Genomic DNA, 72089 nt, shown 5'->3' with positions numbered 1-72089 from the left:
TTTCAACATAGCATGTTGGCTCTTTTTCTTGAAATAATCGTCTGAATGTGTCACCAATGTCAAATATAAACTTTCGGGTCAAGGGAACACGTCGAATTTCGGATATAATAAATCAATCAATCTTTAGACATGTCTTTATTTTCGTGCATATCGGCCACATATCGCTACACATAGGTTGACTGCTCCGTAACCGGCGTGTACGTACTACCCTGACTGTCATTGAGATAACAGCGTAACATTGAATGAGAAATATTATAATACTCAGAATTATATTATTGCCCATTGTGCCATTCAGAGCTCTGAAAGGTAAAATTATTTTCACGGGTAAGGTCTGTATACTGAGTCCCTTCCCCAGACAGGCTTGGACATTATACGGATATAAACTCAGATCAACCTTAACTTGCTTCCTAAGCCCAACTCAGTCTGCATTATAATAGGGTTATTGTCAGTCTTTACACACTTTTTGTTGTTGTGAAATACCATGATTAACATGACAGTTTTTGCATATTTCTGAACATTCTATTTTACTTTTACTAAGAGTTTATTCAATCGCTTACAATTTCCGTTGTTTATAAGTGATATTTACGGAGGATGCAGGGCCCGGATAGTCGTCATTCATCTGTGTTCCAATATAGCGTGACAGTCAATCAGCTCTACAGGTGTGCGAACAATGAAATATTACCTGTGTACGTTCGCGTACCTGACAGTATAATATATAGTATATATACATGTAGCTGCACAGTGTCAATACAATTATTGAAGTAATACATACACATTTCCATGTATAATGTACCACTCTTTTCGGGTTGTTGGACGTCTTCAAACCATGAAAATTTAGTATTATATACAGCAGTTGCCGAGCAATCCTACTGGAAACTATCGATTCTTTTTCTCAAATAGTTGAAGAGAGTGTAATTTTACTGTGCATGTATATAATTCGAATGAATAGCAGACTTTAGACTAATAAAATCGCCCAGCAGGAAAAGAAATTCAAACATTGCCAATGACGGCTCATAATAACGAAAATGTTTATACTAAGGCACACCAGTGGCAGATATTAGTGAAAGACCAAAGTTTAAAACAACCGAATATGCGGAGATATATCAGTGATGTTAACAGAAATATAACTGTTTAGCAATGAAATTATATGGATGTTTTTGATGTTCTGATTTTGTCTACAAAACTAATCAAAACTAAGTATGTAAAATAATAAATTAAACTAAATTTTCTTTTTTGAAGTTTTCATACACCTCATATTAAATGTATGAATAAATAATATGAATCTTCATTGCATTTTATTATAGGTGATTTTTTATGAAAATATGTTTATAACTACAGGTGACACTCGATCAACACCAATCAATGACATACTAAGTTATTACTCCTCATCTTAGTCGATTAACAAATCAATCTCACTACGGAATTATCGTCGTCTCTTTCAAATTTAATTTATGCTAGCAATATAAACTTACTTAAAAGCGTAGCAATCGAAAAATCTTTGAACAGGTTATCAATACATATCATTACCTAATCTATACATTTACAAGTATTCCTACACGTATAAATGATTGTAATGTTAGACGCCATTTTGGTTTTATTATCAAGGCGATTTCGAGTTCCCTAAGCCAAAACCCGATACAATAGACTAGTACGCAAATAGGTCTGTAATATATGCATTTATTTCATGCATTTTGTACGAAAGTTATGATGTTTTAATTTTTGCAGATAAAAAGATTTCTTTTACTTATTAAAGATGACGCTGTTAGGTGACAAAAACAGTTTGTGAGGAAAACGTTTGTTTCATTGTATGTAAATACACAAAAGTATGTTTGAATTTATTACAATTTTATGTCATATCGTTTTGATGAGGCTTATAACTATAACCACCACTTAACAAATGCTTAATATATGGTTATATCATCACAAACAATGAGGACACTTGTCTTCCAATGTCCGATGTAAAGATTGAGGTCTTCTTCTTTTGACAACCTCTCCCTCCCTCCCCTTTACCCCACCAAACCAGTTTAAGGACAATTGTGTGGGAACGTAAAGCATTACACTTCAAAAGGCAATAACCCCTCGACTAAAGAATAACATTTTGTAAAAGAGCGTTACAAATGTATTCTTTAAGTGACACACAACAAAAAAAATAAAACTTAAAATGATAAAAAATAATCAATTTTAAAAGGTAAGGAGATATCAGCAATAAAAATCTGAAAATAATCAACCCACACAAAAAATATGGGGAAATCAGTATCATCAGGAAAGTCCCCAACAAATGAAGTAACATTGAATACTAGTTTAATCTTGTCAGACACTGACGTCAAATAATCGAAAAATAAAATGGAGTAATTTGATATTTCAGCGACAAAACACAAGGTCTAAATCAATAAAGTATTGAACAACGGGAGATGATGAAAAATTCAAATTTCAAAACAACAAAAAGCTACCTGAAACAATCTGTAACTTGATACAATACATCGTGGTTTTGTTTCGGGTTCAAATGTGTTACACTTAGATCTAAACGTGCTGTCATGTAAACAAGCCAAGGGGCCCGAGGCTTTTGTAAATATGTTACTTGCCTGACCAGTGTTTATATTCATAAACGTGTATCATCTGTATATAATTGATGATGAACTGAAATGACTGCCTATAAATAGTGCTACTCTGGGGTGACCAGTAAACGTTCTCAAGTGATCTGAAGACTACCAGTACAGGTTTGTAAAACAGAATAGCATTTATACATTGTGACATTGTACCAAGTATTTTATCAACTTAATAATGTTTTATCATTGAGATGCTAAATGTGTTAAATGTTGTGCTGTTAGTCAGTTACTCTGGGGTGACCAGTAAACATGTACAATGTGTGATCCGCAAAACTAAACACAATGTATATAGTTATTCATCTATTTACTTATTTAATTACCTTTTCAGAAATGTGAAAATAGTTTACTAATCTAGGGTCATTTCCATTGACAATTTGTCTATCAACTCTTTAAATCGACTGTATGGTAGACTATGTTGATATATTATTCATATTTTTCAGGTATTATCCCGATAGACTCATCCTCATAATGAAGCTGACATTGGTAATCTTTGCCGTCTGTGTTTCTGTCGCCCTCACAGCGACCGTCGACGAAGAACCGGATAGAGAATGTGCATGTTCAATGGACTTCAAACCTGTATGTGGTACAGACCGCATAACTTATGGAAACGATTGCATGAGAAATTGTAAGAAGTAAGTATGCTACGTTATTCGGTTGAACAGTTCAAGACCTTTTCTTTACAAATGATTATTCTTCAATTACTCACTTTGATCAAATTGCACTTAAAACGCGCTAATGCATAAATCTGTCAAATGCTGATTATCAAAATACATAAATTAAAGGTATCTATTGAGGCCATTTTTCCAAAACTAAAATATCTTTTATTATTTTGGAAGTCTTGAAATTACCTTCATTTAATGGTCGATAAACTATACGTTAATTTTGATCAAAAGCCAAAAAAGGTGTTTCACCGTCGCATTTGAATTAACATTATCAACTTTTCAACAAACACGTGTTTAAGTTCCGATTGACGATAAGCAAGGTTTTTTAAGTTATTTTCACTAACCCTTTTTATTATAGTTTAAACAAAGGAGAATATTCATCGTAATTTACAATTCGATGTAACGACAACTTTCATTGGTTAATAACCATGGATTATTGGACGATATACCATGCTCGCTCGTGTACTGTTTTCAAACAGACTAACGCTATTCGGGATGTCGAATGAGGGCACCCCATTTAATTTTATGTATTTAAAGATTTGCTAGCTGACAAACATCTATATCTACTTAATGATCGGCTGAATTTACCGCGGAGATGACTTGAAATATTGTTTGTAAATCTATCAAATGCTGATTTAATGTGTTGACGAGCAGTGTCGATAGGCTAAAGGGTTTGATTGATTGAAATAAACATTTTGCATAAAGCATAACGTCAGTCAGTGTTTATCATCTGTCGACCGAATAGAAAAAGAAATGGACAAAATACGACAACTGCTCTTAATGAACAGAGGGTCAGAAATGATAAAACACGCAGCCTGTTGTGTGGAATGAAGACATAAAGACCATGTGATAAATGTGACAAATGTTAGCGCGCGCAAAAGAACAGCTTAATTTACTTGCTTATCAAAGACATATGATCTCGTTACATTTTACTTGGTAGAATAGATAAATCAACAAATGGTTAAATATAATAGTTGAAACAATAACTCGTTAATTATTTTTCCAACATTTTTTCACGCTCGTTATATTTTATATATTCCACCATAATGCACCCACATACAGTGTTATTTCTTAAATCTACTAATGAAATATCGCGTACTCAGTTTGTAAAAAAGTTTAAATGAATCTACATTATCATTACTTATACATATATTCTATATATGTTTTAACTACAACTAGAAGCATCTGAAATTACACCTTTCAGCAATATCCATCTGCTTCACGAAGGAGAGTGTGAAGAAGAAGACGAATGTGTTTGTAACCAAGACTACCGGCCTGTTTGTGGCGATGACGATGTTACCTACTCCAACGACTGCAGTAGAGAATGCGCGTATGTATACATACATGGCAACAATGTTATAATCCTTCAGTGATATATGTATCTGACAAATTTCCCCCAGAGCAAATAATTTACTTTTGTCGAAAACTATTTTCTCGAATGTGGTGAAAGCGACTTATTTCAAATGAATTAGATTAAACAATATGAGTGCATTCTCTTGTTTTATAAACAGTATGAGTGCATTCTCTTGTTTTAATGAATCTGAATAAACACAGATTGCGTTATTATAAAATATGCAATCAATGTGAACATATGAAAAACAAACACGCAAAAGTATACATATCGGATATGACAAGTGATTTGTAGTACAAAATGGTTGTTATCTCGTGCCATATCGACCACACACAACTTTCTACATCATGGTATTACAGATACACGAGTAATATATATACGTGTGATATAACTGTTCGTGTGAAAAAGTTGATTTTTACGCAAAATAAGGATAAGTTAAGTGTTTAGTTATCCATACAAAGATGCATAAGAGTTAAAGTTTAGCGCCGCTTCTTCTTCTAGCGCTTTTTTATGATTTATACACATATGATGTGTCGTAATTCACATTTTTTGATACAGGAAAAAATATCTCAATAATAATGATATACAGCATCTATATAACGCCCTATATAATCTGTAAAATTACTCTGAGGAGCTTTACAGCACATGAATGATAGTATTCTTAAAATGACAGTTATAGATATTGTAGATAAAAAGGGAATGTATGTTGTCTGAGGATTGCAGTAGACTGCTACAGTGTATATGAAGTTAAGAATTATAAGTAATATAAATATATAGTAATTATTAGAACAGCGGCTTTTTTATATACATTTTATAATGTAAAGCTAAATTAATAATTTCTAGAAAGTACTTTATTTTTTATTAAAAAATGAATAACTGTTATTTCTCCTATTGTAATTCTTTTCAAGGGGAGTTAACAATGTTCACGAAGGATCCTGCGATTCCAAATAAGAGGACCTCTCTCACGAAGAAAGCCCGACTCCCGCATGGTCAACACAACGAAATATCAAGCGTATTGGTACATTGCTTTACTCTGCCTGATTATTGGCGGCTGTATACGCATACGAATTAAATCAATTATGAAATCATGTGTATAATATAATTTGCAAGGATTTATTTATTAAAGTTAAGAATGATTGAAACAAATGCAATCTCCGATTTGTTTATTTATGTAAGTATGGCAAGTATGGCCTACTATTCACATAACAGCCTTCATCTTTAACTTCAAGGTCTGTTTTTCAGCTGTGGATTCTCAACGAGTCCCTATTAATTCCACGTGGAAACACATCTTATTAAGAGATATTTGTCGGCCACTGAATTTATTTTACAACAATATTGAAACAAGTTTTTACAACTTATATCAATCACTCGTATTAGCCCGGATGTACGCGCGCGAGGGTCGTAATGTGGAAGGAAAACGGAGTACCCGGAGAAAACCCACATATGTTACTGAAATATGTTACTTCTTACGAAATGTTCTGATTCAGGTAAGCAGGCAAACAGCCATTGTACCAGCTACATCTATGAAATACATGATAACGCCTAAATGTAAGGTAGCTTTTAAAATATTACATGTAAAAATAAGACTGACGTGAAATACTCTTATTTTGTACAAAAACCAAACAACAAAACAAAAGCATCAATAAATGGATCAGAAATGATCCCAACGTAAAAATGATACCGCACTGGAATACCATTCTGAAGGTACCAAGCACAACACTCCTACCTGTCAGAAGTTACTTACAACTGATTAACCAGGGGATAAAGCCCATTACTGTCAGCACAGGAGTTGGTGCCAACGAAGCATGGAAATCAAGAACAGAAATGAAATTAAGGAGAGGATAGAAATAAAGTAATAGAAAAACTGCCGAGGTTTGGTTTGCTATACACATTAGTGTCGCTGTCATGTGCCACAATTGAACAAAGGAAAACTTTTGGTATAAAATGGATCGGTGGTTCGCTCTTCGTCAGCCTTCGACCAGTTTGGCGTGAGTGTACCTACATCGCTAGTCCATAGAAAAACGGAGGAAAGCGATAGAGACAAGAATCTGATATGTGTATGGTTTATACGCGTACGATTTGTCTGACAATGCATATCAAGAATGACCATTTATCTTAATTTTACATTTTCAGTACAAATCATGTTGCAAAGAAAATAATCTGGAAATTTACTGCATTAACAATAATTGCAAGTGGATCTTAATGTATTTGGTGAAAAGTCGTTTTAATAATATCTACATTTATCTTTTCTCAAACAATAGCATTTGAATTAATGTTCACATGTACGTTTGTACAAGAAGGAAACAAACAAATAACCTTAACATGCTTCTGAAAGTTGTCAAAACGGTCGGAAATAAATGTTTACTTATTAAAGTAAGAACAAATCTAACACAAAGAAAATGTCATCTTAAATTCCATTAACGTATACAGGTGTATTTGTTTGCAATTAAGACCAAACGTTATGCCTGCAATGATCCATTAAAATATAACCGCATGGCAAGCAAACATTTCAAGGGTAATGTCAATCCTGATTTTCATTAAATTATGTGATATATCTTATAATATTATATTATGTCTGATTCCCAGTAAATATGACCATAGCAAGTTTGTAAGAGATGCAAAGTGCATAAAAACACTTCAAATGAATTGAAAATGGTCTTTTTCATTCAAAACGACATGTTTATATAAAAACTTAATCTTTTAAAGTTTTTGTCATATGACCTTAAAAGTCTTAGATGGGGTAAGAAAACGCCACAGAGATTACAAACCCTTGGGACTGTAATCACTCCCCCATCCGCAGCCATGGAGATAACGTATATATAATATATAGTAATAGGTCGAATATTGTGATGTCCTTCGAAAGAACGAAATTTCAATTCTAAGCGACACAAGAACCCGGAGGAAACTGTGATGAATTGCAGATCTTCAAACTGTAAAATATTGGGTACAGCCTTATTGAGGGTTATTTCCCCAACCCTTATAAAGGCATGGAAAGTCAACAAGAACATGACTTCAGCATAACCAGAGATGTTGTTAATGTAACAAATAGCTGCAAAAAGCCAAGTCTGGGTCACGATCCGAAACCAAGCAAAACTCTGGCTCGGTCAACACCCAACCATCCCAACAACCTAACCAGTCCAATAACAGACAACAACGTAAAGCCCCTCAAAGGTAAGCCTTTGCCTTCCCCTATTGTTATTGACAAGTTTTTAACTTACCTACGGGGTTACGATAAGTCAAAACTAAAGTTTCTCCAAGATGTTTTTAAGCAAGGTTTTAGGTTGCAATATGATTGGCCGCGCGTATTTGGCTTAAGATCACATGCAAATGCTAAAAGATAAAATTCAAAAGGAGATTTATCAAGGGCGTTGTTTTGGAACTTACCCTACACCACCTTTTACTAATTTGCATATCTCTCCACTTGGTTTAGTTCCCAAAAGAGAAACTAATGAATACATCGTTATACATCGCCTGTCATTTCCAGAAGGTTCCTCGATCAATGATGGAATCGCTCCGGAAAATTCCACGGTTTGTATCAAGCTATCGATCAAGCAATTCAATTAATTAAACATTATGGTCCAAATTCATTTCTGGCAAAAACTGATATTGAATCAGCATTTCGTTTAATTCCGATTCATCTGAACGGTTACGAACTCTTGGGCTTTAAAATGTATGACAAATTTTATTTTGACCGTGTCCTGCCAATGAGTTTTTCTATTTCATGCCGTTTGTTTGAAGCTTTTAGCTCAGCCATTCATCGGATTTTAAGCACATACATTTCAAGTTTCTGGAGTTGTACATGTTTTGGATGATTTTTTATTTGTAGGCCCCTGACTCTCACAAATGTTGGATGATTTAAACAATTTCCTGACATCTTGTTCCGACACGTCTATTCCAATAAAGCAAAGTAAAACTGAACTGCCCCCAACAGTTCTGACTTTTCTTGTCATAACTTTTGGTTTAACGAAACCTTATCACCATAAACGACTTAATAAGGAGGCTAGATGTGACTTAGTTTCATGGACAATCTTTCTAGACTCGTTTAATGGGACATCTACGTTTCTTTATGACCGTTGGGAAACTTCAGCACAATTACAGTTTTATACTGATGCAAGTTTTTTTAGGTTATGGCGGTTTCTTTCAAACTTCATGGATGTAAGGCGAGTGGCCATCAGACTGGCAATATTTTCATATTACAGTTAAATAATTCTTTGCAATATTAGTTGCATTGGAGCTTTGGGGTCCATCACTTACTAACAGATGTATCATCTTTTTTTGCGACAATCATGTTGTTGTGGACATTATCAACAAAAAAACCAGTAAAGATAAAACTCTAATGAAGTTAGTAAAGCGTCACATTCCAGGCAAAAGTAACATTTTAAGTGACCGTCTGTCTCGTTTTCAGGTGAACTCATTTCACCAATTGGCCCCTAACATGGACACAGATCCAACGCCAATACCAGTCCATCACATGCAACTCTAACCGATACTATTCATTCGCTTTTGTTACATGCTACATCGCTGGCGACATCACGTTCTTACGCTAGAGCGTACAATCTGCAATGTCATTTTGTCCAAAATACTTGTATTGGTACACCTGTTTTGCCTACCATCTACAATATCTTGGCCTTTTTTTTTTATCGCCCATTTGTAAAGACAAAATTTGGCATCATCTACCATTTCTGCATATGTTGCAGCTATTAGTTAAATTAACAAAATCTCTGGTTATACTGACCCATCCCAATCTTTCTTGATAAAGAAATTGTTCAGTTCGGTTCAGCGAGGTAGTTACTGGGTAGACAATCGTTTACCTATTACACCAGAGATACTTACAAAGCATTTTTATCCAACATATTTGGTACATAACGGTTATCTCATAAATTGTGAGAGTACCTCCACTATATACATGAGTGTTAGAATTATCTAATAAATATTAAAGGTATGGCCTTTGGACATTGGGTCGATTTGTCATTCAATTACATGCCGCTTGACAACTGAGTGATACCAATGTCTTCTTCATAACAGGATAAAGTACTTTCATCAGTACTTCCTTTTATTTACTGCATCAATACCCTGAGGAATCTCACCAACTCATTTCATTGTAGTAAACTTAAAAACTTTTCTAGCAAGGAACTGACATTTTGTTTTCAAACTATAATAATCGCATTAATTTCAACTTTCTTAAGACTGTGCAACTCTTCATGTGATTTTCTTACACTTACCAACATTCTATGGAGGATTACTCTTGTACAGCGCTAGGATGGCATTTGATTTCATGTAAATGCATATATCAGTAAAATGTAGTGTTTTTCACTTCATTTCTGTGAGGCTTCTGGGCATGTTATCCAGTTAGCTCTTTCTTCTTGGACTGTAGAAAGATAACAGAATTCCACAGAGGACTTATCGTGCGCAATGGTAATATGGACATTGACAATACAGTGAACTATATTGTTTGATATACAATGCATAAATTTGTGTTTTATTATATTAGTACATGTACATTCTTAATACTTCCATGAACATTTTGTGCTATTATAAGCTTCTGGACATTGGACCGGGTCGCTATATTCAGTAGCTACTTGTGGTTCTAATACAAAATTTTAATAGCCAGATTGGCGAACGTTCTAGATAAATGATGTTAATCTGTTTTGTTTATTTAATATGAAATGCATATAACTTTCGTTTTCATATGCGTCAACTTATATTTATTTATGACAGATACGAGTATATCGTATCATTGTTTTAAATTTGGCAAGTTCAGATTTTACTGTATAGTGTGTGGATATATATACGTTATCTCCATGGCTGCGAATGGGGGAGTGATAACAGCCCCAAGGGTTTGTAATCTCTGTGGCGTTTTCTTACCCCATCTAGGACTTTTAAGGCCATTGGACAAAACTTCAAAAGTTTTAAACTATATAAACATGTCTTTTTGAATAAAAAAGACCATTTTCAATTCATATGAAGTGTTCTGGTTTTTTATGCATTTTGCATCTCTTACAAACTTGCCATAGTGATATTTACTGGGAATCAGTCATAATATAATATTATAAGATATATCACATAATTTAATGAAGATCAGGATTGACATTACCCTTGTAATGTTGGCTTGCCATGCGGTTATATTTTAATGGATCATTACAGGCATAACGTTTGGTCTTAATTGCAAATAAATACACATGTATACGTTAATGGAATTTAAGATGACATTTTCTTTGTGTTAGATTTGTTCTTACTTTAATAAGTAAACATTTATTTCCGACCGTTTTGATAACTTTCAGAAGCATGTTAAGGTCATTTGTTTGTTTCCTTCTTGTACAAACGTACATTTGAACATTAATTTAAATGCTATTGTTTGGGAAAAGATAAATATAGATATTATTAAAACGACTTTTCACCAAATCCTTTAAGATCCACTTGTAATTATTGTTAATGTAGTAAATTTCCAGATCATTTTCCCTTGCAACATGATTTGTACTAAATAATGTAAAATTAAGATACACGGTCATTCTTGATACGGATTGTCAGTCATATCGTACGCGTATAAACCATACATATATCAGTTTCTTGTCTCTATCGGTTTCCTCAATTTTTCTATGGACTAGCGACGTAGGTACACTCACGCCAAACTGGTCGAAGGCTGACGAAGAGCGAACCGCCGATCCATTTTATACCAAGAGTTTTCCTTTGTTCAATTATGGCACATGACAGCGACACTTATGTGTATAGCACACCCAACCTCGGCAGTTGTTTTTTTATTTCTATCCTCTCCTTAATTTCATTTCTGTTCTTAATTTTCATACTTCGTTGGCACCAACTCCTGTGCTGACATTAATGGGCTTTATCCCTGGTTAATCAGTTGTAAGTAACTTCTAACAGGTATGAGCGTTGTGCTTGATACCTTTAGAATGGTATTCCAGTGAGGTAGCATTTTTACGTTGGGATCATTTCTGATTCATTTATTGTTGTTTTTGTTTTGTTGTTTGGTTTTTGTACAAAATAAGAGTATTTCACTTAAAGCTTAATTTTACATGTAATATCTTAAATGCTACCTTACATTAAGCCGTTATCATGTATTTCATAGATGTAGCTGGTACAATGGCTGTTTGTCTGCTTACCTGAATCAGAACATTTCGTAAGAAGTAACATATTTCAGTAACATATGTGGGTTTTCTCCGGGTACTCCGTTTTCCTTCCACATTACGACCCTCGCGCGCGTACATCCGGGCTAATACGAGTGAATAATATAAGTTGTAAAAACTTGTTTCAATATTGTTGTAAAATAAATTCAGTGGCCGACATATGTCTCTTAATCAGATGTGTGTCCACGTGGAATTAAAAGGGACTCGTTAAGAAACCACAGCTGAAAAACAGACCTTGAAATTAAAGATGAAGGCTGTTATGTGAATAGTAGGCCATACTTGCCATACTTTCACAAATAAACAAATCGGAGATTGCATTTGTTTCAATCATTCTTAACTTTAATAAATAAATCTTGATTTACCTTGTAAATTATATTATACACATGATTTCATAATTGATTAAATTCGTATGCGTATACAGCCGCCAATAATTGGGCAATGTACCAATACGCTTGATATTTCGTTGTGTTGACCATGCGGGAGTCGGGCTTTCTTCGTGAGAGAGGTCCTCTTATTTGGAATCGCAGGATCCTTCGTGAACTTTGTTCACTCCCCTTGAAAAGAATTCAAATATGAGAAATAAAATGTAATAACTATGATATGAATCCAGATATAAATCAGAAATGTTATACATTTTGTAATATAAAATAAAGCACTTAAATTAAATTATTGATTTAGCCAGAAATTATAAAATGTATATAAAAAAAGCCGTTGGACAGTTGTGTGACCGCCCCGTTGTGCGCTTCTCTCCGCACAACTGTGCGATTTGGTACAATTTGATGATCAATATTACGGAATAAAAAAAATACGGAAGGCTCGTACTGGTATACTATAATTTACACTGTATTTATTATTGTAATTTCTCATCACAATAATTAACATTATGTACAATTTTACAATGCATGTACCACAGTAGTACAGTGACCGTTGAACTGTCAGAATATATTTGGCTCCTGGCTAGGTAACAGAACAGATACATAACAAGTTGATGAGTGACCGGAGTTTTACCTGGCTCCCCGTCACCTGGTTTTCACACCTTGGCGCATTACGTAAGTGCCCCGGGCGGGGGAAAACTACGGTCCAGGTACAAAGTGGCTATGTTTACCTGTGTTGCCGAGGCTGTTTTGTAACGTCGTTTAAAAAACACTGAAAATGCTATTTCTAAAGTATAGACGGAAAGAAAAGCTTGTAAATGAGGCTAGAATAGGGTAGGCAACATACTAAAAAAATCAAGTTTATATGTCTATTTAAACAGCAAACCGTATATATTGTTAAGCCATTCCTCAATTTATACCAACCACGATTGTAATCGCACAACGTTCGTCGATCGTCCGCACAAATGTGGGCAAACAATGATCGTCCAATCTTTTATCGTACGCACTTCGTGCACACATCGTTTACACACCGTGCACACATCGTGCGAACACCGCACATCGTGTAACGTTGTGCGATCCCACAACTGTACTAATAATTTCTATATATTTATATTACTTATAATTCTTAACTTCATATACTCTGTAGCAGTCTACTGCAATCCTTAGACAACATACATTCCCTTTTTATCTACAATATCTATAACTGTCATTTTAAGAACACTATCATTCATGTGCTGTAAAGCTCCTCAGAGTAATTATACAGATTATATAGGGCGCTATATAGATGCTGTATATCATTATTATTGAGATATTTTTTCCTGTATCAAAAACTGTGAATTACGACACATCATATGTGTATAAATCATAAAAAAGCGCTAGAAGAAGAAGCGACGCTAAACGTTAACTCTTATGCATCTTTGTATGGATAACTGAACACTTAACTTAACCTTAATTTGCGTAAAAATCAACTTTTTCACGCGAACAGTTATATCACACGTATATATATTACTCGTGTGTTTGTAATACCATGATGTAGAAAGTTGTGTGTGGTCGATATGGCACGAGAATACGACCATTTTATACTACAAATCACTTGTCATATCCGATATGCATACTTTTGCGAGTTCGTTTTTGTATATGTTCACATTGATTGCATATTTTATAATAACGCAGTTTGTGTTTATTCAGATTCATTAAAACAAGAGAATGCACTCATACTGTTTATAAAACAAGAGAATGCACTCATACTGTTTAATCTAATTAATTTGAAATAAGTCGCTTTCACCACATTCGAAGTTTTCGACAAAATGAAATTATTTGCTCTGAGGGAAATTTGTCAGATACATATATCACTGAAGGATTATAACATTGTTGCCATGTATGTATACATACGCGCATTCTCTGCTGCAGTCGTTGGAGTAGGTAACATCGTCATCGCCACAAACAGGCCGGTAGTCTGCGTTACAAACACATTCGTCTTCTTCTTCACACTCTCCTTCGTGAAGCAGATGGATATTGCTGAAAAGTGTAATTACCGATGCTTTTAGTTATAGTGAAAACATATGTAGGATATATGTATAAGTGATAATGTAGATTCATTTAAACTTTTTTACAAACTGAGTACGCGATATTTCATTAGTTGATTTAAGAAATAATCACCGTATGTTGGTGCATTATGGTGGAATATATAAAATATAACGAGCGTTAAAAAATGTTGGAAATTAATTAACGAGTTATTCATTCAACTATTATATTTAACCATTTGTTGTTTCATCTATTCTACCCAGTAAAATGTAACGAGATCATATGCTTTTGATAAGCAAGTAAATTGAGCTGTTCTTTTGCGCGCGCTAACATTTGTCACATTTATCACATGGTCTTTATGTCTTCATTCCACACAACAGGCTGCGTGCTTTATCATTTCTGACCCTCTGCTCATTTAGAGCAGTTGTCGTATTTTGTCCATTTCTATTTCTATTCGGTCAACAGATGATAAACACTGACTGACATCATGCTTTATGCCAAATGTTTATTTCAATCAATCAAACCCTTTAGCCTATCGACACTGCTCGTCAACGCATTAAATCAGCATTTGATAGATTTACAAACAATATTTCAAGTCAACTCCGCGGTAAATTCAGCCGATCATTAATTATATATAGAGGTTTGTCAGCTAGCAAATCTTTAAATACATAAAATTAAATGGGGGTACCCTCATTCGACATTCCGAATAGCGTTAGCCTGTTTGAAAATAATACACGAGCGCGCATGGTCTATTGTCCAATAATCCATTGTTATTAACCAATGAGAGTTGTCGTTACATCGAATTGTAAATAACGGTTAATATTTGTTTGTGTTTAAACTATAATAAAAAGGATTAATGAAAATAACTTAATAGCCCTTGCTTATCGTCAATCGGTTCTTAAATACGTGTTTGTTGAAAAATTTATAATGTTAATGTCATTCCATTCAAATGCGACGGTAAAAACACGTATATCATTACCTTTTTTGGCTTTTTATCAAAATTAACGTATAGTTTATCGACTATTAAATGAAGGTTATTTTAAGACTTCCTAAATAATTAACAGTTAAAGTATGGGTATTTCGGGATATAGCAAGTTTATGATCCCCTTGTCCATGACTATTTCCCGAGGCGAACCCATACTTCAACTATTTTATTATACCGATACAAACACTCTCTTTCAATAATCTAAATATTATTAGACAACAAATTTACAATTCTCCACTGTGACCGTTTCCATGTCCGCGATATCCAAACCCTTTTCAGTGAGGTTGCTAGAGAGCAATGTAACGGATGCCTGTACTGTTCTTTTTGTGTTCCAACATATATGTCCGACAACTTGCTCTCGTCCAACACAGAAAACCTGGGGGTCGCCATTTCTGTTGTCGTCTGTCAACAACAATGCGAGGTGAAGGTCGGTCCAGAAAGTACCGGCTCCGCTGGCCGGAAATTGCCGACGTAATTCGATTGCGCTGATTGGTCAATATTCTTTCAGGCTTTCGCCCCCGACGTCATTCAATTTCCCGCATTTTCCGAAGGAACGAGTTTCAAAACTAACGCACCCCTCCAGACGAACTATTTCCCTGGCATGCAGTTAGAGGGGAAATAGCTTGTTTATGTGGTTATTTTTGTATAGTGTAAAATAAGTAGAGGTATAATAATAAAAGTTGTTTTATTTTTGGAAAAATGGCCTCAATAGATACCTTTAATTTATGTATTTTGATAATCAGCATTTTAAGTGCATTTTAAGTGCATTTTGATCAAAGTGAGTAATTGAAGAATAATCATTTGTAAAGAAAAGGTATTGAACTGTTCAACGAGATCCGGATAACTTGGCATACTTACTTCTTACAATTTCTCATGCAATCGTTTCCATAAGTTATGCGGTCTGTACCACATACAGGTTTGAAGTCCATTGAACATGCACATGCTCTATCCGGTTCTTCGTCGACAGTCGCTGTGAGGGCGACAGAAACACAGACCGCAAAGATTACCAATGTCAGCTTCATTATCAGGATGAGTCTGTCGGGATAATACCTGGGAAATATGAATAATATATCAACATAGTCTACCATACAGTCGATTTAAAGAGTTGATAGACAAATTGTCAATGGAAATGACCCTAGATTAGTTATCCATTTTCATGTTTCTGAAAAGGTAATTAAATTAGTAAATAGATGAATAACTATATACATTGTGCATTGTCCTGTCCTTCACCATTAGAACTGACTAACAGAATGTTATTTAACACATTTAGCATCTCAATGATAAAACTATATTAAGTGGATTAAATACTTGGTACAGTGTAACAATGTATTAATGCTATACTGTTTAACAAACCTGTACTGGTAGTCTTCAGATCACTTGAGAACGTTTACTGGTCACCCCAGAGTAGCACTATTTATAGGCAGTCATTTTAGTTCATCATCAATTATATACAGATGATACACGCTTATGAATATAAACAATGGTCAGGCAAGTAACATATTTACAAAAGCCTCGGGCCCCTTGGCTTGTTTACATGACAGCACGTTTAGATGTAAGTGTAACACATTTGAACCCCAAACAAAACCACGATGTATTGTATCAAGTTACAAATTGTTTCAGGTAGCTTTTTGTTGTTTTGAAATTTGCTTTTTCAGCATCTCCTGTTGTTAATTACTTTATTGATTTAGACCTTGTGGTATGTCGCTGAAATATTAAATTACTCCATTTTATTTAGTGAAGCATTTTAATGCAATTTCACAGGTGTTATTGTGACCCGATCTTCGATTATTTGACCTCAGTGTCTGACAAAATTAAACTAGTATTCAATGTTACTTCATTTGTTAGAGACTCCTGATTCGAAGGAAACAACACAATAGTCTACTTTGCAAAATGTACTGATTTCCCCATATTTTTTGTGTGGGTTGATTATTTTCAGATTTTTATTGCTAATATCTCCTTACCTTTTAAAATTGATTTTTTTTTTTATCATTTTAAGTGTTTTTTTGTTGTTGTGTGTCACCTAAAGAATGCATTTGTAACCCATTTTACAAAATGTTAGTCTTTAGTCAAGGGGTTATCGCCTTTTGAAGTGTAATGCTTTACGTTCCTACACAATTGTCCTCAAACTGGTTTGGTGGGGTTGAGGGGAGGGAGGGAGAGGTTGTCAAAAGAAGAAGACCTCACTCTTTACATCGGACATTGGAAAACACGTGTCCTCATTGTTTGTGATGATATAACCATATATTTAAGCATTTGTTTAGTGGTGGTTATAGTTATGAGCCTCATCAAAACGATATGACATAAACATGTAATAAATTCAAACATACTATTGTGTGTTTACATACAATGAAACAAACGTTTTCCTCACCAACTGTTTTTGTCACCTAACAGCATCATCTTTAATAAGTAAAAATTATAAAACTATTCGATGGCTGACCATTTAGAAATCTTAGTTACATAGGGCAAGTCACGGTGACCAGTACACTGACACTCCCAATATATACACATTTTTTTACAGTACTTCCAGACCGTTCTGAAAGGATCATTAACAACCTCCAAAAACTATTTTTTTAATTTCCTATGGTCAGGGAAAACTGACAAGATTAAAAGTAATGTAATAATAAACACATATGAAATTGGAGGCCTTGGACCCACTCATGTGAAATCGTACTGCCAAGCGCTAAAAGGACGGATAATAAAATTTCTAGACCCCAACAACAATTCTCCTTGGAAAAATGTAATTTCTGATAAACGACAAAAAAATTGGGGTGGAGTCAATTTAGTACATGAATAGCGAGGGGCTAAACAACATGGCAGATCATTTCAATCCTTTCTGGTGTAATGACATTAAAATATGGGCTTCTACAGAGGGTGCTCGACCCACAAATCCTTCAGAAAAAAATGTCACAACCAATATGGCTTAACAATAAAATTAAGATAGTAAAATAGTATGTGCTGTATCAAAGGTGGGTAGAAGATAATATTTTCTTCATTAATGACTTAGTTAATGACAGGGGTGAATTTATTGATGTGAATCAATTTAAACTTAAATATGATGTCCAAATTAACTTCGTTGAGTACTATGGCTTACTAGCATCTATCCCAAATTCATGGGAAAATGTGATTTAAACATACGAGAAAAATATTGATGTACCAGAAAACAAATATATACAAATACTAAAAGGGACAAAAAAGATAATCAGAGACTTTAACACAGTATCGGTTAATCGATATCAAGATCTTCCTATTTCATCTATGCACAAATGGCAAGAACAAATGGGATTACATACAACAAATGACAGTTGGAAGATGTACTTCAAACTACTTGTCAATATAACAGATGAAACAACACTACAAACTTTTCAATTTAAATTGCTACATAGAATACTCGATACAAACTCTAGACTAATGAAAATGAACATTACAGAAACAGAAAATTGTAATGTTTTTACGGTATATAGAGAAAAACAGACTCATTTATTTTGGGATTGTCCTCATACACGTGCGTTATGGTCATTTTTAAGACAACAAATTGTAACTAATTGTAATATTGATTTTCCATGATCATTTTGTTTCTTTCTATTCGAAATAAATGACACTTCTGAAAAGTGTGATTATGTGTATCATCATCTTAAAGAAGTATATTTAATTCATGTAGAAACAAACATACTACGCCAACTATTGACCGGGTCCGTTCTGCAATATCATACTGTAAGCTAATTGAAAAGCCATGTATCTTGTCATATCCCCAAGCAAAAGTCGACCAAGTAATAGCGAATTGGACCGTTATCAGCACAGCATTGAACATTGATTAATTGAATTTAAACTCATATTTTGCTCTTTCTTGCTATCGATGTTTATCATATCTAGAATATATTACTACCTTATAATAAGAACACAAGCAGTTGTTATTGTACATGAAAAAGAAACAAATGAAAAATAATCTAGAATTCATTAGTATGCGAGATAATGTGTAATACAATGTAATAATTGTCATGTTCTCCACTGTGTACTACTAACATGTGAAAAATCAAAAATAAAATATCATAAACAAAAAAAATAGGACAAATTATCTTTTTTCCTGCAATAATTATAACATCATAACTTTCGTACAAAATGCATGAAATAAATGCATATATCATATATTACAGACCTATTTGCTTACCAGTCTGTTGTATCAGGTTTTGGTTTAGGGAACTCGTAATCGCCTTGATAATAAAACCAAAATTTTCTTCTAACATTGGGTAAAAAATTATATGAAACGATAACCTGTACAAAGAATTTCCGATTACTACGCTCTTAAGTAAGATTATGTTGCTGGCAAAAATTAAATCAGAAAGAGACGACGATGATTCTGTAATAAGGTTGATTTGTTAATCGACTTAGATGAGGAGTAATAACTTAGTATGTCATTGATCGAGTGTCACCTATAGTATTAAACATATTTTCATAAAAAATCACCTATAATAAAAATGCAATGAAGATTCATATAATTTTTTTATATTAAATATGAGATGTATGAAAAATTCAAAAAAGAAAGTTTAATTTTTATTTATTATTTGACATACTTAGTTTTGATTAGTTTTGTAGACAAAATCAGAACATAAAAAACATCCATATAATTTCATTACTAAACAGTAATATTTCTGTTAACATCACTGATATATCTCCGCCTATTCGGTTGTTTTAAACTTTGGTCTTTTACTAATATCAGCCACTGGTGTGGCTTACTATAAACATTTTAACAAATGCGAAAGAGCGAGAGACTGCTGTATAGAATACTAAATTTTCAAGGTTTGAAGACGTCTAACAATCCGAAAAGAATGGTACATTATACATGGACATGTGTATGTATTACCTCAATAATTGTATTGACACTGTACAGCTACATGTATATATACTATATATTATACTGTCAGGTAAGCGAACGTACACAGGTAATATTTCACTGTTCGCACACCTGTAGAGCTGATTGACTGTCACGCTATATTGGAACACAGATGAATGACGACTATCCGGGCCCTGCATCCTCCGTAAATATCACTTATATACAACGGAAATTATAAGCGATTGAATAAACTTTATGTAAAAGTAAAATAGAATGTTCAGAAATATGCAAAAACTGTCATGTTAATCATGGTATTTCACAATACTGAGTTAAGCTTAGGAAGCAAGTTAAGGTTGATCTGAGGTTATATCCGTATAATGTCCAAGCCTGTCTGCGGAAGGGACTCAGTATTTAGACCTTACCCGTGTAAATATTTTTACCTTTCAGAGCTCTGCATGGCACAATGGTCAATAATATAATTCTGAGTATTATAATATTTCTCATTCAATGTTACACTGTTATCTCAATGACAGTCAGGGTAGTACGTATACGCCGGTGCCGGATCAGTCAAACTATGTGTTGCGTATGTGGCCGATATGCGCGAAAATAAAGACATGTCTTAAGATTTATTGATTTATCATATCCGAAATTCGAAGTATTATAGTGTTCCCGTTCTCGAGCAACTAAGATATATACTTAAAAAAAGCTGCCAGCTCATGAGATTATTTCCAGCCTACGGAAGAGAGAGGAAGCTCGAAAACCGGTTGACATGGCCGCAAAACAGAAATTAGCAAAAGGAAATTTCATTTTATTCCGTGTGAATGAGCCCTCATTCACACGGAATAAAATGAAATTTTACACTGTTATCTAGTTCGTATTTTTCTATGAAAATTTAATGGAAGTAGTATCGGCAAAGCATATTTAATGCATACTGGTATACGTTCCGTCTATTTTCTTTCCGGTATTCTGCAAATTGTATCAACAGCGTGCGGATTATATAATAGGAGTGAGGTCACAATCAAATGAAGTCCCTTAGAAATATAGGTATTTTGATAAAAACAAATATACTTTGCCTCTTAGAACTTGGTATTTGTGTACATGTTTGGTGTTGAAATACTCTAAAGATAATAATCTAACAATTTGTGTGTCATTCTTTTATATTGTGCATGTATTTTGTTTGGTGCAGGGTGCTGTGTTAGGAGTCCTGTGTTTATATCAACCCCTGACCCGGAAGTTTATATTTGACATTGGCGATACATGCAGACGATTATCTCAAGAAAAAAGGCAACATGCTATGTTGAAATTTTGATATTTTACTCCCAAGATTTGCTCTTGACCAGGTTAGATGGAAAGTTGGCTATCAAATGTTGATAATTGAAATGAAATGTTATAATGAAACATATAGTATATATAAACGAGTAGTTTACGGGCAAAGTTACTCTCTACAAAATACCAGAAAAGCGTGGTTGTCTCTGTATGTCAATATGCTGATTATTTGCTTGTCTGCCACCCATCCTTCCATAGTTTGTTTATCTAGTTCGTATTTGAACACATCTTTTCATTTTCAGTAATTCTTTTTTGTATTTATTAATTCGTTAGGTAACGTTTACTCTTACATAATAGTCATTGAAATTTACGTAACTATCATCGTTTCCTTTAGGAATAATGAAAACTAGATTCACCATATCACTCATGTCGATTTCGTACTGATCACATTCCAAATATACAGGGGGTACTTGTGATATCTTTGATTGAAATGGTATGTAAAATATCGATTAATCAAGAAGAATTTAATCAAGATGTACATTGTCAGATATCAAGACCCGAGTGATTGGTGATTTATTACCATTTCTTATACAATAGACAGATTATTTAGTAACTATTTAACAAGACATTTGAAGCCAATGTGCCTATTTTTCTGATGCAATCGATGTTTGCCTTAATTCAGCTCAATGTTCCTACTAATATTTTCGTAATCAGCAGAGTGGCGCAGTGGAAGCGTGCTGGGCCCATAACCCAGAGGTCCGAGGATCGAAACCTCGCTCTGCTAAGATACATTGGGTTTTTTTCAATTATTTTATTCCTTTTCAACAATATATACACATATCACGGACTTATTTTCATACATTCTGAATAATTAAGTATGTCGAATATTGAAAGGATTTTTTCAAAATAAGATCCTTCATAATTATCATACATTTTCATTTTACTCTTCAGTGTAGAAAAAGAACATTCTTACGGGGCCATGAACATCAACATTTACATAAGTTTTCATAATCAATGCACAATTCCGTTCCTTTACTTTTCACATTGATATCACTTTGATGAATTTACAATGACAATTGAATGCAAAGTTACAGATAGTGTATACTGAAAAACAATGTTACTTTTAAAAACATTCAAATTCAATAATTACATGTACAACATCATTCATACAAAATCGCATGTGGTTGACGAATAAGGATTAGACAGCAAACTCAAACTGTAGGTACGTCATCTCCCTTAGTTTTGTCTGCATGCATGGATATAATGAGTAATGTTGTTTAACATTGTAAAAAAATAAAACTGATTGCAAATGACAATAAGATACGTAGTACATGTAGCCATTGAAATTTACATATCTAAAATCGTTTTCCTTTAGGAATTATCAAAACTAGATTAATCATATCTCTCATGTTGATTTCGTATTGATCACATTCCAAATATCTACCTATTTCCTTTACTTACATATGTAGCGAGTACTTGTGATATCTTTGATCGGAATGTTATGTTAAAAATAATTAAAGAAAGAATTGATTAGTCAGGAAGTACATGGTCAGATTTAAGTCCCAAGTGATTGGTGATTTATTAACATTTCTTATACAATATACAGATTATTGAATAACTATTTAACAAGTCATTTGAAGCCAATGTGCCTTAAGTGATTATCAATTTGGCTGACGCAATCGATTTATGCCCCACTTCAGCTAAATGTTCCTACTAATATATTCGTAATCAGCAGATTGGCGCAGTGGAAGAGTGCTGGGCCCATAACCCAGAGGTCCAAGGATGGACACCTCGCTCTGCTAATATACACATTTTTTTTCGAATTTATTTCAATCCTTTCCATTTATCAAATGTCAAATATAGGACATGATTTCATAATTTCCTTGAAATGCACCGCGTCCAGTAATTAAATCTCGTTTCAAAATGATATCTCTCAACAATCCAATATTTTCCAATTGATATTTTGACTAATCAAATCCACACTTTCTTTTATTTTCCAGAAAAGCGAGTTTTGTCATTCATAGAAAATACACTGTAAGAAGAGTGTCGCAAAGGTCTGAGGATCGAAACTTCGCTCAGCTTTGCTAAGATACACAATTTTGAGCTAGAAGTTTATCTTGTAGGACGTTTAGTGATGGTTTCTAAGAACTGTCGGCTCATAGCTCACTTATAGAACGTAAAAAAATGTCAGGGTTAACTTTGGAGCATGTTGGTAGCGAGGCCGCCAGATAATATCTCATTAATACACATTTTGAAAACCATAGTACAAAAAAGTTTTAATAGGATCTGTATCAATTGCTTAATGTAAAGTAGTTTAAACAAAGTTTAGCCATTATGTCTCTGCGCATGTTGTAAACTGGGTTTTTTTTCTGTCATAATCAACTGTTGAATTATATTTCCGTCTGAGCTGCCATTATCACTAGTCGTCTATATCTATGTCTATATCTATATTATATATCAATATTGGAATCTGCTAGCGAAGCGGTAGTCTATTCTTTGTGAGATTGAATTATGGGGTGCGGGTCGGCTGAGCAACACCGGTCACCCGTAGTTCGTTACACAGAAGCGCCCTGATGGTGCATAATCCAAACCAGACCCAGCAGTGCCAGGCATTGAGGTGTTAAAGGAAACAGTAGTGGTACCAAAACGAGACCTTCATCAATTCAAATTCAAATTCAAATTCTTTATTTCATTTTGAGTATATAAATCTCATCGATTCCAAGGAAATTTCATAATATACATTCAAAATCAACACAGGCTGTAAGATACAATCAGCATATGGAATTTATAATTTAGATACAGATGTCTTTTTATGAACTAAGAGCATGCAAATCAAACTAGTTAGAAGCCAACAGAGAAGAACATAGTAAACATGCATGATATATAAACCTACCCAGGTTAGTTAGTTCTTTGATATTAACGGTTGATAATATTTTGTCTATGCCTTCCAGTCTCTATTAAAAGAATGTGTGAAGACAGTCGTATTTTGACAATTGCTTTTTTGTACTTCCAACTTCTCACAGTCTTGTTTTGAAATATCTAACAATCTCTGTTTTACTAAAACCAAAACATGATGTGTATTGAAGCTACCCCGTGCTTTCCAGTATTCCGACATACCAGTAGAACATAGTTCTTGTTTAACAGAAGCCACCCAATTTTTACAATATGGGTTCGATTCACACTCATTGTACATATCTTGATAACATGCATTTAAAATACAGTTGCTAGAAATCAATAGTTTACACCAGTACTTCAAAATTCTAATTTTCCTCGAAATGAAAAGAGGATATCTAACCAGTTCGAAATAGATGATTGAGTTTGGTGTAGATTTTCAAACTTCTAAAATATTCTTACAAAATTCTAGATGTAGTCGGCTACACTGCCGACATATGTGTCAAAAAGTGGCAACGGTATGCAGAAATTTAACAAGATAGATTTGCATGATCTTTTAGACGAAAAATGAGATTTCCTACCTTGTGACGCTAATTGTTTCTGCGTTCATTTTAAAACTACCATTATAATTGAGTTTTACCCCCAAATAAGAAAAAGAATTTACAGACTCAAGTGTGACACCATCAGACTGCCATGTTTCATTTGCATGTAATACAGCCGATTTTCTGAAAACTACAAAAAAACAAATCAACGTTAACTGTTAGAGACCACCTCATAGTATATAATAACAATTCATCTAACATGTGTTGTAGGCCGTCAACACTTTCCGGAGGTGTACAGGGAAACTGACAAAGAAATACAAAGAGCTAACCATAAAAATAAACAATTTGAAAGAGGAGTGTAACGCACTTACAAAAACTACAAGTTGAGTGAACAGAAAGGTTACAAACATAAACGTCGTAAGAAGAGCACAGCTTCGGCACAGTTAAACATCCTATCAGAGCATGCTGACTTTCTTTTGGCCCGACGGCATAAGTACGAGACCATGGGTTCCAGGTGCAGTATTTCCTTGTGAACACAGATCTGATTAAACTGAAAGTTTTGTGTTGGAACATTGAGGGGCTTATTAGGTAGGTCTAATTTCATGTCTGCAAATGTTCAACACAAATGCAGCAACCCCTCTTGTACATTTTCTCTCAAACACGGATATTGTACAGAAATTGGCCATGCAATTATTGAATCGAGTATGGTTGACCTGGTAAATAACATTAAACCTGTCGAAACACCTAAATGTAATTTGATCTTTAAATGTTACAACGTGTCTATTCCCATCTAACTCTAGATTTATTTGGCAGAAAGCTGTGTGAGAGGGAATTTTACAGAAAGGTAAATTATCACAGTATGATAGGTTGTTCAAAATACGTGTAAAAGATCATGGAATAATAGTACAGGTTGGAATTTACATAATGTATACAATAACGAAATTGTATCAGCATTACTTAGTTCGTCAAAAGATAACTGAAGTAAAAAGCAAAAGCAGGCGCCTGTAGCGCTCTTATATGCCACCAAAATCACCAAAAATTGCCTTTTGAATCCTTTGCTAGGTATGTATCTTTGAATCGAGACAGTTGTCACTAGTGTTAAACTTCAAATATTAACGCTATTAGCTCAAAAGCTTAGTAATAACACATATTGAATGATTTAGTTGTGAGAGCCCTGAAGATAAGATAAGGAGCGCAGACACGCAGAGACGCAGAGGGGAGTTAACTCCAGATTCCAAACTTTGCAATACGATTATAGATGGAATTTCATTGATACATACAAATGTATAATGCTGGTATTTTGTCAATTTTCAATGAATGTCTTTTTACAGAGTATATTGTTCCCATTGTATTTACATTTGCATGGCATTGTCACTATATAGCCTCTTTGAAAGCTGAGTCGTTGATGGGACTTTGAATACCATGCATCTCGAGACACAATTCTTAGCGTATTAATACAACACTGACCGGAACTACAATATCCAATATAAATAAACATGACGGCTGCTGAAATATCGCTGGGCATTGTGAGATTTGACAATGTCATTGTAAATTTATGTGCAAAATAAAAAAAATAAAAAAACACCTTTATTACAACGAAAACAAGACCAACGTCTGCAATATCGTACAAAATGCACATAGGTTTAAATCACCAATGCCGGCAATGGAAACAATTTTAACGCTCATGCAATTTATCAGAAATATCGGCTGTTACACTGCACTAATCAACAGGGGTTCGTTACAAATGTCTGAAAAACACATATTCTAAAGACCTACTGACACATATGTTACAGACCTACTGATATGAGTCACAGCACACATAAACATTTCAGAAATGTGTAACGAACCTTTGCTCCGTCGCAAGATCACTCACTTCAAACGCTATCAGTTTCACGCGTCTGGAATCCACGGTTCCTCAGTTTCTGACGACATGTCAAATAACGAGGCTGTTATAGAATCTACTGACTGTTGTCAGGTTCCAATACAATCTACAAATAAATTCACGCCTGGATTCTTCACAAAATTAGCAAAGAGAAAAGTTCGAATTACCTTCCAAAAATAACTCCCTTGATGAGGGCAAGGTCGGATTTACGGTGTTCACTGTATTTGTCCTTGTGTGAAATTTGTTCCGGGGGAAAATCGAAACAATTTAGAATCTAACTTTCAGCTCAGAGTTCTATTGATAAACTTAAATCACCCTTTAAACATATCATACGCATTTGTATTGATACTGAATTGTGGAATAAAATTGAAGTGTTTGTTGAAATTTCAAAGTACTACTTTGTTTACCAATCAGCACACGACAGTTCGCTGTTCAACCTATTGAACGAAGTTGTGTGGACTGTCGATAAGGCGGGCGTTTTTAATTTTAAATATAAATTATAAGTGAAAAAAGGACATAAGACGTAGAGAAAACGCAAATATAAGTATTGATCTGTTTTTATATGGTATTTATGATATATTAGCGCGCATTAGGATTTGTTTGCTTGCAAAGCTGTGTCATTCAAATAGATCATAAATACCATACAAAAACAGTTCAGTGCTTAAGTAAATCCTCGATCGGGCGAGAATAAAGAGAATACTTATAATGATAAAAGCTGAAAAACAGGTATTAAATAAACAAATCAGAGACAGGATTTGTTCCAATCATTTTAACTTTAATTAATAAATCCTGATTTACTGTGTGAATTATAACATTAAATTGAATGTATGATTGATAATAATCGTATGTGAATACATCTGCCAAAAGTCAGGCTGGATAAAGCAATGGACACGTATGCTTGTGATTTCGTTGTGTTAATCATGCGGGAGTCAGGCTTTCTTCGTCACAGAGGTCCGCTATTTGGAATCATCGCAGATACCATCGTGAGCATTATTGGACCCCCTAGAAAATGAATACGGATGTATGTTAGAAATGCAATACATTTAGTTACATGAAATAAAATACATTTGTTTTATATTAATTCATTAATCGATCAATATTTCGTAAACTTTATATAAAAAGCAAGTCAGTGTTCTAATAATTACTATATTATTTTTTTACTTATGATACTGAACTGTGCATAGAAATCTACTGCAATTATCATACAAGCCTCAGATCACATACTTATTGTTATGCAATGTAGCTTATGTTATCTTTTAGAGGAGATGTAAACAAATAATTCACAATCAATTCAAATTAAAAAGATATTATCATAGCCGAGGAAGGAATATTTCTCATTCCGAAGCTTCTCCACACAGGTTTATTCAAATATTAAAGGAAATTTAAAGAGGATTAATTGTCTTTCATCAGTGATATGTGAAATTTTGACTTTTCGTTACACATAATTGGATTGTTGTCGCATTTTGCGATTGCAAAACACCGTGTAAAAAATGTATTTATCGACACGCATGCCTTCCATGTCTCTATCATACACACTTAGGAAGTTATTTTAGAAAACTATTCTCTATCGTACATATCAATATATATTGTAGACCAAGCCAACTATAAGTTCGTAATACAAGTTTAAAATGTCATAACTATGCATTTTATATATTTATCAAGTTTATCTGATATGTATTAGTACTCGCAGAAAAAACAAAGGAAATGCGACATCTTATGCATATCCGTGTTTGGAAAATTAAACACTTAACTTATCCGTACTTTGTGTAAAATCAACATATTCTCAACTAAAGATATGTCAAACATACATATATTAGCCAAGTATCTGTATTACCATAATGAAGTGTAAATGGTCGACCATTTTGTACTACAAATCGGTTATCATATCCGATATGTTTACTTTAGCGTGTTTTGCATGTAATCGCATAAGTAGAAAATTTTAAAATACCGCATTTTGTGTTTATTCAGATTCCGTAAAACAAGCTAATTATGCACTTATAATGTTTTAATAAATTTATTTGAAAAAAAGTCGCTTTAGGCATATTCGAGAAAATAGTTTTCGACAAAATCAAATGATGTAATGTGAACTTGTCAGATACATATACCACTGAAGACTTATATCAGTGTTGTTATGTATGTATACATACGCGCATTCTCTGCTGCAGTCGTTAGTGTAGGTTACTCCATCATCACCACAGACAGGCTCGTAGTCCATGGTACAGACACACAGGTCGTTTTCACACTTTCCACTGTGGAGCAGGCGGACATCGCTGAAAAGTGTATATTACTTAAGATTATAGTTATAGTTTTTAACATGTATAGTATACGGAGTAATAATGTAGATTCATTCGAACCAATTTTCACCAAAATTGATTACATTGTATTGTATCTGTATATTTGTAAATAACGCGGATCTGCCTCCTTTACTTAAATTATATTATGAAGAAGCAATCAAAACAGGTAATTTACATTGTTTTTCTAATCCTTGCTTATAGTCATTTTGTTCTTAAAGGAGTGTTTATTGAAAGATTGATAAAGTTAATGTTATTCCAATCAAATGTACCGATTAAACATTTATATCATTATTATCTTTTGCTTTTGGTCAAAATGCACGTGTAGTTTTATCGACCAATTAAAAACAATCAGTTATATTTTAGTTTTTAAAAATGGCTTAAGCATGAACCTTTGCTTAATGCATATGTAGATATATGAACTAGTGCTGTGGAATCAAAATACGTTATTGAAACAGATTCATCTGTAAAAAGAAGAGCCTGAACGTTTCAACCCGATCCAAAAAAACCTATATACTTACTTGCACTTTCTCATGCAATCGTTTCCATAAGTTTTACCGTCAGCACCACATACAGGAGTGTGGTCCATTGTGCATGCACATGCAGGCTTCTCTTCTTCTTCGATAATCGCTGTCAGGGCGACAGAAACGCAGACGGCAAAGAAAACCAATGTCAGCTTCATGATGAGGATTAGTGTGTCGGGATAATACCTGGGAAATGTGAATTATATGTTATTATTGGATATAAAATAATACATCTAATACATTTTGATAGCCAATATGTCAATGATTATGACCTAGATGAGCTATCCATTTTCACTATTCTGAATAAGTCGATATATATATATGTGGATAGATAAAGTAATTACGCTTGTTTGTTTTGCGGATCATTCATTGTAAACGGTTTTGTCATACAATATTAGAACTGACAAACTGTATATAATTTAACACATTCAGTGTCTCAATGATGAAATCAATATTCAGTGGGTAAAGTACTTGTTACAGTGTAACAATGTAGAAGATACTATACTGTTTTACAAACCTGTACTGGTGGTCTTCAGATCACTTGGGAACGTTTAGTTATTAGTCACTCCGGAGTTACACTATTTATAGGCAGTCATTTCAGTTCATCATCAATTATATACAGATGATACACGTTTATGAATATAAACAATGGTCAGGCAAGTAACATATTTGCAAAGGCCTCCGGCCTGTTGATCTGTTTACATGATAGCATGTTTAGATATCAATGTAAAACATTTGAACCTCCACCAAATCGACGATGTATTGTATTGTATTTATCGTGTGGTCTAGCATTGAGTTCTTATAAAAACGAAACCTATCAGAAGACGTAAGTCAGTTGTATCATACAACCATGAAACGTTTCAAAACATAGATCATTAAGCTTTAACTTACATTTTATGTATCAATATCCGCACCAGTTAGAGTACCAATTAAATGAAGCAAATGGCATTTTAAATAAAACATCTTCGAGGTAAGTCGTTATAGAAATTGCACACATGAATTTTAGAGCCATTTACTATTTCTTCAATATATATGTTCATTAATCTAATCAACAAAAGTTGCGATAATATTAGTTGTCTTGTCAAGTTATGGTGAAAATGTATACTTGTGTCGTTTTGAAGTTTGAATCAAAATGTTTCCTTAATATACTGCAAAAATACAACATTTGTCAACATTTTGAATTGACGAATACATTTATACTTTTGATTTTGACTCCACTTGTATTTAGAATTGATGATTTCTGATATTTCGTGAATTCTTGTCGTTGTTTTCTTGCTTCATTTTACCTTAGTTACGCTTTTTTATTTACGATTTATACATTCTGCAGGCGTTTTTGTTTCCTGAAACCTGATTTCCTTGGATGTCAGTGCCTGTCAAGATTAAAGAAATATTTCAATTTGTCTTCATCCAATGGATACTTTCCAGGATTTTAAAAGAAACAACAAAACATCCCTCCTATGCTAAATCAACTGACCTCCCAGTCGTTTTTGTTTGAGTGGAATGATTATTTCACTTTATTTTTTTTTGTTGATGTCTCCTTAGTTCTTATAATTGTCCTCTTTTTGGATTTATTTAAAGTAGCTTTTTACGTCTTACCTTCTGTTGTGCGTCACCTAAATCATACAATAGTAAAACTACCGTAGCACTATTGTAACGTGACTCAAACATACTATTGTTTGTTTCCATACATTTAATATAGGCCCTTATTTATCAAATGTCAGCTTCAGCTTCATTATGTTCAAATTATTCTAAAATTGATAATTGCACAAATTCCGTACAAAACAATTGGCAAAACAGACTATTGTATAAAGTTTTATTTCAAAGAAATAGTAACCGCTATGATAACAAGAGGCCAAGGGCCAACTAGTTCTCTGGAAATGTTACTGAAGAGCCTGAAACTGCAAAATGAATTTGTTGTGTACCAATTCTGTCTTGGCAGGTTACGTAAGCAATAATTCAATAATATATAATTGTGTTATCTTCATTCATTTATTTATGAAATGCATAACTAGACAAACCTATGTTGTTGGTCGTTTAAACTTTTTTCCTCAAATATTTTCATTCTTCTGGCAGTAACACTTCGTGAACTACTAAAACGATACTGATGACATTTTTGTTCCCCGATATTTATCTGCATACAATTGTAAAGCCTTTTCTGCACACCCGGAATACGGATTTCAGTTCTAGGGGTTATTTATAGCCCAGAGACTAAGGCCATGGATCTTCAATTTTGTCAAAGGTAGGGTTAACGCCTATGGAGATTTAACATTAGCGTCGGCCCCGCTTGGAATTTCAAAACAAGATAAATCTAAAAAGGTATTGGTATAGGAAGCTTAAATCAGGAACAGTCAGTTTCAGAATTCATTTTATGATAAATGGGACCTCATTGACTTTCACCTGTGTGGGTATTAAAGGTGCGGTAATACAAATTCTTTTAGAGCATTTAAATGACACAATATCTGTAAATAATATTATTATCTTGAGCAATATATTCCAACTGTTATTTTGATACCGAATATTACACTATTTCAAGATAGAATTGTTCTCTTTATTGAAAAATTATCTAAAAAATATGTGAAAAACTTGTGTTTCTTCATGACCAAAGGTCCTTGAGTCTTGATATTTGGCAAGTAGGTTGTTTATGTGAATGGGTTTAAGGTTTGTAATGATAACCTTGACATTCGTTTAAGTCACAAAAATCTAATGTACTAAAATAAATAATTGTAAGGGGAGTCAAGATTAGCTTTCCTTGTTTTATTTGTCTAGAATTAAAATTCCTACATACTTTGTTTAATGAATGGACAATAGGCAAAATAAAATAATAACTAGAACTGTAAGCCAAAGGCTAACTAATACATGGACCTTCGCTCCTATATAAACCAGAACTGTAAGATAAAGGCAAACTAAGGCAAAGTATTGCAAAGCAATCCATAGTCCACCACCAGTAATTATTTATGTATAAAGGTCACTGATATACTTCCTGTACTCCCTCCCGATGCCAAAACATACTTGCAAATCTTCCTAGTCTTGATGAACCAGTTTTGCTAAAATCGTCCTAGTAGTAAAGGAAGAGTTGTCAAGACAAAGATTTTTAACAAAATACCATAACTCCCTAAAATTGGTTGAAATTAAAAAATGATACCCTGATGCACGACATCAGGGGGTAATTACCATATCTGTAGTAAACTTTTATTAAAATCGGCCAAGTAGTTAATGAGACACACAAATGGTTTTTTTCAACAAAGGACAGTAACTCCTTTTTAAAGGGTCGGAATAAAAACATACTACTTGGATGCATAATGTCAGGGGGCAGTTACCGTATCTGTAAACTTCCGTTGAAATAGGCCACATAGTCTTAAAGGAGTTTTTTCAACAAAGGGCTATTACTTCGTAAAAGGGGTCAGATTGAAAAAAAAAATACCTGGATTCACAATATCAGGTGGTTGTTATCATATCCGGGAACTTTCGTTGAAATTTGTCTAATTTGACTTTAGAAGGAGTTGTCCGGACAAACTTTGGCAGACAAGCTGATTCCAGTATACCCCCTAACTTCGTTGCAGGGGATATAATAAAGTGCATAATAGTTTACTATTAAGATGATTTTATTGTTTATATATAATTGCATATCTTTGTCTATAACACAATCTCAACCTGAAGTAGTTCTCCAGAGGAAAGATTACTTTGGCAGAATACATATTCATGGGTTATTACTGCTGTACATAACTTTAAAACATGCATAATATAATAAAGTGTTTTGGTATGATACAAAAACAGAAATTGTATCGGTATTTACCATAATAAACATTGATAATCAAATTTCCATGATCATGTGAAATTGGTCATTGATCATGTTTGGCATGTTAAGTACTTTTCCGGTTTTGATATTACATACAAATGATTTTTTAGACAGAATATATATATGGAAAGTTTTTGAAGAAGTTTGAAATATAGACTACCATTGTAACTATATATAGGCAAGTTGACAATGTTGGCTATATTTTAAATTTTGTGAATTTTTAGCATGTTTTTCTAATCAAAAGTATCACTAAGCTTACTTCATGTATACCAATATGACATATTTAATATCCAAATAACAGTAATTTTATTCTGTATACACTATCATAATTCATTTTCAAAATAACATTCCCCTGTTATATTTATCTGACATTTTGTTAGGATGCTTCCGTCACTCATCCTGGTGTTATGCAAGGAGGTCTTCTACGGTTATCAGTAGTAATTAGGAGTAATCATTTATGCAGTTATTGATAATTTTTATGTATCTACATATGGCGAAAGAATAAAAGATTCAAAGTGGTGGGCCAAATTTCGACCCCACCCTTCGCTTGTAAACGCATTTTGCGGTCTTACTATGTATCTTTGGTTGTATGTTGTGAGGCCTGATTGTAGGCTTGATACCATTGTTGTTCAATTTCCTGAACAAGTGACTTTTTTGTTAATTGCCACTCTGGTAATTAACTAAAATATAGGTATAAATGTCTGTATTTAGTAGCAAGAATTGGTGGTACAACATATGTCGTCTGCTATATTTGACGGTCCAGCGTGAAAATTAAATAGATTTATTATATGTGTTTTGTTGACCAAGCGTTTAACCTTTCAAGGTGAACTGATAAGCTTGGTCGGGATAAAGTAATTAATTTTTAAAGTTTACAGTGATATCATCAGCCTCCACAGCACACTCTTATACTGTACACGGGAACATGTTTGCTACACTTTAATTTGCACCTGTATCGCCCCGCGTAATTAGGGTGAATGTGTCATGACAGAATGTATCATTAGTAAACGAAATAATAACAGAGAACGTAACACAGGGAGAATATGGATTTTTCCGGCGAAAGACGAAAGTTGACTGGATGAAAATTCCCCAGTAAATAGTTTATTGAATAACACTGATCGTGTTTCTGGAATGTCTCCAATCAAATTCACGAAAGGTTTGGAACCATCAACGAATGCACATAGATTAGATCATGGTGTAAAAAAAAAGGTGCACACCTTGCTCTTCCATCATCTTCAGCAGGCTTGTGACCTATGGTCAGCTAGTGCACGTTCTTATATAGGGTGCTAAAATAGCCACAAATTCATTCGGCTTTTGACCTTCTCACCTCCTTCTAATGGATACCGCCCGCTCATATCAACAATAGATACAATTAGTGCAGTACCTTAACATTCGTAATATTGAAACATAACAAAAACAAAATATTACTAGCATATTCATAAATTACATTAAAGGTTTAATTTGTATTTATATTATGTATAAGATATGTATTGTATTTAAAATATTTTATATACTATGTGATAATATGTGATACTATGTGATACTATGTCATATATCTTTCATAGTATATAAGATATATGTATTATATGAGAAACATAAATTTCTAAAGAAGATAGCTATATGATTTATGAGATATATAGTATATCCACAAATCTCGTTGCTATATGAGACAACTGATATAGAACGAGATTTCGAATTTCACGGCACACGAAACACGAGAACAGGTCATCAACATTCACCATCAATATCTTGTTATAAAAAAAAATCAGATAGATAATGATTATGACCAAAACAAGAAAAATCGTCGAATTAACGTCCCCCGCTGTGGCATCCGCAGATTGATATTGTCATGTGGATATGTATGGATAAAATCAACATATCAGAGTTGAAAAAGAAACTGTAGCCTCTTTAATTGTGAAAAATATATATATATTTTTTTAAATTGTCCAGACAACTCCTGCAAAACTATGGGGCCAATGTCAACGGATGTTTACAGATATGGTAACTGCCCCCTACCATTGTGCATCCAAGTTTTATGTTTTTATAATATCGGTTAATATCGGTGACCTATATACTTAAATAATTACTGGTGGTGGACTATGGATTGCTCTGTAATACTTTGCCTTAGTTTGCCTTTAGTTTACATTTCTGGTTTATATAGGAGCGAGGGTACATGTATTAGTTAGCCTTTGGCTTACAGTTCTAGTTATTATTTTATTTTTGCCTTGTGTCCATTCATTCAATAAAATATGAAGGAATATTAATTCTAAACAAATAAAACAAGGAAAGCTAATCTTGTCTGACTCCCCATACCAAATATTTTAGTACATTTGATTTTTCTGACTTGAACGAAGGTCACGGTCATCAACATTTACAAAACTTAAATCCATTCACATAAACAACCTACTTGCCAAATATCAAGACTCAAAGACCTTTGGTCATGAAGATTCACAAGTTAATAGAAAAGTGGAAAGAACGCTATGTTTTTTGGGTTTTTTTAATCAATCTACCGGTTGTCAATTGTTTTGAAATTCCTGAGGTTAAAAGGTATTATTAGTAGCCAATTTTAAGCAAGTATGGAAAATAGACTCGGTTTAGAACTATGTAAATTAACTTGTCGAAAATGGCAATTTTCTCATTAGTAATAAAATTTCACATATTTTTCTGCTTAAATCTTCAATAAAAAGAACAATTCTATCTTGAAATAGTGTAATATTCGGTATCAAAAAAAAGGTTGGAATCTGTTGCACACGATGATGATATCATTTTACAGTTATTGCATCATTTAAATGCTCTAGGATGAATTGTATTACCGCACCTTTAATATCCACACAAGTGAAAGTCAATGAGGTCCCATTTATCATAAAATGAATTCTGAAACTGACTGTTCCTGATTTAAGCTTCCTATACCCATACCTTTTTAGATTTATCTTGTTTTGAAATTCCAAGTGCGGGCCGACACTAATGTTAAATATCCATAGGCGTTGACCCTACCTTTGACAAAATTGAAGATCCATGGCCTTAGTCTCCGTATTCCGGTTTGCAGAAAAGGCTTAACAATTGTATGCAGATAAATATCGGGGAACAAAAATGTCATCAATATCAAGATCAAAGGAAATGTTTGTACCTTGACTAGAGTATCGCTTTAGCATTGCACGACGTATTACTGCCAGTAGAATGAAAATCTTGGGGGGGGGGGGGGGGGGGGGGTTTAAACGACCAATAACATAAATTTGTCTAGTTATCCATTTCATAAATAAATGAATGAATAAAACAATTATATTAATGTTGAATTATTGCTTACGTAACCTGCCAAGACAGAATTGGTACACAACAAATTCATTTTGCAGTTCAGGCTCTTCAGTAACATTTCCAGAGAACTAGTTGGCCCTTGACCTCTTGTTATCATAGCGGTTACTATTTCTTTGACATAAAACTTGATACAATAGATTGGTTTGCCAATTTTTTTGTATGGAATTTGTGCATTTATGATTTTTACACACGTTACAATAGTGCCACGATAGTGTTACTATTGTAAAATTTAGGTGACGCACAACAGAAGGTAAGACGTAAAAAGCTATTTCATAACCATCAAAAAGAAGAACAATTACAAGAACTAAGGAGACATCAACAAAAATATAGTGAAATAATCATTCCACTAAAACAAAAACAAATTGGAGGTAAGTTACTTAAACATAGGGGGATGTTTTGCTGTTTCCTTTTCCTTTCAAATCCTGAAAAGTCTCTAACGAATTAAGACAAATTGAAATATTTATTTAATCTTGACAGACACTGGCATCCAAGGAAATCAGATTTCAAGAAACAAAAACGCCTGCAGAATGTATAAATCGTAAAACTAAGGTAAAATGAAGCAATTTAAGAAAACAACGACAAAAATTCATGAAATATCAGAAATCATTAGTTCTATATAAAAGTGGAGGCAAAATCAAAAACATAGATATATTCGTAAATTCAAAGTGTTGACAATTCTGTATTTTTGCAGTATATTTAGGAAACAGTTTGATTCAAATTTCAAAAAGACACAAGCATACATTTTCACCATAACTTGACAAGGCAAATGGTAATATCGCAACTTTTGATGATCAGATTAATGAACATATATATTGAAGAAATAGTAAATGGCTCTAAAATGCATGAGTGCAATTTCTATAACGACTTCCTTACCTCGTAAATGTTATATTTAAATTGCTATTTGTTTCATTTCATTTGTACTCTAACTGGTGCGGATATTGATACATAAAATGTAAGTTAAAGCTTAACAATCTATAATTTGAAACTTTTCATGGTTGTATAATACAACTGACTTACGTCTTCTGATAGGTTTCGTTTTTATAAGAACTCAATGCTAGACCACACGATAAATACAATACAATACATCGTCGATTTGGTGGAGGTTCAAATGTTTTACATTGATATCTAAACATGCTATCATGTAAACAGATCAACAGGCCGGAGGCAAAATGTTACTTGCCTGACCATTGTTTATATTCATAAACGTGTATCATCTGTATATAATTGATGATGAACTGAAATGACTGCCTATAAATAGTGCTACTCTGGGGTGACCAGTAAACGCTCTCAAGTGATCTGAAGACCACCAGTACAGGTTTGTAAAACAGTATAGATTCTTCTACATTGTTATCACTGTAACAAGTACTTTTCCCACTGAATAATGCTTTCATCATTGAGACACTGAATGTGTTAAATTATATACAGTTTGTCAGTTCTAATATTGTATGACAAAACCGTTTACAATGAATGATCCGCAAAACAAACAAGCGTAATTACTTTATCTATCCACATATATATATATCGACTTATTCAGAATAGTGAAAATGGATAGCTCATCTAGGTCATAATCATTGACATATTGGCTATCAAAATGTATTAGATGTATTATTTTATATCCAATAATAACATATAATTCACATTTCCCAGGTATTATCCCGACACACTAATCCTCATCATGAAGCTGACATTGGTTTTCTTTGCCGTCTGCGTTTCTGTCGCCCTGACAGCGATTATCGAAGAAGAAAAAGAGAAGCCTTTATGTGCATGCACAATGGACCACACTCCTGTATGTGGTGCTGACGGTAAAACTTATGGAAACGATTGCATGAGAAAGTGCAAGTAAGTATACAGTTTTTTTTGGATCGGGTTGAAACGTTCAGGCTCTTCTTTTTACAGTTGAATCTGTTTCAATAACGTATTTTGATTCCACTGCACTAGTTCATATATCTACATACACATTAATCAAAGGTTCATGCTTAAGCCATTTTTCAAAACTAAAATATAATTGGATATTTTTAATGATCGCTAAAACTACACGTGCATTTTGACCAAAAGCAAAAGATGGTAATGATATAAATGTTTAATCGGTACATTTGATTGGAATTACATTAACTTTATTTATCTTTTAAGAGACACACTTTTAATAACAAATTGACTATAAGCAGGTGTTAGAAAAACAATGACAATGTAACTTACCTATTTTCATAGCTTCTTCATAATATAGTTAGGAGGAGGATCCGAGTTATTTACAAATATACAGATACAATACAATGTAATCAATTTTGGTGGAAATTGGTTCGAATGAATCTACATTATTACTCCGTATACTATACATGTTAAACACTATAACTAGAATCTTCTGTAATGTACACTTTTCAGCGATGTCCGCCTGCTCCACAGTGGAAAGTGTGAAAACGACCTGTGTGTCTGTACCATGGACTACGAGCCTGTCTGTGGTGATGATGGAGTAACCTACACTAACGACTGCAGCAGAGAATGCGCGTATGTATACAAACATAGCAACACTGATATAAGTCTTCAGTGGTATATGTATCTGACAGGTTTTCTTCACAGTACATCATTTGGTTTTGTCGAAAACTATTTTCTCGAATATGCCTAAATTTGTTAAAACATTATAAGTGCATAATTAGCTTGTTTTACGGAATCTGAATAAACACAAATTGCGGTATTTTAAAATTTTCTACTAATGCGATTACATGCAAAACACGCTAAAGTAAACATATCAGATATGATAACCGATTTGTGGTACAAAATGGTCCACCATTAACAACCGTCTTAATTATGGTAATACAGATACTTGGCTAATATATGTATGTTTGACATATCTTTAGTTGAGAGTAAGCTGATTTTACACAAAGTACGGATAAGTTAAGTGTTTAATTTTCCAAACACGGATATGCATAAGATGTCGCATTTCCTTTGTTTTTTCTGCGAGTACTAATACATATCAGATAAACTTGATAAATATATAAAATGCATAGTTATGACATTTTAAACTTGTATTACGAACTTATAGTTGGCTTGGTCTACAACATATATTNTATATTTATATGTACGATGGAGAATAGTTTTCTAAAATAACTTCCTACGTGTGTATGATAGAGACATGGAAGGCATACGTGTCGATAAATATATTTTTTAACACGGGTTTTTGCAATCGCAAAAATGAGACAACATTCCNTTGAATTGATTGTGAATTATTTGTTTATATCTCCTCTAAAAGATAACATAATCTTCATTGCATAACAATAAGTATGTGATCTGAGGCTTGAATGATAATTGCAGTAGAATTATATGCACAGTTCAGTATCATAAGTAATATAATAATGTAGTAATCATTAGAACACTGCCTTGCTTTTTATTTAAAGTTTACGAAATAATGATTGATCGATTAATGAATTAATATATAACAAATGTATTTTATTTCATGTAACCAAATTATTGCATTTCTAACATACATCCGTTTTCATTTTCTAGGGGGTCCAATAATGCTCACGATGGCATCTGCGATGATTCCAAATAGAGGACCTCTGTGACGAAGAAAGCCTGACTACCGCATGATTAACACAACGAAATCACAAGCATACGTGTCCATTGCTTTATCTAGTCCGACTTTTGGCGGGTGTATTCACATACGATTATCATCAATCATGCATTCAATTTAATGTTATAATTTACAAAGTAAATCAGGATTTTTAATTAAAGTTTAAAATGATTGGAACAAATGCTGTCTCTGATTTGTTTATTTAATACCTGTATTTCAGCTTTTATCATTTTAAGTAATCTCATTATTCTCGCCCGATCGAGGATTTACAATGGGAACAATATAAAATGTAAAAAGACATTCATTGAAAATTGACAAAACACAAGCATTATACATTTGTATGTATCAATGAAATTCAAACTATAATCGTATTGCAAAGTGTGGAACCTGGAGTAAACTCCCCTCTGCGTCTCTACGTGTCTGCGCTCCTTATCTTATCTTCAGTGCTCACACAACTAAATCATTTACTATGTGTTATTAATAAGCTTTTGAGCTAATAGCGTTAATATTGAAAGGTCAAACTCTAGTGACAACTGTCTCGATTCACAGATACATACCTGCCAAATGATTTTGGTGGCACATAAGAGAGCTACAGGGGTCTGCTTTTCTTTTTACTTCAGTTATCTTTCGACAAACTAAGTAATGCTGATACAATTTCGTTATTGTATACATTATGTAAATTCCAACCTGTACTATTATTCCATGATCTTTTACACTTATTTTGGACAACCTATCATACTGTGATAATTTATCTTTCTGTAAACTTCCCTCTGACACAGCTTTCTGCCAAATAAATCTAGTGTTAGATTGGAATAGACACGTTGTAACATTTAAAGATCAAATTATATTTAGGTGTTTCGACAGGTTTAATGTTATTTACCAGGTCAAACATAATATACTCGATTCAATAATTGCATGGCCAATTTCTGTACAATATCCGTGTTTGAGAGAAAAATTACCAAAAGGAATGCAGCATGACATGAAATTAGACCTGTCTTATACCCCTTAAAACCTCCGAAACGATGATTTCAGTCAAAATACATTGTGCTTCTTTGCAGGTTACATTAATATCCCCAAGAAAGATAACCTTCCCTCTCTCTGAATAACAGCACACTTACATTATTACTGAACACATCGAAAGCTCTCGAGAATACTGGAATATATACACAGGAACAATTAATTACGTTTTCTTAAGAAATTGGATGTTATATGTAATTGATGAATGTTCCTATTACATGTAATGGTCATTTAATTAATATCATTGTAAAATACATGCAATGCCTAATAATTTTAATTGCTTTTCAATTAGATTTATGTTAAAATAAAGCTTACCAGTGACATGTTACACCTGTATAACTATACAAATACACCTTGTGTATTCTAAGTACACAACCCTGTGTCTAGTGTGAAATGTCAAACAACTGCCAGTCTGCAATCCTCTATTCACACCTTTGCTATTGTCCTTCTCAGCCGACAGGTAACTTGTGATTTAAGAACAATGGATTGTCCAAAGAGAAGTCCTGTCATTATGCCTGGTAATTGCAAAACACTCTGTCTTGTTGGTTTCGTGTTATAATGTTCTACACTTACACTGAATACTACATGACAATTAAATTTGAAATAACCACATTACCTGGAACATTCCCAGCACTGAAGGTTTGAACAAAGTGAAACTACCGTGTGTAATCATGATAATATATTTTTTCAAACTTGTAGTAACACGGAACAGGTATATGAAGTGCATTCATGTTTATAATGCATATGTAGTGTCCAATGTGTATGTGACTCATTCACTCGTGTATAAAAAAAAACCACCAGAAATAAGTAATTAATAACATTGGCAATGCTATTGTAATATAGTTAATTACATTACTAAAACCATGTAATGGTAATGATTCTTTTCTATTGAAGTGTGTAATTTATTTAATTATATTACCAATGTAATGGCCCAATGCATGCCTACTAGCATTGGAGTGCATTCATGTTTATAACTTGTTGTAAAAAAAAAACAGAAATAAGTAAAAGTAATTAATAACATTGGCAATGTAATTGTAATATAATTGATTAAATTACTAAAACCATGTTATGGTAATGCTACTTTTCTATTGTAGTGTGTAATTTATTTGATTATATTACCAATGCCAATGTAATGGCCCCATGCATATATGCCTGCCTACTATCATTGGGTTATCTATCTCAAAATCCCGTACGCGATAGCGGGACTCCTTGGACAGGATAGCCATTCTGCTTCTAGCACTCCATCTATTCTTAAAGGGACATCACGTGAAAAGGCGTTTATTTTTTTAATGAATGTATGTATTGTATGCACTTCCACTTATGTTACCTCGCTATCCCCATATTCATAGTCCGTTCCAAATGTCCAGTTTGACCACTTGAATTGTTCGGGAAAGTCCTGCTAAAAATAGCGCCGATAACGTCACCTGACTAGGCAGTAAACACAAGTGGTGCGAGCGAGATGAAACGGTTTCCAAGGGACAAACCTTTCTGGTTTTTTTTTTATATATATTGCCGGGGCAGGGGAGGCCGGGTATTCATATTAGTACTAATTTAAATCTTGCATGTAAAAACAAAAATAATCGTTTAATTCAGCAATATAATTAAATCATACCATTTTATTGAACCCGGTAATATTATAAATTATGTAAATCCACGGACTTCGATAACACGTATCTCGGTGACCCAAAAAATACCCCGTGGGCCATCACAACAGTTATCCCTTGGAGGGCCTCATGGCAAAATCAAACTAACCAGTCACTTATTTTTTCCTTTCGCATAAACCACTGTATAATTATAGAAACACAAAGTAAACTCTCTCCGTTACATGCCCATTAACAAATTGAACTAAGTTCATCTGTGTTCAAACTCAGACAAAGATACTAGCGAGCTTAATAGTTTTAGATATGTATTCATAACATAAACAGCGCTAGCATTTCTGTCGATTCCATTTCAGCTTAACCGGCTATCCGGAAGAATACATGCACCGTACTAACTGCTACGGCAGTTATTTTCTCCTTTGAATACTGCCCACCCTCACTAATGATTTCGTAACGTACTCCTTGCGCTATCTTTTGACCATTTGGCAACTTTTCGTTTCGTAGCTGACACGGTACAACACTTTTCTTTCGCTTACTTCACACGGCCAGTCATTTTGTTTACAAAGAAATGGTGTGTTATGCGCATGCGCTAGTAAAGGGAAATCCCAGAACAAATCGTTGGTCAGACAGGTAGAAATACCGATGATTTTCTTAGATTTAATCATTTTTATGAATCTATTTCAGCCAAATCCGATCGTTATTTTCCATAAGGAGTCTCACTTGATATGTTTATGTAGTATTTGAAAAAAAAGACAAAAAATAAAGTTACTTCACCGTGATGCCCCTTTAAAAGTGTCCAACTAGTAAACAGGTTTTACTTATACTCTTTTGGTTTGTTTGTGTTTTACGTCATATTAACAGAAATATTCATTAAAGGACGTCCCAGATTTTGGTGGTGGAGGAATGATTGAGTTCCCGGAGAAAAACCACCGACCAACGGCCTGTACCTGGTGACCGCCACACGTGGATCTCGAACCCTCGACCAAGCCATGGAGGGCTAATGGTAGCAGAGTGTCCGACGTCTTAACCACTTGGCCATCCATCGCGGCCCCTTACTATTACACTATTACCCGACGATTCAAATGTACTAAAGAATGATGAGTTATGTTCCCAAATCAAATGTTCATATATACCACACAGGTCATTGTCAAATTGTTCTAGACAGCTTATCAGGTACGGAGTTTCCGCCATAAGCCCCTCAATGTTCCAACACATAACATTCAGTTTAATCCGGTCTGTGTTCACAAGGAAATACTGCACCTGGAACCCATGGTCTCGTACTTAAGCCGTCGGGCCAAAAGTAAGTCAGCATTCTCTGATAGGATGTTTAACTGTGCCGAAGCTGTGCTCTTCTTACGACGTTCCAAGTATCTCATAAATAACATGCACACAAGCTTCTTCCACGAAGTCGCGCATGGCTGATTCGGAGGCCATGTTTTTGGGATGCCAGGAATGTATCTGTTTGAGACACCTATGTCCTAAAAGTAATCAACTTTTTTCTTAAGAGTTCTCTCTTTTATTTTAATCGTTTTTTTATGTTTGTAACCTTTCTGTTCACTCAAGTTGTAGTTTTTGTAAGTACGTTACACTCCTCTTTCAAATTGATTATTTTTATAGTAAGCTCTTTGTATTTCTTTGTCAGTTTCCCTTAACACCTCCGGAAAGTGTTGACGGCCAACAACACAAATGTTAGATGAATTGTTATTATATACTAGGAGGTGGTCTCTAACAGTTAACGTTGAAAAAAACAAAAATTGTAGTTTTCAGAAAATCAATAAAACTCAATTGTAATGGTAATTTTAAAATTAACGCAGAAACAATTAGCGTCAAAGGGTAGGAAAGCTCATTTTTCTCTCAAAAGATATGGAAATCTATGTTGTTAAATTTTTGCACACTGTTGTCACTTTTTGACACGTATGTCGGCAGTGTAGCCAACTATGCTTGCGAAGTGTGGGGTTTACACAAAGCGCCTTATATCGAACAACTACATCTAGAATAGTTTGTAAGAATATTGTAGGAGTTCGAAAATCTACACCAAACTCAATGATCTATTTTGAACTGGTTAGATATCCTCTTATCATTTCGAGGAAAATCAGAATTTTGAAGTGGTATAAACTATTGACTTCTAGCAACTGTATTTTAAATGCATGTTATCAAGATATGTACAATGAGTGTGAATCGAACACATATTGTAAAAATTGGATGGCTTCTGTTCAACAAGAATTCTGTTCTACTGGTATGTCGGAGTACTGGCAAGCACTGGGTGGCTTCAATACACATCATGTTTTGGTTTTAGTAAAACAGAGATTGTTAGATATATTCAAACAAGACTGTGAGACGTTTTTCTCCACCTCTACTAAGTGCAGGGTGTTAACCTATTCCTGTAAAGTACAAAAAAGCAATTGTCAAAATACGACTCTTCACACAATCTTTTAATAGAAACTGGAAGGCATAGAAAAAAATATTATCAACCGTCAATATCAAAGAATTAATTAACCTGGGTAAGTTCATATATCATGACTGTTTATTATGTTCTTCTCTGTTGGCTTCGAACTAATTTTATTTGCAAGCTCCTAGTTCATAAAAACACCTGTATCTAAATTATAAATTCCATGTGCTGATTGTATCTTACAGCCTGTGCTGATTTTGAATGTATATTACGAAATTTTTGGTACCACTACTGTTTCCTTTAACACCTCAAAACTTCTAGCCATTTTTCAAGTGCTATCCTGAAAGCATATTCACTTCAAATGCTAGAGACCCGCACGTCTTTCTTAACAAGACACAGATAATCCTCAAAATTGTGTATCTTAGCAAAGCAGAGTTTTCGATCCTCGGACCTCTGCGACACTCTTCTTACTGTGTTTTTTCTATGAATGACAACTATTTTTTCTGGAAAATAAAAGAAAGTGTGGATTTGATTAGTCAAAATATCATTTGGAAAATATTGGATTGTTGAGAGATATCATTTTGAAACGAGATTTAATTACTGGACGCGGTGCATTTCAAGGAAATTATGAAATCATGTCCTATATTTGACATTTAATAAATGGAAAGGATTGAACTAAATTCGAAACAAATGTGTATATTAGCAGAGCGAGGTGTCCATCCTTGGACCTGTGGGTTATGGTCCCAACACGCTTCCACTGCGCCACTCTGCTGATTACGAATATATTATTAGGAACATTTAGCTGAAGTGGGTCAGCCAAATTGATAATCACTTAAGGCACATTGGCTTCAAATGTCTTGTTAAATAGTTATTCAATAATCTGTATATTGTATAAGAAATGTTAATAAATCACCAATCATTTGGGAGTTAAATCTGACAATGTACATCCTGACTTATCAATTCTTTCTTTAATTATTTTTAACATACCATTTCGAACAAAGATATCACAAGTACTCGCTACATATGTAAGTAAAAGAAATAGGTATATATTTTGAATCTGATCAGTACGAAATCGACATTAGAGATATGATGAACCTAGTTTTGATAATTCCTAAAGGAAAACGATTATAGATATGTAAATTTCAATGACTACATGTACATGTACTACGTATCTTATTGTCATTTTCAATCAGTTTTTTTTTTTTTTTTTCAATGTTAAACAAAATTACTCATTATATCCATACATGCAGACAAAACTAAGGGAGATGACATACCTACAGTTTGAGTTTGCTGTCTAATCCTTATTCATCTACCGCATGCGATTTTGTATGAATGATGTTGTACATGTAATTATTGAATTAAAATGTTGTTAAAAGTAACATTATTTTTCAGTATACACTATCTGTAACTTTGCATTTAATTGTCATTGTAAATTCATCAAAGTGATATCAATGTGAACAGTAAAGGAACGGAATTTTGCATTGATTATGAAAACTTGTTGATGTTCATCGCCCAGTAAGAATGTTCTTTTTCTACACTGAAGAGTAAAATGAAAGTGTTGGATAATTATGAAAGATCTTATTTTGAAAAAAATCCTTTCAATATTCGACATACTTATTTATTCAGAATGTTTGAAAATAAGTCCGTGATATGTGTATATATTGTTGAAGAGGAATAAATAAATTGAAAAAAAACACAATGTATCTTAGCAGAGCGAGGTTTCAATCCTCGGACCTCTGGGTTATGGGCCCAGCACGCTTCCACTGCGCCACTCTGCTGATTAGGAAAAAATGAGTATGAACATTAAGCTGAAAAAAGACAAACATCGAAAGCATCAGAAAAAAGATAATCACTTAAGGCACATTGGCTTCAACCGTCTTGTTAAATAGTTATTCAATAATCTGTATATAGTATAAAAAATGCTAATAAATCACCAATCACTCGGGACTTGATATCTGACAATGTACATCCTGATTAAATTATTCTTGATTAATCGATATTTTACATACCATTTCAATCAAAGATATCACAAGTACCCCCTGTATATTTGGAATGTGATCAGTACGAAATCGACATGAGAAATATGATGAATCTAGTTTTCATTATTCCTAAAGGAAACGATGATAGTTACGTAAATTTCAATGACTATTATGTAAGAGTAAACGTTAACTAACAAATTAATAAATACAAAAAAGAATTACTGAAAATGAAAAGATGTGTTCAAATACGAACTAGATAAACAAATTATGGAAGGATGGGTAGTAGACAAGCAAGTAATCAGCATATTGACATACAGAGACAACCTCACTTTTCTGGTACTTTGTAGAGAGTAACTTTTCCCGTTAAGCACCCGTTTATATATACTATATGTTTCATTGTAACAATTAATTTCAATTCCCAATATGTGATAGCCAACTTTCCATCTAACCTGGTCAAGAGCAACATCTTTGGAGTAACATATCAAAATTTCAACATAGCATGTTGGCTCTTTTTCTTGAGATAATCGTCTGAATGTGTCACCAATGTCAAATATAAACTTTCGGGTCAGGGGAACACGTCGAATCAGCTCTACAGGTGTGCGAACAATGAAATATTACCTGTGTACGTTTGAATATAATTCAAATAAATAGCAGACTTTAGACTTATAAAATCGCCGAGCAGGAAATGAAATTCAAACATTGCCAATGACGGCTCATAATATCGTGTAATGACGGATCAAGACTTGTCCATTTGAAACATAAAAATTGGTTCACATTTATAAAATTGTGAGTTATGTCACAAAAAAAATCGCATTCGTGAAAATGTTTATACTAAGCCACACCAGTGGCAGATATTAGTAAAAGACCAAAGTTTAAAACAACCGAATAGGCGGAGATATATCAGTGATGTTAACAGAAATATAACTGTTTAGCAATGAAATTATATACATGTTTTTTATGTTCTGATTTTGTCTACAAAACTAATCAAAACTAAGAATGTAAAATAATAAATAAAAATTAAACTTTCTTTTTTGAATTTTTCATACATCTCATATTTAATATAAGAATAAATAATATGAATATTCATTGCATTTTTATTATAGGTGATTTTTTATGAAAATATGTTTATAACTACAGATGACACTCAATTAACACCAATCAATGACATACTAAGTTATTACTCCTTATCTTAGTCGATTAACAAATCAACCTCACTACAGAATCATCGTCGTCTCTTTCTGATTTATTTTTTGCTAGCAACATAATCTTACTTAAGAGCGTAGTAATCGAAAATTCTTTGTACAGGTTATCGATACATAGCATTACCTAATCTATACATTTACAAGTATTCCTACACGTATATATGAGGGTAATGTAAGGAGGACATTTTGGTTTTATTATCAAGGCGATTACGAGTTCCCTAAACCAAAACCCGATACAATAGACTAGTAAGCAAATAGGTCTGTAATATATGCATTTATTTCATGCATTTTGTACGAAAATTATGATGTTTTAATTTTTGCAGATAAAAAGAAAAAAATGTTATTAAATATGACGCTGGTAGGTGACAAAAACAGTTGGTGAGGAAAACGTGTGTTTCATTGTATGCAAGCACACAACAGTATGTTTGAATTTATTACATTTTTATGTCATATCGTTTTGATGAGGCTCATAACTATAACCACTTCTAAACAAATGCTTAAATATATGGTTATATCATCACAAACAATGAGGACACTTGTCTTCCAATGTCCGATGTAAAGATTGAGGTCTTCTTCTTTTGACAACCTCTCCCTCCCTCCCCTTTACCCCACCAAACCAGTTTAAGGACAATTGTGTGGGAACGTAAAGCATTACACTTCAAAAGGCAATAACCCCTCGACTAAAGAATAACATTTTGTAAAAGAGCGTTACAAATGTATTCTTTAAGTGACACACAACAAAAAAAATAAAACTTGAAATGATAAAAAATAATCAATTTTAAAAGGTAAGGAGATATCAGCAATAAAAATCTGAAAATAATCAACCCACACAAACATTATGGGGAAATCAGTACAATCAGGAAAGTCCCCAACAAATGAAGTAACATTGAATACTAGTTTAATCTTGTCAGTCACTGACGTCAAATAATCGAAAATCGGGTTACAATAACACCTGTGAAATTGCATTAAAATGCTTAAACTAAATAAAATGGAGTAATTTAATATTTCAGCGACAAAACACAAGGTCTAAATCAATAAAGTATTTAACAACAGGAGATGATGAAAAATTCAAATTTCAAAACAACAAAAAGCTACCTGAAAAAATCTGTAACTTGATACAATACATCGTGGTTTTGTTTGGGGTTCAAATGTGTTACACTTACATCTAAATGTGCTGCCATGTAAACAAGCCAAGGGGCCCGAGGCTTTTGTAAGTATGTTACTTGCCTGACCAATGTTTATATTCATAAACGTGTATCATCTGTATATAATTGATGATGAACTGAAATGACTGCCTATAAATAGTGCTACTCTGGGGTGACCAGTAAACGTTCTCAAGTGATCTGAAGACTACCAGTACAGGTTTGTAAAACAGTATAGCATTTATACATTGTGACATTGTACCACTTAATATTGTTTCATCATTGAGATGCTAAATGTGTTAAATTATGTACTGTTAGTCAGTTCTAATGGTGTAGGACAGAACAATGTACAATGTGTGATCCGCAAAACTAAACACAATGTATATAGTTATTCATCTATTTACTTATTTAATTTCCTTTTTCAGAAATGTGAAAATAGTTTACTAATCTAGGGTCATTTCCATTGACAATTTGTCTATCAACTCTTTAAATCGACTGTATGGTAGACTATGTTGATATATTATTCTTATTTTTCAGGTATTATCCCGACAGACTCATCCTCATAATGAAACTGACATTGGTAATCTTTGCGGTCTGTGTTTCTGTCGCCCTCACAGCGACTGTCGACGAAGAACCGGATAGAGCATGTGCATGTTCAATGGACCTCAAACCTGTATGTGGTACAGACCGCAAAACTTATGGAAACGATTGCATGAGAAATTGTAAGAAGTAAGTATGCCAAGTTATTCGGTTGAACAGTGCAAGACTTTTTCTTTACAAATGATTATTCTTCAATTACTCACTTTGATCAAATTGCACTTAAAATGCACTAATTCATAATCTGTCAAATGCTGATTATCAAAATACATAAATTAAAGGTATATATTGACGCCATTTTTCCAAAACTCAAATATCTTTTATTATTTAGGAAGTCTTGAAATTACCTTCATTTAATAGTCGATAAACTATACGTTAATTTCGATCAAAAGTCACAAAAGTTAATGATATACGTGTTTCACCGTCGCATTTGAATGGAATGACATTAACATTGTCAATTTTTAAACAAACACGTATTTAAGTTCCGATTGACGATAAGCAAGGGTTATTAAGTTATTTTCACTAGTCCTTTTTATTATAGTTTAAACAAAGGAGAATATTCACCGTTATTTACAATTCGATGTAACGCCAACTTTCAATGGTTAATAACTATGGATTATTGGACGATAGACCATGCGCGCTCGTGTATTATTTTCAAACAGACCAACTCTATTCGGAATGTCGAATGAGGGTACCCCCATTTAATTTTATGTATTTAAAGATTTGCTAGCTGACAAACCTCTATATCTACTTAATGATCGGCTGAATTTACCGCGGAGGTGACTTGAAATATTGTTTGTTAATCTATCAAATGCTGATTTAATGTGTTGACGAGCAGTGTCGATAGGCTAAAGGGTTTGATTGATTGAAATAAACATTTTGCATAAAGCATAACGTCAGTCAGTGTTTATCATCTGTCGACCGAATAGAAAAAGAAATGGACAAAATACGACAACTGCTCTTAATGAACAGAGGGTCAGAAATGATAAAACACGCAGCCTGTTGTGTGGAATGAAGACATAAAGACCATGTGATAAATGTGACAAATGTTAGCGCGCGCAAAAGAACAGCTTAATTTACTTGCTTATCAAAGACATATGATCTCGTTACATTTTACTTGGTAGAATAGATAAATCAACAAATGGTTAAATATAATAGTTGAAACAATAACTCGTTAATTATTTTTCCAACATTTTTTCACGCTCGTTATATTTTATATATTCCACCATAATGCACCCACATACAGTGTTATTTCTTAAATCTACTAATGAAATATCGCGTACTCAGTTTGTAAAAAAGTTTAAATGAATCTACATTATCATTACTTATACATATATTCTATATATGTTTTAACTACAACTAGAAGCATCTGAAATTACACCTTTCAGCAATATCCATCTGCTTCACGAAGGAGAGTGTGAAGAAGAAGACGAATGTGTTTGTAACCAAGACTACCGGCCTGTTTGTGGCGATGACGATGTTACCTACTCCAACGACTGCAGTAGAGAATGCGCGTATGTATACATACATGGCAACAATGTTATAATCCTTCAGTGATATATGTATCTGACAAATTTCCCCCAGAGCAAATAATTTACTTTTGTCGAAAACTATTTTCTCGAATGTGGTGAAAGCGACTTATTTCAAATTAATTAGATTAAACAATATGAGTGCATTCTCTTGTTTTATAAACAGTATGTGTACATTCTCTTGTTTTCATGAATCTGAATAAACACAGATTGCGTTATTATAAAATATGCAATCAATGTGGNTTTATCATCTGTCGACCGAATAGAAATAGAAATGGACAAAATACGACAACTGCTCTAAATGAGCAGAGGGTCAGAAATGATAAAACACGCAGCCTGTTGTGTAGAATGTAGACATAAAGACCATGTGACAAATGTGACCAATGTTAGCGCGCGCAAAAGAACAGCTTAATTTACTTGCTTATCAAAGGCATATGATCTCGTTACATTTTACTTGGTAGAATAGATAAATCAACAAATGGTTAAATATAATAGTTGAAACAATAACTCGTTAATTATTTTTCCAACATTTTTTCACGCTCGTTATATTTTATATATTCCACCATAATGCACCCACATACAGTGTTATTTCTTAAATCTACTAATGAAATATCGCGTACTCAGTTTGTAAAAAAGTTTAAATGAATCTACATTATCATTACTTATACATATATTCTATATATGTTTTAACTACAACTAGAAGCATCTGAAATTACACTTTTCAGCAATATCCATCTGCTTCACGAAGGAGAGTGTGAAGAAGAAGACGAATGTGTTTGTAACCAAGACTACCGGCCTGTTTGTGGCGATGACGATGTTACCTACTCCAACGACTGCAGTAGAGAATGCGCGTATGTATACATACATGGCAACAATGTTATAATCCTTCAGTGATATATGTATCTGACAAATTTCCCCCAGAGCAAATAATTTACTTTTGTCGAAAACTATTTTCTCGAATGTGGTGAAAGCGACTTATTTCAAATTAATTAGATTAAACAATATGAGTGCATTCTCTTGTTTTATAAACAGTATGTGTACATTCTCTTGTTTTCATGAATCTGAATAAACACAGATTGCGTTATTATAAAATATGCAATCAATGTGGACATATGAAAAACAAACATGCAAAAGTATACATATCGGATATGACAAGTGATTTGTAGTACAAAATGGTCGTTCTCTAGTGCCTTTATCGACCACACACAACTTTCTACATTATGGTATTACAGACACACTAGTAATATATATACGTGTGATAAAAACTGTTCGTGTGAAAAAGTTGAATTTTACTCGAATTAAGGATAAGTTAAGTGTTTAGTTTTCCATACAAAGATGCATAAGAATTAACGTTTAGCGTCGCTTCTTCTTCTAGCGCTTTTTTATAATTTATACACATATGATGTGTCGTAATTCACAGTTTTTGATACAGGAAAAAATATCTCAATAATAATAATATACAGCATCTATATAACGCCCTATATAATCTGTAAAATTACTCTGAGGAGCTTTACAGCACATGAATTATAGTGTTCTTAAAATGACAGTTATAGTTTGTAGATAAAAAGGGAATGTATGTTGTATGAGGATTGCAGTAGACTGCTACTATAGAAAATTAGAACAACGGCTTTTTATATATACATTTTATAATTTATGGCTAAATCAATAATATAATGAAAGTACTTGATTGTGTATTACAAAATGTATAACATTTCTTATTTATATCTGTATTCATATCATAGTTATTACATTTTATTTCTCATATTGTAATTCTTTTCAAGGGGAGTGAACAATGTCCATGAAGGATCCTGCGATTCCAAATAAGAGGACCTCTCTGACGAAGAAAGCCCGACTCCCGCATGGTCAACACAACGAAATATCAAGCGTATTGGTACATTGCCCAATTATTGGCGGCTGTATACGCATACGAATTTAATCAATTATGAAATCATGTGTATAATATAATTTACAAGGTAAATCAAGATTTATTTATTAAAGTTAAGAATGATTGAAACAAATGCAATCTCCGATTTGTTTATTTGTGAAAGTATGGCAAGTATGGCCTACTATTCACATAACAGCCTTCATCTTTAATTTCAAGGTCTGTTTTTCAGCTGTGGTTTCTTAACGAGTCCCTTTTAATTCCACGTGGACACACATCTGATTAAGAGACATATGTCGGCCACTGAATTTATTTTACAACAATATTGAAACAAGTTTTTACAATTTATATTGATCACTCGTATTAGCCCGGATCTACGCGCGCGAGGGTCGTAATGTGGAAGGAAAACGGAGTACCCAGAGAAAACCCACATATGTTACTGAAATATGTTACTCCTTACGAAATGTTCTGATTCAGGTAAGCAGGCAAACAGCCATTGTACCAGCCACATCTATTGTATACATGATAACGCCTAAATGGAAAGGTAGCGTTGAAGATATTACATGTGAAATTAAGCTTGAAGTGAAATACTCTTATTTTGTACAAAAACAACAAAATAAAAACAACAATACATGGACAGAAAGTATCCCAACGTTAAAGTGCTACCTCACTGGAATACCATGCCGAAGTACCAAGCACAACACTCCTACCTGTCAGAAGTTACTTACAACTGATTAATCAGTGGATAAATCCCATTACTGTCAGCACAGGAGTTGGTGCCACGAAAGGCTTTACGAAGTATGAAAATCAAGAATAAAAATGAAATTAAGGATAGGATAAAAATATACAAGATTTCAACCGTCGATGCTATACACATTGGTGTCGCTGTCATGTGCCATAATTGAACAAAGGAAAACTCTTGGTATAAAATGAATCGGTGGTTCGCTTTTCGTCAGCCTTCGACCAGTTTGGCGTGAGTGTACCTACGTCGCTAGTTCATAGAAAAACGGAGGACCCCGATAAAGACACGCAACTGATATATGTATGGTTTATACGCGTACGATATGACTGACAATCCGTATCAAGAATGACGATATATCTTAATTTTATATTTTCAGTACAAATCATGTTGCAAGGGAAAATGATCTGGAAATTTACTACATTAACAATACTTACAAGTGGATCTTTATGGATTTGGTGAAAAGTCGTTTTAATAATATGTACATTTATCTTTTCTCAAACAATAGCATTTGAATTAATGTTCACATGTACGTTTGTACAAGAAGGAAACAAAAATGACCTCAACATGCTTCTGAAAGTTATCAAACCATATTTATTTTCAATTTTTTTTATAAACGACATTTTTATATAAAAACTTTATTTTTTAAAGTTTTTGTCCAATGCACTTAAAGTCTTAAATGGGTTAGGAAAACAACGTAGAGATTTCAAACCCTTGGTACTGTAATCATATACATACACACACTATACAGGTAAATATCTAAACTTGCCAAATCTAAAACAATGATGCGATATACTCGAATCTTTAACAAATAAATATAAGATGACGCATATGGAAATGAAAGTTATATGCATTTCATATAAAATAAACAAAACTGATTAACATCAGTTATCTAGAACGTTCACCAATCTGGCTACTAAAATTTTGTATAAGAACCACAAATAGCAACCCGGTCCAATGCCCAGCAGCCTACAATAGCAAAAAATGTTCATGGAAATATTAAGAACGTACATGTACTGATATAATAAAACACAATTGTATGCACTGTATATCAAACAATATAGTTCATTGCATTTTCAATTTCCATATAACCATTGTGTACGATAAGTCCTCTGTGGAATTCTGTTATCTTTCTACAGTCCAAGATGAAAGAGCTAAGTGGTCCACTTTTCATTTCTTTCATTTCCACAGATTTTATTGACATGGTGTTATGGTCAAGCCTATATAAATTATTCCCAATAGGTGGCTAGAGTATTACAATAATATTATAGAACTATAGCTATATACATTTTATAGATATTTTGAAATGAAAATACATAAATGTAAACGATAAAGTAGTTAAAGGGAGGTAACTCACTTTTGATTATTTACAATACAACATAGGACGTACACACACAGACACACACAAACAAAACATAAATATAGTTATTAATTATCATAATTTCACGTGTACACACGAGTTACTATTGCTAAACCAAGAGTAATGCCAAGAAGAGTCAGAATTGTTGTGAGCAGTTCAGTTTAACTTTGCTCTATGCGAATAGACGTGTCGGAACAAAATGTCAGGAAATTGTTTAAATCATCCAGACATTTGCGAGAGTCAGGGGGCCTACAAATAGAAAATCATCCAAAACATGTACAACTCGAGAAACTTTAAATTTATGTTCTAAAGTCCAATGAATGGCTGAGCTAAATGCTTCAAACAAACGACATGAAATAGAACAACAAATTGGCAGGACACGGTCAAAATAAAATTTGTCATAAATTTTAAAGACCAAGAGTTTGTAATCATTCGGATGAATCGGAATTAAACGAAATGCTGATTCAATATCAGTCTTTGCCAGAAATGAATATGACCATGATATTTAATTAATTTTATCCTTGATCGATCGTTTGATAAACAACCGTGGAATTATCTGGAGCGATGCCATCATTGGTCGAGGAACCTTCTGGAAAGGACATGTGATGTATAACTCTGAATTCATTAGGTTCTTTTTGGGGAACTAAACCAAGTGGAGAGATTTGCAAATTAGTAAAAGGTGGTGTAGGGTAGGGTCCAAAACAACGCCCATGATAAATCTCTCTTTGAAGTTTAGCTTTTAGCATTTGCATGTCATCTAAAGCCGACTTAAGATTTCTGGAATCACGAAATACGCGAGGCCCTTCATATTGCAACCTAAAACCATGCTTAAAACCATCTCGGAGAAACTTTAGTTTTGACTTATCTTAACCCTGTAGTTAGGTTAAAAACTTGTCAATAACAATAGGGTAGGTAAAGGCTTACTATTGAGGGGCCTTACGTTGTTGTCTGTTATTGGACTGGTTAGGTAGTTGGGATGGTCGGGTGTTGACCGAGCCAGAATTTTGCTTGGTTTCGGATCGTAACCCAGATTGGGCAGCATTGGAACAGTTACGCTGCTGATGCTTGCCTCCACAGATTATGCGGCCATGCAAGAATTTGTATTGGGCACCTTTGAAACATCTGCCGTGCTTATCATTTGCCCAACACACTTATACAATATCTCATATACTATGTGATACTATGTGATACTATGTGATATATCTTTCATAGTATATAAGATATACAAATTATATCAGAAATATAACTTTCTAAAGAAGATAGCATATAAATAATATATGAGATATATGGTATATCCTCAAATCTCGTTGCTATATGAGACACCTGATATAGAACGAGATTTCGAATTTCTCGGCACACGAAACACGAGAACAGGTCATCAACATTCAACCATCAATGTTGTTATATAGTCAGCGTTTTTTAATGATAATGATTATGACATTAACAAAATAAATCCGTCGAATTAACGTCCCCCACTGTGGCACCCGCAGATAGATATAGCCATGGGAATTTTTTTGGATAAAATTAACTAATCAGTGTTGACCTCATGTAATGAAGCTTAGCAGATCCTACTCGTACACGCTGGACTGACATTGGAGTGGGATGTCTTTGTGGTATGGTCACGATAGACACAATGTATTGATCCAGTTCTATTAACAACTAGGGCTAAGCATCGTTTTGTTGAAAAGAAACTACAATTTCTCTCCCGTTTGTGTGTTGATAATGTAGCAGTATTTTGTTTTGATATTTGTCACGATTATCATATATTTGAAAGTCACATAATTGCCTGTCATTGATTTTTTCCATAGAATATTGTCGAAATTTGGAAGCCATCTTTTTCAGCTACTCTTTGATGAAAATTGTGTTTGATCTATCATTTGTACCGCGATTTTGATAAATAGATCATGCACATTATACTGGTTCAAATGTTGTCATGAAACAGGAAATTTGTTGTGTGTTTGTCTCGAGCTTCTCCTTTTAGAAGTTACTTCCATATTTTTCTCTAGTGATTGTTTACTTTTGATTACAAAACAAATGGACATTACTTTTGTGTTATTGGTCTTTTATACAACATTCTTTCACTATTGTGTTAATATTGATTCACTGTTTAGATGAATTATTTCTATAATACCTAAAAAATAATTAGAATGACTACGATATATGAAAAAACAATGGACCGTTTAAATGAAGAGAGGAAATGTAAAAGAGAGAAGATACGAGATCTAGGAGAAACGTTGAGACTCTGAAACAAACTGTAGGAATGAGGTGAGAAGTGTTATCGTCATCCATAGTTTCTCGTCTCCGCACAGCAGCAGTTAAAGAAAGATAGACTGCTACTATATAATCTTTGTAACGTCATTCCTGATCATTTACTATTTTGTTACAAGAGAGATGATTGCGTTGTGAGTTTTCTTGCGGATGGCAACAGCTTTATGATGATCAACGACATAGCGAATGCCTGATGCTAAATAAATATGTTTCATGTATCCCGACCTACCCTAGATTTTACTGTCGACCCTATCCGCTACTTGTATCTAAGTTTAATTTATTATCAAAACAAAGTTCACAGCCAATCATTAAAATGTACTTCCTTCCTGATCTGGGAGTCTGATCCTATTCTTGACAAATTAAAAGCCATTGTAATGTGTGGATATACATTGCAAAATATGAAATAAAGCATAATATTAATTCATTAAAACAATGTCCTACCGCTCTACCCCATTTTTTCAGGCATATTACCTGAAACAAACTTTTGTTTTGCCTTAACGTGTTGACATTTGTTTTCAAATAACACTAATAGGCGTCTGTATGGTGGTGAATCAATTAAGTTGCAGTAAAACAAATCTGAATTTATTGAACCACATTTAAACCTCAGTATTATCGGAAATGCGTTAGATTTGTCATCAACTTTGAAGTAAAAGAGACAAGAGTTCAGGTTATCAACATTCAACCATCAATACTTTGTTATAAAATCAGCGTAATCGTGTGAGTATGAACGACGTGGGTGGTTTTTTTTTCTTCAAGGAGATTATGATAATGACGTCAACAGGAAAATCCGTCGAATTAATGTCCCCCGCTGTGGCATCCGCAGATAGATATGGTCATGTGAACCTGTATGGATAAAATCAACCAATTAGAGTTCAAAACGTACCTGCAGCCTCTTTAATTAAGGACGGATCCCGCTCATTTTCGAAATTGGTGTACTGCCTACTTCATAATAAATAATTCCCTGTGACCTCATGTAATGAAACTTAGCAGAACCTACTCGTACACGATAGACTGGTATTGGAGTGGGATGGCTTTGTGATATGATGACGATGGACACAATGTAGTGATCCAGTTCTATTAAAAACTAGGGCTAGACGTCGTTTTGTTGAAAAGAAATTGCAATTTCTCTCCCGTTTGTGTGTTGATCATGTAGCAGTATTTTGTTTCGATCCTTGTCACGATTAAACTGTTACATAAATGTCCGTCATTGATTATTTTTTTCATATAATATTGTCGACATTCAAAGCCATCTTTTTCGGCTACTTTTTATGAAACTATTGTCTGACGTATTTTTTGTATCGTTAATAGACGCGATTTTGATAAATAGATCATGCACATTATACTGGTTCAAATGTTGTCATGAAACAGGGAATTTGTAGTTTGTTTGTCTCGAGCTTCTCCTTTTAGAAGTTACTTCCATATTTTTCTCTAGTGATTGTTTACTTTTGATTATAAAACAAATGGACATTTTGTGTTATTGGTTATGTCCTACCGCTCTACCCTATTTTTTTCAGGCATATTACTTGAAACAATCTTTTGTTTTGCCTTAACGTGTTGACTTTTTTTTCAAATGACACTTATAGGCGTCTGTATGGTGGCGAATCAATTAAATTGCAGTAAAAAATCTGCATTTAGTGAACCACATTTATACCTCATTGTTATCGAAAATGCGTTAGATTTTCGATCACCAACTTTGAAGTAAAAGAGACAAGAGTTCAGTTCATCAACATTCAACAATCAATATTTTGTTATAAAATCAGCGTTTGTATACACTTGAATTAAGTAGATAATCATGTGAGCATGAATAACGTGTTGTTGGTTTTTTTCAAAGAGATCATGATAATAACGTCAACAAGAAAATCCGTCGAATTAACGTCCCCCGCTGTGGCATCCGCAGATAGATATAATCAAGTGAACCTGTATGGGTAAAATCAAACAATCAGAGTTCAAAACGTACCTGCAGCCTCTTTAATTCGGGACGGATCCCACTCATTTTCGAAATTGGTATACTGTCTACTTCATTATGAATAATTCCCTGTGACCTCATGTAATGAACCTTAATTAGCAGAACCTACTCGTACACGCTAGATTGGTATTGGAGTGGGATGGCTTTGTGGTATGATCGCGATGGACACAATGTAGTGATCCAGTTCTATTAAAAACTAGGGCTAGACGTCGTTTTGTTGAAAAGAAATTGCAATTTCTCTCCCGTATGTGTGTTGATCATGTAGCAGTATTTTGTTTCGATCTTTATCACGATTGAAAGTTATATAAATGTCCGTCATTAAATTCTTTTTCGGCTAATTTTTATGAAACTTTTGACTGAAGTATCTTTTTTATCGTTAATAGACGCGATTTTGATAAATAGATCATGCACATTATACTGGTTCAAATGTTGTCACGAAACAGGGAATTTGTAGTTTGTTTGGCTCGAGCTTCTCCTTTTAGAAGTTACTTCCATATTTTTCTTTAATGATTGTTACTTTTGATTATAAAATAAATGGATATACATTTTGTGTTATTGGTCTTTTATAAAACATTCTATGACTATTATGTTAATATTGATTCACAGTTTAGTTGAATTATTTTTATAATACCTAAAAAAAACATTTAGAATGGCTACGATATAAGAAAAAACAATGGATCTTTTGAATGAAGAGAGGAAATGTAAAGGAGAGAAGATACGAGATCTAGGAGAAACGTTGAGGCTCTGAAACAAACTGTAGGAATGAGGGGAGAAGTGTTATCGTCATCCATAGTTCCTCGTCTCCGCACAGCAGCAGAAAAGGAAAGATAGACTGCTAATTATATAATCTTTATAACGTCATTCCTGATCATTTACTACTTTGTTGCAAGAGAGATGATTCCGTTGTGAATTTTCTTGCGGATGGCAACAGCTTTATGATAGTCAACGACATAGAGAATGTCTTAGGTCAAAATAAATGTGTTTCACGTATCCTGACTTACCCTAGATTTTACTGCCGACCCTTTCAATTACTTTTATCTTAGACTCATTTATTATCCAAGCAAAGTTCACAGCCACTCATGAAAGTGTACTTTTTTCCTGTTCTTTGAGTCTTGCCCAATTCTTGACAAATTAAAAGCTATTGTGAAATTTGGAATAAAGCATAATAATAATTCACGAAAATAAAATAACAATTAAAAATAATTATTTGCCTACCGACCTACCCTATTTTTCAGGCATGTTACCCGAAACAAATTTTGTTTTGCCCTAACGAGTGTCCTTTTTTTTTTTTTTTTTTCAATTGACACTAATAGGTCGTCTGTATGGCGGCGAATCAATTAAGTTGCAGTAAAACAAATTTGAATTTAGTGAACCACATTTATACCTCAGTTTTATCAAAAGTGCATTAGATTTTTTATCACGTAGTTCGAAGTAAAAAGCGACTTTTTTGAAAGTTTCATAGAAAGGTGACAGTTTTAAGGCCATTATCAAACATATTCCATAATATATGGGCTTACCTAACAAAGGCATATCACTTATAAATGTGTACTTTTCTCCAGTATGTACTTTTGCTAGTTTCTTAAGTTGTTTTAACAATTTTAGTTGTCTGAGATGCTTATAGCTGGTACAATATCAGATAGATAATGAGGGACTCGATTCCTTTAATTTTTAGAGAAATGTTGCGTTTTTTTATGAGTACAAAGTAAGGCAGATGTTCCATCCTTTTTCTGTATTAAGTGAGTTCTAATGGTATATAATAATTAACTTATAATAGCTGCTTCGAGACGACAATTTTTCCGAGATTCCAGTTATTTTACACGTTTAAGGGGTTTAGATCTACATTCGGTAAAAATGCCATCCCCAATGACATATAAACAATCATTGAGGGTGGTGTTTTTACCGAAAGTCGATCTAAACCCCTAAAACGTATAAAATTACCCTACTTTACTTAAGGTCAAAATATATATGTGGCTTTAACAAATTGTCAGGTTCCCGTGTTTGAAATCAGACATGCTTTTGCCTTAGTTTGTAATCCTGAACTTACTACCCAGAAATAAATATCAACATTAAAAGTTATTTTGACATTAAGCATGATGAACTACGTATGTAGATTACAGGGGAAATGTGTCATCAACAAAGTGATCGGAAATACTTTCCTATATATCACCAATATATATTAAACATAGAAGGGGTCAAAAGACGGGACCCTGAGGATGCCAGCATTGATATACACTTGCTTTAAAAAAATGAAATATTAATAAAAACATTTGTAATTTCCCTTGATTCCGCAAGATTCAAATTTTGCTTATTTTCCCTCATGAAAGCCTTCTAGATATCACAAAAAAAAACATTATCTTCCAAGTGTGTTATCTGAAAATCTAGGAATGTTTGCACAAAACATTATTTTCTTCTTAATTGTGTCTTCAAAATAATATTTTGATCAGTTTAGGCTACTCCTACCCCATATTTTTAAATTAAAAAAATCATCATTATTTCTCACCAGCTGATGACTAACTGAATGTGTTATGTTTTTGTATTGCTATAATGAGACATTTAGTGATTTATCAAGTATCAAAAAAGCTGAAACTTTGATGTTGGGTGAGGTTTAACAAATTCATTTTTCAAATGGTCGCCAAATTGGGCATTTGTGTTTATAAAGACTATTAGTTTTTGTGAACATATAGTGTTTCTCCTGCCATAAAAACGTTGATACAAAGCATGCTGAATCAGCGACATCACTGTATAAGGCAAAGTCAATATTCTATTGTAACATTCCAATGTTACGTTTAGTTTAAATCTATGGCGTGAAATTAACAACAAAAAATGTTTTGAATTGCTGTAGAAAAATATCAACTTTCTTTTCATTTTTACCTTTGAAAATATAATAAAATAAATATGTGCTTAGACAGAGACGTTAGAGTTATCCAAATGTCAGACCGACCTGTTCCAGTTCATGATAAATTTTACTATCAATGCCTTTTTCTACATTGTAATACTTGTGACAAACATATCCAAAAAGCTGACATTATAAATCATACGATGAAATGTGTGCATCGCACAATAAATGTGTACGTTTTCTTTACACCCATTCCAAAATTAGTGCTTGGAAATCACCATAGCTAGGGTTTCGTTATAACAATGTTTAAGATACACATATGCTATACATATGTGGGCCACTGCACACCTACGCATACACTGTAATCATTATCAGTATAGCATATATATGTGTATTTTCAGACATTTGTATCTAACCCCCGTGAGTATATTATATGAAAAAAAACATCTATGCATATGTTTTTGATAATATACTTAAATTGAAGCATTTCTTATTAAGGAATCAAAAAATATAAACTTTGGGTTATTTGGTTTCTTGATAGTTTATTGGGAAATATATCATTAATAAGAGCGTAGCTCTCGGGGGCTGTAGGCGCCCGAGCGAAGCTCTTTAATGGTAACACATGCGTGCGTAAACAAAGTTGCTTCCCTTTTCTACCCGTTGCCTTTAAAAAAATTCGTCCGGAAGCAGACGTCCAGTGGGAAAACAGGAAGTGCATCCTTGAAGCGAAGACAATTGTGTTTCAACCCATACATGAATATCTTCATATAGTGAAAACCATCTTCAGATTTTATTACTTGTTTATTTAGATAACAAATGATATACATTCTGAGTGAAAAAATCTATCACATAAATTTTGATACTAGCAGGCATGAAACGTCGCTCAGAGATTATCATACTCTGACCTCACAAGAACGTCAAACTCCATCGGCCTTCATCGGTTATTTCCGGAAGGATAAAAGATAACCGGAAAATCTTGGAACTGATTGCCGTTGCATTTATCTCTTTGTCGGTGCTTCATGACTTTTTAATTTCAGTTTTTGCGGATGTTTTCTGAAGATCCTTTTTGTCATCAACCAGGTTCTGTTAATATTTCTACTGGAATATATGTTCAAAAAGAGCCGCATTAAAGCAATAGGTCAATGATACCGTGTGGCAAGTTTGGCCCATGTAACGCATAAAAAGTTGTAAAAGTGGCGGTTTAATCTGAAGATGCATGCTTTATAACATCATAATTAAGCTGATTCGACAGGGAAAATTAAATAATGTTCAAAAACGGACGTGCTGCCATACTTCCCAGAACGGACTTTAATAAAAATGGGCCGAATTTGCCCCGATCTCCCCTATTGTTATGTCGTTCTTAACCTCATTAGAGTTTATGTTTAATTGTTATCCCTCGACTAGTCCACTTTAAATACATTTTATCTTGCCTCATTCTGAAAGCAGTATTATCTCATTCAGTTTCTGAATCATTAAATATCGGAGATCAACAAAAGCTTCGCTCTTTTAAGGCTTTGCAGTGCGAGCCGTTAAGGCAACACATGTACGGAAATTACGGGAAAATGACAGTGAATGGGTTCTATGCTATTCCGCTTTTGCGTATTGCAGAGTTATCTTCTCTTGAGAGCAGACATTGGTTGTTACGTCATTTGTTTGTGAGAGTAACGTCATCAATTTTTGAGAAAACGACACAATTTTCTCACACAAACCAATGACGTAACAATCAATACATGTTCTCAAGAGAAGATAACTTTGCAATACGCAAAGACGTAATATGAAGGCTTTAAAATATTTCGTCCTTCCGGTCGTACTGTACAGGCTCGCAAAAACCGGCAACATGCGTTGCTCCGTGACTGCATTGGCGTTCTTTTTCTGCACAAACAATTAATTTGTCATCTTCAATGAACACCTTGTATTTTACTGCTGAAATTTTTCGATGTATTATTTTGATATTTTCATTTTTCTCGAATTGAAAATTATTTCAATGTGGTACATGTGCTTGGTTATTTGTCCTTAGCTTCAAAATGACATCAGTTGATGCTGGTAAGTCCGTATATATATATATTATATACCAGTCACACGTAATTGCTGTTTCTGAAATGATAAATTGACGCTCACAACATGTTGTGACGCGACTGTGACGTCACTGTTAACACGCGTCATCGTAGTGTTGACAATACATTCACTGAAGTCAACCCGAATTTTTTGCAGCTATACCACATTATGAAGAATATTTTGATTTTTGTTTATTCATATCCCTACTGTTCAGTGCTCATTTTTACTTTGTAGTGTAGGCAGGTTCACATAAATGATATCTTTGATGTGACGTTATAGTACGTATTTCAGGCATTTGTGCTACTTTTAAAAAGTTCTTCTGAAGTAATTTTATCACAATTATCAAATAAAAAAAAAAGTTTCTGAATATTCAAACACAACGATAATTTTTTCTGCGTTTTCATCTCAGAATACTGTCATATTTTCATGTTACTTGATTTAACACAATATGATTTATTCTAAAAAGGTGCATTTTGCTGCGTCATTTGTTTCTTCACCTTACCAAATTATTTTGGAGAAAAATATGCAGTAAATTCTCTTACAGTAAATTAATAATTGTGTACATATGTTTTTGTTACAATGTATGTGATGACTATTGGCATCAGAATAATACTTCGCAGACTGTCTTCATTGAAATTGCTACGATTGCCCAGCATGAAACGTCATCATCACTTTTAAACAGACTGATTTTAATCATTTTAATTCAATTTTTCATTGAGAAATGGAATGGAGTAATTACAGATACAAAACAAATCTATGAACTTCTTTTGTTTAGAGTTTTGTATCATCGCAACAGCTAATTAAGAAAGATGAAGGAAAAATAGATAAGGGTAAAAAACATTTCAATATGGACGGCAGATCGATTTCAGTTAATTATCACTATGCAGATGACATATCTAGATGAGTGATTTAATATTCCCAATATCTAATTTGTAAGTGTTTCTAAGGTGCTTTGAAAAACAACAAACCAGGGCTGATCCAGTGCGGGAGCCAAACTTACACAAGGGCTGGGCACATTCGGTCATCCAATCATCCGACATGAACAAGTTGAACGATTCTCCAAATACAGATGGTCAATTGCTCTTTTGTTATTATTTTATGAAAAACATTGAATATCTCTATATATCCATATATACAACATTTGATATAGTGCCCTATCTAGCTAACATAAGCCACTCTAAAGCGCTTTACGGTACATAGATATACAATTAATACCATTAGCATAACATTAATTCAATAAAAAAAAAATTATGAGGAATTCGCAGGAGCTGCTTTATCAGGCGCTAACTACTATCCCTTTGCCACCTGGCTAATATCTCCCCGTGTGCGTATGCCTGCGTGTGCACCTGCGTGTGTGCTGGAAATGTAGGTTAGTGAGGCGTACGATAGCGGAGTGTATATACACGCATGCGGCAGGAATGTGATAAAACTATTACTCTATAAAAAACACGCACAATGTCATATACACACAACCTGGGTCTCCTCGAATAGCTGGTGTCCAGTACTGTTTGGGAAAAGTCTCTCCAGTACTAATACATTTATACACGAGTCTGGCACAATATCTTATAGACCTTTCTTTTTGTTAGCTGGTAGCTTAGATAAAAACAGTTCACGTTGCCGGTGAAGAGCATAACACAACCGCCTCGAGATGAATTCCACCTTTCCACGCAGATCTGGGTCAGACGTACTAACACTGGTCGAGTCCAGAATAACTGCAATGTACATGTTCAGCCTTGTATTGTCACCTAGATGTTGAGATGATTCCGCAAGGTGGGATTGACGTACAGAAACAAAAGGGTTGGACAATCCATAATAAAATGCTCCCTTGTTTCGGCTCCTTGCTTACAGAGAAGGCACGTGGGGTCCTCAGTGTTTTGATTGAAGGCACTCCGGTTACTCTGCAGAAGATAGGTACCCGTCAGTAGCCGTAGTTTTACTGGCATTATTCCAATGTCTCCTCTGTCAGATGATACGGTGGATAGCGCCGGGTGCATTACTCCGGCCTTATAGTTAATACAGTTTAGATATTTGAGGGACTTGAAATACTTTGACTGACTGACTATCTAAGCTTCCCAATAGGCGTTGACGTTTCTGTTGATTCTAGACTTCCAATGCGTATAGGACATGTCGGAATCCATTACATCCTGAGCACTAGGTAGGTCATATATTGATAACAAGTTGGATATTTTTTCAAACCAGCTATTTGATTTCGGGTTAGCTGCAAGTAATTGTCTCTTTGCAATTTCCGTCTCAACTGAGGGCTTTAACGCGATTGACCCGAATAGGTTCAGCATGTTCTTGTGTATCTTAGCTTTTAATGGGAGCGTTCCCGTGAGTACATGCACTGCAACGTCTGCCACGTTTCCAGGGAGTGAGAATATTTGCTTTAGTAATTTCCAAAATTCGGTTTCCACAGGTTCCAGGTTCTTGTTTGTTGGGCCTAGTATTTCCAGTCCATACGTGAAAATTGGAACTTCATACGTGTTAAGTATATGGAGGTTTGTGGATGGGTTTCGCGCGTTTTTCCGGTGAAACCCTGTACCCATGAGCCCATAAACAGTACATTTCCCTTTCTTGATGTTCTTTTGTATGGTGCCAGGTGCCGATTTGTTTGGGTTGCTGTGATGGATTACCGCAAGGTGTGTTGACTCTGTGGCAATAGGAAGCACATCCTCACCAATCGACCATGAGTAGAGCATATTCATCCACTGAATGCTTACAGTTTGCTGAGAGAATTTCACATTTGGCTGGTTGGAGCGTATAGTAGTGTTCTTCACTATAGTTCTTCACAATGTTCAGGAGAGTTTGAAGCCCGACTTGTGTATGGTCAATTAGCGTAACATCGTCAGCACATGCTGGGGTCGCACAGTGCACGGTTCTAATTTTGGATCCAAGGCTTGACTTCTCAATACGATCCAGTAGGTTGTTAATGTAGATCTTGTATAGATCCGTACTCAGGATCCCCCCTGTCGGACTCCTTGTTGGACATTGATGTGGTCGGACATAGATCCTTCCCATTTGATGGAGGTTTTTGCAGAGACGTTGAGATCATGAACAACCTCCCATATCTTTCCTTTGATGCCGAGGTTAAATAGCTTCCTGTCAAGAATAGTATGACTTACTGTGTCAAAAGCCGCCCTAGCGTCCAGCATCGCCACAAATATTTTGGATGAAGGTTTGTTGGCTAAAGCTTCACGCAGAATAAGACCAGCACGAAGGGGAGATATCCCTCTAGTGAAGTCCCGTTGGAGCGCGTTTTGTTGTGGTTTAAATATAGGTTGGATTCTTATCCGTAAAACTGCCTCAATTGTCTTATTGCCTTTCTTTTTGTAGATAGGAGTAAGCTGGCCAATTTTCAGACAGTCTGGAACTTTCCCTTCAGCTATAAACAGGTTAAATAGGGTGGCAAGTACCTCAGTAACGTTAATACCTCCATACTTGAGATGTCCTGCGGATAAGTTGAATACATCCTCAGCCTTGTTGGTATTTAGGCTCGAGACTGCATCCTCGACTATCCTGGGGACTATCATTTCATCGCTGGTTGGATTTTGCCCCTGGCATATGGATTTTATTACTTCGATGTCAAACTGTATATCACCCATCCTGCATTGGTCGGTGTGATCCTTGGACGGGTCTGGTCTAGCTAATTTACTAAAATGTTCTTTCCATCCCAGTAGGATGTCGTTGGGATTACTGTATGTCTTGTCATCAACTGTCAGTTCACTAAGTGAACTACCTTACCAGATCTATAAGGCGGTAGAATGTTTTCCTATCTCCCGTTCTCGCCTCCATAATCTACCCCATATAGTCATCCCTTTTTCTTCCTATCTCAATTTCCCTCTGTCTGCGAAGTTCCTTCTTTGCCTCTCTCCTTCTGTCAGTAATCGGACCCTTTGATGGCCTTTTATGCTCTTTCCACAGCCTAAGAGCTGCCTTATTAGAAGCTGTAGCTTCTTCAATCTTGATGTTCCAAATCTGCCTCTTACTTCTCTTTAACTTGGTGGTATGTGGAGCAACACTAACTGCAGAGCTGGAGAATATGTCCTGAATTTGAAGTGTGATGAGTTCAGTTGAGAGGTACCCCCAGTCAATACCTTCAAGGTTTTTTGACAGCAACTATTGATACCTGGCCTTGTCCATTTTCTTCCAATTTATCCTTCTGGGATTTGCTGGTATATCAGTAGTAGTGTTATCCGACTTTGATGTAGTGTTGTAGAGTACAACTACCATAATTGGATGATGATCCGAGGTATTACTGGTAAGATCGTCCATTCTGACGATTGATGGCATGCCCTGTTCCTGACTGTACGTTTGATGAACTAGGACATAGTCAATAGTCGAATTATCTCTGCCATTTGGATGCTCAAAGGTTTCTTTGGTGTACTCGGTCTGGAATCCACACTCATTCATAAATCGGTTTAGTATTGACTGACGAGGAGAGGTCTTTGTGAGATCACAGTTCATGTCGCCGAGGATAAAAACATCATGTGTATCAAAATAGTTCCTTGTAATCTCCTGTAGGATGATCAAGCAGTCCTCATACATAGAATCTGAATTCCTGGAATTTCCGCATGGCATATAGACGGAAACAATAACAAGTGGGCGGGGTTTGCCTTTGACTTCCACACATACTTTTCGTTCATTTCATTCTTCTAGTTCAGTTACTAGGTGATCAATGCTTGTACACCATAATATTGCAACTCCCCGTAGCCCCTTGGTCTTTGCGTAGGTGGACGTGGGTTGTGTTGGTCTACAGATTTACCTAAACAGCAGAATTTTCTTCGCGTACTGCGCAGCTTATACAGTTCATGGTAGAGGAGCCAATGTTCCTGTAAACAAATAATTGAGGCCATATTGGTCAAATTCTCGATACAGTCTAAGGTGTTGAGGAAGTTTTTACAATTATATGAAACCGTTCCTAGCTTTGCTATATTGGCGTCCTTCGTGTTGGGCTGACATCTAAAAAAAGACACTGCAATCGAGTTAGGACATGGAGTAGTGTTTGTGACTAACATGATGGATTCCTCTAGCTTATCTATGCCCGTATCCTCTGCATGTTCTTTCCTTCCTTGTGTGAAAGGTTTCGAGGTGGAGTTGTTGGAATTATTTAAGCCTGTAGCTCCGGGGGTACATTTTTTCCGGACACCCATGCACGAGTAGTTATTTCATCCGCAACCTTATCGACTGCTTGCTGGAAGGTCTTTCTTTTTGTTGACACATTTAGTTTCTCCTGTCCCCCTGTTTCCTTGAACTGGTTCCGGTTGATATTTGGTTTTCTTATCAATGGAGGTCCTTGATAATATGCTGTGGGTGGTATGTGTTGATGATACATCCCTGGGGATGGTCCAAAAAAGGGCTACTGCTGTATGTTCTGAGGTTGGCCGAGTCCCTCTATCGTCTCAATCCTACCTATAAGTTGATTCATCTCGATGTCTTGAATTTTCCCTGCAAGACTTCTTCGTTCTTCTAGTGAACTGATCTTGTGATAAAGTTGCTCCAATTTCAAGTCGATTACTGTATTTTCCAGATCACTCACTCTATCACTTGCTGAAGTATGGGTTTTAACCTCTCGAGAGTCATCCTTCGCATAGCCGGCCGGTGTCCCCTGTGATTCATTGACTTTACAGCCACTGATAGAGTTACAATTACATGGTGAGGTATTATCTGACATAGATGAGTTTACTTTCATTTTTAAAATTTTGTTTGTATCCTCAAGGTTTTTTATTTTCTCTTCCAGGTGTACAATATGGGAGTGAAGTCTGGATACATTTTTAGTAACCTCCCCTACAGCCATCTTTTCTTTTTTGCGTTCGTCCTCTCTTTTCCTTAATTTCAGCTCTTGTTGGCGTAGTTGCTTGGAGTCTTTACCCAGGGCCTGTGTGCACTCATGAGTAGACTGAGAGGTAGGGGTGTCTGTTGAGCAGGACTTCCCATCGCCCTCTATAATAGAGTTACTTTTCGGAGCAGACAGGTTGGTTGAGAAGTTCTCACATCTTGTATTTGCAACACTCGTCTGCATATTGGTCTGTAGTGATTTTAGATGCTCCACTTGACTCACGCTAGTTTCGGGAAGCTTGGTCTGCAGGCTGCTGTCTATGATGTTCTGACGCAGGCATGATCAGCATGAGGAGTCAGTATGATGTTGCCTTCACTATTGGAAATAGAAGAATACTGAGCAGATGAAACAAGTTGACTTTTTGCTGTTGCGTTAGTGGTACAAAGGTCGCGATTGGCTACCTGACTAGGGCTGGGTTCCTGACTTGAACTGTCGCTCTTTGTCCTGTTTCGCACGATATTAGAACTAGAGCTTGCTCTTCTCTCCATCTGAGCCAGTAACTCGCTACATTTTTCTGAGATCTGATTGTTCAAATGCTTGAATGACTTATCGTTCATATAATTGACAATAGAGCGGAAATAGGACACGAATATACAAAGATCACATCCATTTACAAGGGCAGAATAAGTAGTATGATATAGGTTGATAGAGTAAATCTTACTAGCAGGAGTTTCCTCGCCTGTGAGTCCGACACTTTCCACAGCTCACGGACACACAAACCGCTCTTGTCATAGCTCTCACTTTTATCTACCATGATACCATCAGTTAGTTTAACAGCTTTTTCCATCTGAACCCGATAAAATTCGTAGGCTGCAGCAGAGAATTTTAGAACCAGCCCGCCGCCTGTTGAGGTTCCCTCACAATCTAAGCTCCTTTACCCGGCAGAGATTTTCTTTCTAATCGCAGAACATTTATTAAGAGTATAACCAACTTCCCTCGCACCAGTTGTCGCTTCATCTCTGTTTCAGATATCTGATTTTTCACGGAGTGAAATATGTTGTTGGCTTCCGTTGTCTGCCTGATGATCTGGTTGCAATGGGGGCAGCCATCTTGTATTATTGCGGCAGTTGCACGATAGCTAGCGCGGGAAATTGCAGTCACGTGACCCAAAAATGTATGTCTACCATTAGATTTCCAATAAAATATTCAATAAAATGAAGCAGAGTTGCTATACTATAGCAGACACGGTACACCTGCGTAATATCGCCGATTGTTAATAAAACATTATAAAATTACATAAAAATATATACGGAATGATTAAAAGATTGGTTTTTAGTCCACCCAGTGGACCGACCCGAGCTCACTCGGCAGAGCTATATTTTAAAATGTCACTAAAACCACGGACTTAGATAACATCTAATCTAATTCCATGCTAAAACCTACAGTTCTTGAATATAATCAATAAAATAGTATCAGCAAGTGTTGACTTTTGTCCTCACACCACCTCCTTACCACCCGTGCAAATTAAAAGCAGTTTAAAAGCAGTTAAAAGCTTAAAAATGTTCGTCCCACACTTCACCAGCCACCACCACCGAGCGCCATCATTTAATATCATATATTATAACTCTTTCAAATCCAAGTTGATTTTAACATATGACATATTGTTCAGAACGACTTTGATAAAAATGGGCCGAAATTGCCCCTGTTCCAAAAT

The 72089-nt window shown here is 34.3% G+C and overlaps 6 protein-coding genes and 2 non-coding genes across 8 annotated transcripts; 4 read left to right on the top strand and 4 right to left on the bottom strand.

Moving 5' to 3' along the window:
* Window positions 1–2666: 2666 nt before the first annotated feature.
* LOC110465365 (thrombin inhibitor rhodniin-like) lies at window positions 2667–5765 on the top strand. Its single transcript, XM_021521128.1, has 4 exons — window positions 2667–2717; window positions 3047–3238; window positions 4473–4598; window positions 5528–5765. The coding sequence occupies exons 2-4, from the start codon at window positions 3075–3077 to the stop codon at window positions 5568–5570; spliced, it is 333 nt and encodes a 110-aa protein (XP_021376803.1). The 5' UTR covers window positions 2667–2717; window positions 3047–3074; the 3' UTR covers window positions 5571–5765.
* Window positions 5766–12083: 6318 nt separating this feature from the next.
* Window positions 12084–16518, bottom strand: LOC110465371 (thrombin inhibitor rhodniin-like). Its single transcript, XM_021521135.1, has 4 exons — window positions 16499–16518; window positions 16004–16195; window positions 14029–14154; window positions 12084–12315 (listed from the first exon to the last, which is right to left on the bottom strand). The coding sequence occupies exons 2-4, from the start codon at window positions 16165–16167 to the stop codon at window positions 12273–12275; spliced, it is 333 nt and encodes a 110-aa protein (XP_021376810.1). The 5' UTR covers window positions 16168–16195; window positions 16499–16518; the 3' UTR covers window positions 12084–12272.
* Window positions 16519–21951: 5433 nt separating this feature from the next.
* On the top strand, window positions 21952–22023 carry Trnam-cau. The gene has a single exon. It is a non-coding gene; the product is annotated as a tRNA-Met (tRNA).
* Window positions 22024–27309: 5286 nt separating this feature from the next.
* On the bottom strand, window positions 27310–29917 carry LOC110465366 (four-domain proteases inhibitor-like). Its single transcript, XM_021521129.1, has 4 exons — window positions 29888–29917; window positions 29368–29556; window positions 28703–28825; window positions 27310–27557 (listed from the first exon to the last, which is right to left on the bottom strand). The coding sequence occupies exons 2-4, from the start codon at window positions 29526–29528 to the stop codon at window positions 27512–27514; spliced, it is 330 nt and encodes a 109-aa protein (XP_021376804.1). The 5' UTR covers window positions 29529–29556; window positions 29888–29917; the 3' UTR covers window positions 27310–27511.
* A 7853-nt stretch (window positions 29918–37770) lies between these two features.
* LOC110465367 (serine protease inhibitor dipetalogastin-like) lies at window positions 37771–40212 on the top strand. Its single transcript, XM_021521130.1, has 4 exons — window positions 37771–37790; window positions 38123–38314; window positions 38855–38977; window positions 39974–40212. The coding sequence occupies exons 2-4, from the start codon at window positions 38151–38153 to the stop codon at window positions 40017–40019; spliced, it is 333 nt and encodes a 110-aa protein (XP_021376805.1). The 5' UTR covers window positions 37771–37790; window positions 38123–38150; the 3' UTR covers window positions 40020–40212.
* A 6538-nt stretch (window positions 40213–46750) lies between these two features.
* On the bottom strand, window positions 46751–46822 carry Trnam-cau. The gene has a single exon. It is a non-coding gene; the product is annotated as a tRNA-Met (tRNA).
* A 2722-nt stretch (window positions 46823–49544) lies between these two features.
* Window positions 49545–53506, top strand: LOC110465363 (serine protease inhibitor dipetalogastin-like). The gene is made up of 4 exons (XM_021521127.1): window positions 49545–49587; window positions 49905–50096; window positions 51353–51478; window positions 53275–53506. Exons 2-4 carry the CDS (start codon window positions 49933–49935, stop codon window positions 53315–53317), a joined length of 333 nt encoding a protein of 110 aa, XP_021376802.1. The 5' UTR covers window positions 49545–49587; window positions 49905–49932; the 3' UTR covers window positions 53318–53506.
* Window positions 53507–67553: 14047 nt separating this feature from the next.
* Window positions 67554–68201, bottom strand: LOC110465402. Its single transcript, XM_021521184.1, has one exon. The coding sequence runs from the start codon at window positions 68199–68201 to the stop codon at window positions 67554–67556; it is 648 nt and encodes a 215-aa protein (XP_021376859.1).
* Between the last annotated feature and the right edge of the window lie 3888 nt (window positions 68202–72089).

This window comes from Mizuhopecten yessoensis, unplaced genomic scaffold (genome assembly GCF_002113885.1).
Source record: "Mizuhopecten yessoensis strain PY_sf001 unplaced genomic scaffold, ASM211388v2 scaffold11073, whole genome shotgun sequence".
Taxonomy (NCBI): Eukaryota; Metazoa; Mollusca; class Bivalvia; order Pectinida; family Pectinidae; genus Mizuhopecten; species Mizuhopecten yessoensis.
Note: the sequence above shows the minus strand (reverse complement) of the source record. Positions and strands in the feature narration are given on the sequence as shown.

What these genes read in the sequence shown, in the direction of transcription:
- LOC110465365 (XM_021521128.1), top strand. Translation starts at nt 3,075, where the DNA reads ATGAAGCTGACATTGGTAATCTTTGCCGTCTGTGTTTCTGTCGCCCTC. An exon ending in TGCATGAGAAATTGTAAGAA is followed by an intron (nt 3,239 to 4,472) that starts GTAAGTATGCTA and finishes TACACCTTTCAG; the next exon opens with CAATATCCATCTGCTTCACG. An exon ending in GACTGCAGTAGAGAATGCGC is followed by an intron (nt 4,599 to 5,527) that starts GTATGTATACAT and finishes ATTCTTTTCAAG; the next exon opens with GGGAGTTAACAATGTTCACG.
- LOC110465371 (XM_021521135.1), bottom strand. Translation starts at nt 16,167, where the DNA reads ATGAAGCTGACATTGGTAATCTTTGCGGTCTGTGTTTCTGTCGCCCTC. An exon ending in TGCATGAGAAATTGTAAGAA is followed by an intron (nt 14,155 to 16,003) that starts GTAAGTATGCCA and finishes TACACTTTTCAG; the next exon opens with CAATATCCATCTGCTTCACG. An exon ending in GACTGCAGCAGAGAATGCGC is followed by an intron (nt 12,316 to 14,028) that starts GTATGTATACAT and finishes ATTCTTTTCAAG; the next exon opens with GGGAGTGAACAAAGTTCACG.
- LOC110465366 (XM_021521129.1), bottom strand. Translation starts at nt 29,528, where the DNA reads ATGAAGCTGACATTGGTTTTCTTTGCCGTCTGCGTTTCTGTCGCCCTG. An exon ending in GATTGCATGAGAAAGTGCAA is followed by an intron (nt 28,826 to 29,367) that starts GTAAGTATATAG and finishes TACACTTTTCAG; the next exon opens with CGATGTCCGCCTGCTCCACA. An exon ending in GACTGCAGCAGAGAATGCGC is followed by an intron (nt 27,558 to 28,702) that starts GTATGTATACAT and finishes TTCATTTTCTAG; the next exon opens with GGGGTCCAATAATGCTCACG.
- LOC110465367 (XM_021521130.1), top strand. Translation starts at nt 38,151, where the DNA reads ATGAAGCTGACATTGGTTTTCTTTGCCGTCTGCGTTTCTGTCGCCCTG. An exon ending in GATTGCATGAGAAAGTGCAA is followed by an intron (nt 38,315 to 38,854) that starts GTAAGTATACAG and finishes TACACTTTTCAG; the next exon opens with CGATGTCCGCCTGCTCCACA. An exon ending in GACTGCAGCAGAGAATGCGC is followed by an intron (nt 38,978 to 39,973) that starts GTATGTATACAA and finishes TTCATTTTCTAG; the next exon opens with GGGGTCCAATAATGCTCACG.
- LOC110465363 (XM_021521127.1), top strand. Translation starts at nt 49,933, where the DNA reads ATGAAACTGACATTGGTAATCTTTGCGGTCTGTGTTTCTGTCGCCCTC. An exon ending in TGCATGAGAAATTGTAAGAA is followed by an intron (nt 50,097 to 51,352) that starts GTAAGTATGCCA and finishes TACACCTTTCAG; the next exon opens with CAATATCCATCTGCTTCACG. An exon ending in GACTGCAGTAGAGAATGCGC is followed by an intron (nt 51,479 to 53,274) that starts GTATGTATACAT and finishes ATTCTTTTCAAG; the next exon opens with GGGAGTGAACAATGTCCATG.
- LOC110465402 (XM_021521184.1), bottom strand. Translation starts at nt 68,201, where the DNA reads ATGGGTGATATACAGTTTGACATCGAAGTAATAAAATCCATATGCCAG.